This window comes from Xenopus laevis, chromosome 6L (assembly GCF_017654675.1).
Source record: "Xenopus laevis strain J_2021 chromosome 6L, Xenopus_laevis_v10.1, whole genome shotgun sequence".
Taxonomy (NCBI): Eukaryota; Metazoa; Chordata; class Amphibia; order Anura; family Pipidae; genus Xenopus; species Xenopus laevis.
This window is the reverse complement of record NC_054381.1, coordinates 161,892,344-161,963,270: the sequence shown is the minus strand read 5'-3', so window position 1 is coordinate 161,963,270 and position 70,927 is coordinate 161,892,344. Positions and strand designations below refer to the sequence as shown.

General features: G+C 41.7%; 2 protein-coding genes across 3 annotated transcripts; both read right to left on the bottom strand.

The window, feature by feature from the left end:
* Window positions 1-20,680: 20,680 nt before the first annotated feature.
* Window positions 20,681-41,110, bottom strand: gpaa1.L (glycosylphosphatidylinositol anchor attachment 1 L homeolog). 2 transcript variants are annotated; one of them, XM_018266353.2, is made up of 13 exons: window positions 40,961-41,110; window positions 38,412-38,534; window positions 38,022-38,201; window positions 37,238-37,349; window positions 34,869-35,016; window positions 34,652-34,753; window positions 32,091-32,287; window positions 31,810-32,006; window positions 30,599-30,752; window positions 24,115-24,186; window positions 23,765-23,961; window positions 22,814-22,984; window positions 20,681-21,446 (listed from the first exon to the last, which is right to left on the bottom strand). In XM_018266353.2, exons 2-13 carry the CDS (start codon window positions 38,483-38,485, stop codon window positions 21,203-21,205), a joined length of 1,848 nt encoding a protein of 615 aa, XP_018121842.1. In that variant the 5' UTR covers window positions 38,486-38,534; window positions 40,961-41,110; the 3' UTR covers window positions 20,681-21,202.
* A 4,598-nt stretch (window positions 41,111-45,708) lies between these two features.
* On the bottom strand, window positions 45,709-61,191 carry XB5774338.L (uncharacterized XB5774338 L homeolog). Its single transcript, NM_001085951.1, is given in 8 exon segments — window positions 45,709-46,028; window positions 49,137-49,410; window positions 51,520-51,662; window positions 53,172-53,445; window positions 57,159-57,313; window positions 59,032-59,308; window positions 59,913-59,986; window positions 61,071-61,191. Coding segments are annotated over 7 exon segments (1,341 nt in total). The 5' UTR covers window position 59,986; window positions 61,071-61,191; the 3' UTR covers window positions 45,709-45,883.
* Between the last annotated feature and the right edge of the window lie 9,736 nt (window positions 61,192-70,927).

Genomic DNA, 70,927 nt, shown 5'->3' with positions numbered 1-70,927 from the left:
CTGACATGGGGCTAGACATATTGTCAATTTCCCAGCTGCCCCCAGTCATGTGACTTGTGCTCTGATAAACTTCAATCACCCTTTACTGCTGTACTGCAAGTTGGACTGATATCACCCCCCCCCAGCAGCCAAACAACAGAACAATGGGAAGGTAACCAGATAACAGCTCCCTAACACAAGATAACAGCTGCCTGGTAGATCTAAGAACAACACTCAATAGTAAAATCCAGGTCCCACTGAGACACATTCAGTTACATTGAGAAGGAAAAAGAGCAGCCTGCCAGAAAGCATTTCTCTCCTAAAGTGCAGGCATAAGTCACATGACCAGGGGCAGCTGGGAAATTGACAAAATGTCTAGCCCCATGTCAGATTTCAAACTTGAATATAAAAAAATCTGTTTGCTCTTTTGAGAAATGGATTTCAGTGCAGAATTCTGCTGGAGCAGCACTATTAACTGATTCATTTTGAAAAAATTTTTTTTTCCCATGACAGTATCCCTTTAAACTGTTACAAAGGCAATTGCCCAATGACAAAAGCTATAAGAAAACTATATGAATGGTAGGGGATTAACTCTATAGGCATAGCATATCCTATAGGTCCCTGCATACAGTTAGGTCCATAAATCTTTGGACAGAGACAACTTTTTTCTAATTTTGGTTCTGTACATGACCACAATGAATTTTAAACTCAGATGCAGTTGAACTGCAGACTTTCAGCTTTAATTCAGTGGGTTGGACAAAAAGATTTGCATAAACATGTTATGAACTAAAGCCTTTTTTTTAACACAATCACTTCATTTCAGGGGCTCAAAAGTAATTGGACAAATTAAAAAACTAAAAAACAGGCAGGAGTGTTGGACTGATGGACATCAGCAGATTGTGGGTTTGCTCCTGTTTAATGCTCTGCCAGGTCTTTACTGCAGCCGCTTCTTTCACTTGCTGTTTGTTTGTGGCCTTTCTGTCCCACGTTTAGTCTTCAACAAGTGAAATGCAGCTCAATTGGCTTCACATCAGGTGAATATTCCACTTCTTTGCTTTAATAAACTCCTGGGCTGCTTTGGCTCTATGTTTTGGCTCATTATGAGACGCCTCCCAATCAATGTGAGTGCATTTAGCTGGATTTGAGCAGACAGTGTCTCTGAAGAGCTCACAATTCATTCTTGTGCTTCTGTGTCACATGATGGATAAACACTAGTGTCCCACTGGCAGCCATGCACCCCAAGCCATCACACTGCCCCCCAAATGTTTTATACACAACTGTGCTATGCTTTGGATCATCAGCTCTTCCCAAGCCTTCTCCAGACTTTTTTACTTGCCATCATTCTGCTAGAGCTTCATCTTGGTTTCATCTGTCCAAAGAACGTTTTTCCACAACTGTGCGGCTTTTTTTCCAATGTAGCCTTTGTATGGTTGATGCTTATGAGTGGCTTGTACCTTGCAGTGCCCCCTCTGTATTTACTTTCATACAGTCTTCTCTTTATGGTAGACTTGGATATGGAGACTCTACCTCCTGGAGACTGTTCTTCACTTGTTTGGCTCTTGTGAAGGGCTTTCTCTTCCCCATGGAAATGATTCTCAGATCATCCACCAATGTTGTCTTCCGTGTACCATGTACCAAACTGTAGATTTTTCTCAGATGGGTTTTTTCTGTTTTTGCAGCTTAAGGAGGACTTGTTTCACCTGCATGGAGAGCTCCTTTGTCCTCATGTTGTCTGTTCCACATACAATTAGGGGGGCACAGGGGGTACTCCTGTACTGGGCCTTAAGGGAGCCCAGCTGTGCTGCACTTTTTGAAATAATGAGCCCCCCTTGACAGAGCCAAAGCCGTGTCGCCTCTTCTGAAGTCTGGAATCAGTGAAAAGACCCGAAGTCACAAAAGGAGAAAAGTTGAAGTCCTAAAGCCACACGTTCAATTCTTGTGGTTTTTTTTATTTTTTTTAAACCCCTGTCCATCAATGTATTATTTTAATACTCTATAGGGTTCTGCCACCAAACTTTTCTAAAAAGTATTCTCTGGGGCCCCAATGTTTTTTTTTAAGTTGTAACTTATAGGGGGGCCCTGACCACCAATTTTTTTAAAAAAAAAACATTTATGGGGGGCCTTGGCGCCACAGTTTTTTTAACTTATAAGGGGGCCCTGACCATCAATAGCTTTTTATAACTTGTGTGTTTGTGGGGGGTTTTACTGTTTTTAGCGCTGATGTCTGTGTGGTCTTTTAACTGTGGTATGGAGTTTTTTTTTGTTTTGTTGGGGGGGCATATAATAAATTCTGCCTGTTCTGCAGTACATAATTACACATAGCAGTGAATTTACCCACAATTCTTTACAACATTTTTCTTCAAAGCCAAACTAATATGAAAAATTGGACGTGTGGGATGATTTGTTCTTGAAGATTGTGAATCAGAATGTGGAAAACTGTGGGAAATTCTTGTTTATTGTTGCCTTTCTACCCCTGCTGCTGCTGCTGGGAACATGAGGTTGGTGCTGCATGTTATGGAATTACATAGAAGATAAGGTTTAAAACAACTAACAGAACAATCCTGTCCCATGTGACCCCCTTTCAGGTCACTGATTGGCTACTGACTGGTATCAGGTCAGGGAGCCACAAAGCAGGGAGTTGGGATCTAAAACATTGAACTTCAGCCTTTATACATTATGTATTCGTCCAACTGTATGTAGTGAAATAAGTTTAATTTTGTAGACTCTATCCATTTACCCACTTTTATTTTTACATTGAACTGTTCCTTTAACTTCTTGGTGACCCAAAGGAAGGTTAAAATCCCCATCTCAAGCCTCTTTTGTCCCAAGATCAGACCAGTCCATGGATCAACTCTGTGTTAAGAATTCATTGTAATAACCCTGTATTTTATCCCTTACTAATAAACCAACCAATTTTTACAGCTGTCTAATGTATCTGCCGTCATTAATAAATCATGAGAGTTTATTGTATGGTCCCCCGTCTCTTCTCCAGTGTAACCAATCCCAACTTACCTTTCCTCATAACTGATCTCTCCCATTCTCTTTATCAGCTTAGTCGCTCTTCTCTGTACTTTCTCTATTTCATTACTGTCCCCTCTATATTTATATATAGTGATCATATCCCCCTTATATATTTATATAGTGATCATATCCCCCTTATATATTTATATATAGTGATCATATCCCCCTTATATATTTATATATAGTGATCATATCCCCCTTATATATTTATATATAGTGATCATATCCCCTTATATATTTATATATAGTGATCATATCCCCTTATATATTTATATATAGTGATCATATCCCCTTATATATTTATATATAGTGATCATATCCCCTTATATATTTATATATAGTGATCATATCCCCTTATATATTTATATATAGTGATCATATCCCCTTATATATTTATATATAGCGATCATATCCTCCTTATATATTTATATATAGCGATCATATCCCCTTATATATTTATATATAGTGATCATATCCCCTTATATATTTATATATAGTGATCATATCCCCCTTATATATTTATATATAGTGATCATATCCCCTTATGTATTGATATGTAGTGATCATATCCCCCTTATATATTTATATATAGTGATCATATCCCCTTATATATTTATATATAGTGATCATATCCCCTTATATATTTATATGTAGTGATCATATCCCCTTATATATTTATATGTAGTGATCATATCCCCTTATATATTTATATATAGTGATCATATCCCCTTATATATTTATATATAGTGATCATATCCCCTTATATATTTATATATAGTGGTCATATCCCCTTATATATTTATATATAGTGATCATATCCCCTATATATTTATATATAGTGATCATATCCCCTTATTTATTTATATATAGTGATCATATCCCCTTATATATTTATATGTAGTGATCATATCCCCTTATATATTTATATGTAGTGATCATATCCCCCTTATATATTTATATATAGTGATCATATCCCCTTATATATTTATATATAGTGATCATATCCCCTTATATATTTATATATAGTGATCATATCCCCTTATATATTTATATATAGTGATCATATCCCCTTATATATTTATATATAGTGATCATATCCCCTATATATTTATATATAGTGATCATATCCCTTATATATTTATATATAGTGATCATATCCCCCTTATATATTTATATATAGTGATCATATCCCCCTTATATATTTATATATAGTGATCATATCTCCCTTATATACTTATATATAGTGATCATATCCCCTTATATATTTATATATAGTGATCATATCCCCTTATATATTTATATATAGTGATCATATCCCCTATATATTTATATATAGTGATCATATCCCCTTATATATTTATATATAGTGATCATATCCCCCTTATATATTTATATATAGTGATCATATCCCCCTTATATATTTATATATAGTGATCATATCTCCCTTATATACTTATATATAGTGATCATATCCCCTTATATATTTATATATAGTGATCATATCTCCCTTATATATTTATATATAGTGATCATATCCCCTATATATTTATATATAGTGATCATATCCCCTTATATATTTATATATAGTGATCATATCCCCTTATATATTTATATATAGTGATCATATCCCCTTATATATTTATATATAGTGATCATATCCCCTTATATATTTATATATAGTGATCATATCCCCTTATATATTTATATATAGTGATCATATCCCCTTATATATTTATATATAGTGATCATATCCCCTTATATATTTATATATAGTGATCATATCCCCCTTATATATTTATATATAGTGATCATATCCCCCTTATATATTTATATATAGTGATCATATCTCCCTTATATACTTATATATAGTGATCATATCCCCTTATATATTATATATAGTGATCATATCCCCTTATATATTTATATATAGTGATCATATCCCCTTATATATTTATATATAGTGATCATATCCCCTTATATATTTATATATAGTGATCATATCCCCTTATATATTTATATATAGTGATCATATCTCCCTTATATATTTATATATAGTGATCATATCCCCTTATATATTTATATATAGTGATCATATCCCCTTATATATTTATATATAGTGATCATATCCCCTTATATATTTATATATAGTGATCATATCCCCTTATATATTTATATATAGTGATCATATCCCCTTATATATTTATATATAGTGATCATATCCCCCTTATATATTTATATATAGTGATCATATCCCCTTATATATTTATATATAGTGATCATATCCCCTTATATATTTATATATAGTGATCATATCCCCCTTATATATTTATATATAGTGATCATATCCCCCTTATATATTTATATATAGTGATCATATCCCCCTTATATATTTATATATAGTGATCATATCTCCCTTATATACTTATATATAGTGATCATATCCCCTTATATATTTATATATAGTGATCATATCCCCTTATATATTTATATATAGTGATCATATCCCCTTATATATTTATATATAGTGATCATATCCCCTTATATATTTATATATAGTGATCATATCTCCTTATATATTTATATATAGTGATCATATCCCCCTTATATATTTATATATAGTGATCATATCCCCCTTATATATTTATATATAGTGATCATATCCCCTTATATATTTATATATAGTGATCATATCCCCTTAACTGTCTCTTCTCCAGTGTAACCAATCACAACTTGTCTTTGCCCATAACTGATCCCTCCCATTCCCTTTATCAGCTCAGTCGCTCTTCTCTGGGTCATTACCAGTACTGTGTAAATGGGAAGAATGCCCCTGTTCTACTGTGAATTTATACCCATTTAATAAAGGGCAATATCCTTCTGACCCATTGTGCTGCTGGCTGTCATCACATGCTACAGATAATATGTTTACTCTGCTGTAACTATTTGTAGCAAATATTATTCTAACCTTTACTCTGCCTTAAAATTCCCGTAATGAACATTGTGAGTTCCCAAGTTCATAAATGGCAGCTACAATCACCTTGAATAGAGGCCAATATAAATAATACTCTGTGCCAATATGATTATTTGATTTCTAGGGAAGAAAAGATAAGAGAGGGGGGACATGTACCCCCCCCCCCCGCGCTGTTAATGATCACCCATGTACATCACAATGCTGACAGATCCTATTGGGTGTTGCTACAAGTCACATTCTAATGTGTGTGTATGGGGGAGGGGGGGGCACAAATCCATCAGCAGTTTGGAGGCCACATAGGAAGAAACAAGGATCCATTCCAATAGATGGATAATAAATCCACCAGCTCCATCGTTGATTTGTTGGGAGTTATACCAAAACGGAGTTCATGCAGATATGTGTCATTCCTAGGAAATTGTGTTAGGGCTGCCTTCCAAGTTTGGACTATCGTTTTTGTTAATGGCGAGAGTCTGTTTCTCCCTTTGGTTCCTCGATATAATCAGTTTTTTAGGGCTTCGTATGAGCCCGCTGTCTGTGCTTCAATGGTTGTAGCTGCATTTTGTGGCGATGGAGCTTCCCACCACCAGGCTGTCACTAGTTTAGTGGATAGATGATAGTAAAACATATTAGGAGATGCCAGGCCTCCCATATCTGAAGGGTGTTGGAGATTTGTAAGAGATGTCCGGGGTGGTGATGAAGCCCAGTACATGGTAGAAAGCAGAGAGTTTGCTAAAATACTTGCTGGGTATATGGATAGGTGCTTGGCGAAAGAGGTATTTAAACTTGGGTAATAGAATCATTTTAAGAAGTTTATCCTCCCCAGTAGTGTAAGTGGGAAGGAGCTCCAGGCTTTTGTTTATAGTAGTGAGAGTAGGTTCAATTCCAGAAATGTATTGATATCCCTGTGGATATAGACTCCCAGGTATTTAAATGTGGATTTCCACTGTAAAGGGGCCATATAGACCTGTGTGTCTAGGGTAAAGGTGTATTTATAGATAAACCTGAGTCATTGTCTGTTAATTATCTCTAGAGCTGAGTTCAGTGCTTCATATGGATTTTCCAAGAACAAAATAGTGTCATCCGCATACATTGCAACAGTTTCTATAACAGTTCCAAGTTGAAGCCCTTTAACCTCAGGCTTCAAGGGGTTTAAGGCTGCAAGGGGTTCCATAGCTAGTGCAAACAATTGAGGTGAGTGTGGGCACCCCTGCCTAGTTCCTCTGGTGAGTGAGAAGGTGATAGAGATGTTTTGATTTGTTCTGATACTAGCTATTGGGTTGTAATACAGTGCTGCGACCCATTTTCTGAAATTAGGCCCTATTCCCATAGTCTCCATTGTGGTCCAGAGATAGCTCCATTCAAAAGTCAGAGTCAAAAGCTTTCTAATTGTTTAACACTGCAGTAACTCGGGACCCTGAGTTGTCATGTTGGATAGACAAATTAATATATAATCTGCAATGTTTATATCCATAGTACGGCCTGGTATGAAGCCAGTTTCATCAGGGGAGACAGATTTTACTATAACTTGGTTTAACCTATGAGAGAGGACCTTTGCCAGTATTTTTGCATCTTTATTGATCAATGAGATCGGCCTGTATGAAGCGCAGTTTAATGGGTCTTTCCCAGGTTTAAGTAGAAGTGTTATAAGTGATTCACTCATGGACTTGGGGGCCCATTTACTAAGGGTCAAAGTGAATTTTCGAATTCAAAAACTTCAAAGTAATTTTTGGGTACTTTGACCATCAAATAATCCAAAATTCGATTCGAATTGAAAAAACTTCGACTTCGAAAATCAAAGTACTGTCTTTAAAAAACTTCGACTTCGCCACCTCCAACTTGGGCGAATTGCTGTTTAGCCTATGAGGGACCTCCTATAACCTCTCTAGAGTGTTTGGCTACGTTTTGAGTATTTTTTTGTAAAATCGTTCGTTCAATTGATTAAATCGTTCGAATCGAACAATTTAATCGATCAAACGATTTTTACTTCAATCGAAAACGCCTGCTTTTGATCGAAAAAATATCGAATTCAATAGTCGAATTTTGACGTTTTTAAACTTCGAAATTCAACCCTTAGTAAATGTGCCCCTTAGGTAGGGTATTACCTTCCAAAACATTATTGGAAATAGAGTTGAGTGTCATTACCAATTGCTTCTCATGTTTATAGTAGAAGTCTGTTGGGAGCCCATCCACCGCTGGGGTTTTACCTGAGGTCACTAATGGCTTCTTGCACCTCCGTTTCTGTAATGGGTCCATCTAGGGGGGCAATATCATTGTTTTCTAGTGTTGAGAGGGGGATAAGGCTAAGATAATTTGATATTTGTTCCTGGGAAAGGGTCACTCCAACGAGAGTAGTACCTATTTTTCAAGTTTAATTCCTCAATAGCTAAATAGTAAGTTATTGTACTGGTTTTATCTTTTGCAACACTTTTTACAAGTATTTATTAATGTCTATCTATTTTGATAACATTTTTTAACTATTATAATATTTTATGGTTACAGTGTGTATAATGTTTCAAATGTAATCGTTACCTAAAATACGATTTCTTTAGGTGGTCAAACACAGTTTGTTGGACTGGGGGATCAAGTTGCACCTTAATCAGCGATTAATGACTTTTTGGACCAACTGAACAGCATATGATGTCACAAAGGGAGGAGTAATAGTGTGGGTTTGGGCTTATAAGGTGTTTTTTTGGCATTTTACACTTGAAAAAGGATCCTTGCTGATCCGAAACATGTTGTGTTAAATAAAAAAAACAACTTTGCAGCAGAGTCTGCGTACCGTGTGCTCCATCCTACACCTCATTGTTTAAAGTCATTAAGGCACCACCTAGAAGATCTAGAGTGAGTATCATAACCTTAGCTACCATAAGATCATGGTCTGACCATGGACATACTTTAATAAAGAATGTGTATAGAAAACGGATCCGCACACACACTGGTTAATGCAGTCGGGGAGTATCCCCTTTTTATTTAGCCACCAAACGTTCCCACCCTTCATCAGGATACAATTCTTAGTGCAGTAACCCATTTAAATCCCACTTCCCACGCCTTCTTTTCCCATCATGCAACTCTCCACAGTATTTAACCCTTATGTGGAATACAAAAATACTTATTAATCCAATTTTTGAAAAAAACTGTTTCATAGTCTGTATAGTATTTAAAATTTCTGAAACCTCGTAGGACTGTCCTTGTTCTGGTTGGGAGTGTGTCAGCCCCGCGTCTTGTGAGGCCTGCAAAGATGGCGGAAGCATGCCTGGGCTCCTTTGCTGAAAAAACGTATGCGTGCTCAGCGCTGCCCCTCTTCTCTTGGTGGCTGCTGTGGCATAATAGTATCAGTCACCCAAAAGATAGATTAGACTCTGTGCCGGAACATTTTATTGCTTTGGTTGCTAAATTAAGCGTGCTGGGATACGGAGCTCGCATCAAGTGCGTCTTCTCCATGCGCCCCGTTTGGGTTGTTTTAAAGTATTCTGGCGTTGGATCATTGTCTCTCTAGTTTGTTGAGAGGGGTTGCGACAAAATGACCTTTCAGCCACTGTTAGTTGCTGTTCTAGATTTTCGATTTCTCTTTTTGTTGTTGTTGTGTTGAATTTTTTAATTTGTTGTATTTAAGTACCTCTTGCATAAGCCTTCATAGAACCCCACACAATTTGAGGAGAGGCAGACTCCGTATTAATATTTACTGTATAAAAGATTCTAATTCGCTTTCTACCATTCCTGTTATAGATTCTTGCTGCGTCCAGAATTTATTAAGTCTCCGTATTTTATTTATCGGGGAGGTGTTTGCCTCAATTAGGAGTAAAAGAGGGGCATGATCAGAGATAACTCCTGGCAGTATCTCTACTGAAACTGTTTGGGTTTTAATATCTATAGTACTCAGGTCAAGATCTATTTGAGACATAGGGGCACATTTACCTAGAGTCGAATATCGAGGGTTAATTAACCCTCGATATTCGACTGTCAAATTGAAATCCTTCGACTTCGAATATCGAAGGAGTTAGCGCAATTCATTCGATCGAACGAATAATATTTCAATCGAACGATTAAATCCTTCGATTCGAAGGATTATCCTTCGATCAGAAAAACTTTGTAAAGCCTATGGGGACCTTCCCCATAGACTAACATTGGCCTCGGTAGGTTTTAGGTGGCGAACTAGGGGGTCGAAGTTTTTTTTAAAGAGACAGTACTTCGACTATCGAATGGTCGAATATTCGAACGATTTTTAGATTCAAAGTCGAAGGTCGTAGTCGAAGGAGCCAATTCGATGGTCGAAGTAGCCAAAAAAAAACATTCACAATTCGAACTATTTTTCCTCTATTCCTTCACTCGAGCTTAGTGAATGGGCCCCAAACTGTGATGACATAACTATAAGTCGGCCATCAGCATCAGTTATCAGCTTGTTTAGTTTGAATGGACAATTTCTCATGACCAGAATAGAAACTCCTCTGGCATATGAGGAATGAGTATCCAGTGTTTTATCATAGTCACTAACTTACTGCCTTTTAAGTGTGTTTCTTGGAGCAATATCAGGTGTGGTTTAGTTCTCTGAATTGTCTTGAAGACCAGGCCTCTCTTTATTGGGTTACCAAGTCCTCTAACATTCCAGGAGAGGAGTTTAATCAAAGTCATTTTGCAGTCGGTGTAAATAGGTCAGGGTGCTGGGCCTTTGAGATTGAAGGTTTGAGCTATAGATAGTACTTCCATGGGAAAATCCCCATATAATTGGATCCTTGAGTAGGGAAATATGGGAGGGACGACAGCAATGTTGCTTAAAGATCTTAAAGATTTGTAACCTTTTTCCCACCCCACCTACCTGTTCCCAACTTGAGCAGGTTTTGTTTCCAAAAACTGATGTCATAACTGAATTGAACTGGGGGGAACCAAGGGCTTTAGGTGGACAGTTCCTGGGTTCTCAGGCTTCGAGAGAGTTGTGTTTACCCTTTGTCAAAGGCTACTGCTCAATAACATTGGGTTCCTCTGTATTTAGTTGGGGAAGGTGTTTAGCCGGGGTTGTAGGCTGTTTGAATGTCTCGTTTTCTACTCTGGTGTGGTGGCAGTGTAGGTGGCAGTCGAATGCAAAAATTAATTTTTACCTTGTTCCATATCTGGTGCCTTTGAGTCGCTTGTCTAATCATGGACGGCTCGGGCACCGTGGAGTAAGTGGTTGAGTAAAGTTGGTTTCTATCCAATAAATGGTGTCCTCAGGGGTGGAGAAGAAGTGAGTTTTATCATTTTTAACCACTCTCAGTCGCGCATGGAAAGTCATGGAGTAAGTTAGTTGTAGTTGTCTGAGTTTTGCTTTTGCAGAGTTGAATTTCTGTCTTGGGTTACATAATCCGGGTAAACTGATATATGTTGGTTTTCATAGTATATTCGGCCCACCTTTCGAGCTTCTCGGGGGGCTGCATCTCTATCTTTGTAATTTAGCAGCCTGACAATAAGTGGGCAGGCTGGGGCCCCAGGAGGAGGGGGTTTCCCAGGGATTCTATGTGCCCGGTCTACTACAAAACATGTTGAAAAGGAATTGTGTCAAATTATTTTAATAAAATTAGAAACCTGTCTCACATCTTTCCTAAGCAGAAGAACATCAGCCTCTTTCTTTCTCCTGACAACTTCCTTGACTACTTGCTGGTCAGACTGGTGGGAAAATGACCAGCAAGTGGCGCTGTTGTAACAAAATTCATTCATATTAACAGCACATGTATCCCTTAATATCTTGGAATCAAAACAAAATAAATGATGAATGTGAATTGCAAAAATTTGCTTATAATAACCCCCTCATCTATTTTTCATTCACTTATTTTATAGGTTTACTTATCCGATAAGGAAGGAGTTGCCACATGGAATCAAACCAAGGTACTTTAGCTGTCGTTTGGGTTTCTCTAGCTTCTTTAGGAGGGTTACTAGCTGAGCCTGCACTTTCAGCCTCACATAGATCATTAATGGCCGAGGTCACTTGCTTTCATTTGAAAAGAGAGGGGGTTATTTACTAAAACTCAGAATTTTCTCATAATTTGAATATAACAAACTCGACCAAACTCCCATCTACGATTTTACCTTATTTAACAATTTAACATGAAAAATTTGGGTCAAAAAATTTGAGTGCAATTTGAATCCTGTGACTTTTTTGCACGACAAACCAGAATTTATTGCGTGTGATGTCCGTAAAACTCAAGTAATTCTAGTTTTTGAGTGAAAACCATAGCAAACAGCCCTGATACTTTTGAGACCCATGAAGACATAAAACATGTTCCAAAGGCTAAAGGAACCATCTACCATTGACTTTTACATGAATTTGACAAAATTGAGATGAAGTATTTTCAGATTCTGCTTTTAGGCTTAATAAATCTTGAAAAAGTAAAGTTTTTTACCCCTCTAAATAATAAAAACTCGATCTGACAAACTCGGCCTTTAATTAATAACCCCCTAAGTATTCTGGGACACCAGGAGATCCAGGGTTATAAGGATTTGCCACAGGGAATCAAGCTAAGGTCCTCAAGCATGGGATCCATACACCACTAACCTATAGGCTTCCTCTAGACCAGTGATCTCCAACCAGTAGCTCGTGAGCAACATGTTACTCACCAACCCCAGGCTTGGAGGCAAGTTTTACCTGCATAAAAAATTAAGTATAGTGCCAAGTAGAGCCTCCTGTAGGCTGCCAGTCCACATAGGGGCTACCAATAGCCAATCGTAGCCCTTATTTGGCACCCAAGGGACTTTTTCATGCTTGTGTTGCTCCCCAACTCTTTTTACATTTGCATGTGGCTCACGGGTAGAAAAGGTTGGGGACCCCTGCTCTAGGCCATATATACAGTAGTTACTGTGCTGATGCCTTTGCTGGTCTTTAGCAACAAGGGTGCCAGCAAAATATCTTATGGAGATGGCATTTATTGAGGCCTCCAATTATAAGAACATTAATTAATCTGGAGATATCTATTAAAGGGTAGATATATCAATGGAAAGAGAAGAGTCAGTTGGTGTCCTAGAGGTGGCGATATAGTGATTCTATCTGTGCTCCTTAAGTTAGATGAATGCAATTTAGATCATGATGTCATAAGTATGATGTCATTATAAACTGTTTTGTGTTCATTTCAGGTCACCAAATGATTCGTTAAAATCGTATCATCCTCATTACAACTGTGATCATGTTGATGGTGGCCACGCTCCTTGTATTCATGGGTAAGGTTCCTGTTTGGTTTGTGCCTCATCAGTGAATCTCAGTATTTAACTACTACTATTATCAATTATTACCCACCTACCTGAATGAAGAGGAAATGGAACTCTTCACTTCCTCAACTATCAAGGAATGTAGGAAGATCTCATTATCAGTTGGGACAAATCAGCTGCAATGAAGGTGTGATGTCGAACTGACCCCTGAGGCGACATTGATTTCTGACAGTTGGCTGATATCCGGAATTCAAGCTCTAGTATATGGCAGTGTTTTTATAACAAAGCCAGTGGTTTCTTTTAATAACAACTTGATGCCACTCAATAAGTGCAATAGTAGGGTAACAAATAGTAATGAAGTCGATCTATTTCATGGGTATCTGGTACATCTCACTTCTAACAGTTACTATTGGCTTTGTCTGTTACAGGGGAGTTGTACAAGTAACGATCCAGGAGAAGGTGGTAAGACAAGGTCAACTCTTTCCTCTTGGCCTAGAAGACACGTGTTCCAAACCTGTTTGCCAAGATGCCCGGTCTGCTTGCCACTCAGGGTGTAGGAAAAGTCATACAACGAGCTGAAGAGCAGACTTGCTACAGATGTGGATACGGAGCTTATCCTGTGAGGTGGAACCCAGAGTAATGTGCTGGGATTCTGACAATACCCCAGAGGCAATTTTATGGGGGAGAAGCAGAAATGGACACTATAAGGGCAGCAGATTGGAGGAGGGGAGGGGTTTGCAACTCAGGGAGTGGGTGGGGCTACAATACATGATGGTAAAGTAACAAACAAGTACTATGTAATGTACGGATTGCAATGTTTCTTTTATGTATAAAGGAGAACTAAAGAAGAAGGCTAGAAAGTTGTACATGATGTTTTGTGCTTCTGTATCAGCCCAAAGCAACCACTGCCCTTTAACAGTAAAGATCTGTGTCTCCAAAGATGCCCCAGTAGCTCCCCATCTTCTTTTCTGCTGATTCACTGATTCACATGCTCTGTGCTGCTGTCACTTACTGAGCTTAGGGAGCCACTCACAATATACAGTACACATAGAATAGAAATGTCACAATATAAGGCTGATTAGTAATTAATACAGATAATTACTACATGGCAGCACAGAAACCAGTGCAATTAGCATCAGAATTGAATAATCAGCAAACCTGTAGCATCAGCTTATATTACAGCCAGGGAAGCTCATTTTCTGCTGGATAATTAGTGACGAGCCCTAAGCTTAGCTTCTCAACAGCCAATCAGAGCCCACTGAGCATGTGAGTGTCACAGACACTTTCCAAGATGGTGACCCCCTGTGACAAGTTTGAAGTCCTGGATCATTGCTGCTATTGACAAGCTCAAACTTTAGCCTCGTGCAATAAGTTCACTATATAAAATAGGACATTTTTAGCCTCATTCACCTTTAGGGTTTAGTTCTCCTTTAAGGCATTATTGTATAGGGAACAAATGCGGGTGGATCTGTAGTTTCTATATTTCAGTATTGTGGCTCCCAGTAGGAGGAGCTTTCATCCCAATTGTTTTTATGTCACCCAGATACTTAGTATAAGCCAACCCCCCTACATATTTATTAGTTGCAATGTCTTTGGGATAAACATTTGACCTTTCAATCAATACTTGCATCTTTTTTTTTTTGGGATGCACCAAATTCACTATTTTGGATTGGACTGAACCCCCGAATCTCTTGTGAATAATGAACTGAAATCTGTATATACAAATTAGGGGTGGGGATATGCAAATTAGGATGCAGATTCCGTTCGGCCGGGCAGAAGGATTCAGTCGAATCTGAACCAAATCCTGGATTCAGTGCATCTCTACTTTCTTTATACTGGAGTTTCTGCTTTATTAACCATTGTTCTGCCAAATAAACTATAAAGTTGCAAATAACTTAGTTCTCATTGTGTTTTTGTTACTCTCTGTGTATGAAGTCTGGATCCTGTGCTGCCAATGAGGATTGTATGGCTACCAAGCCCCTCACTATTCTCTCCCCCCAATCAAGCTGTGGGGCGAGTGTTTATTTGTACCCTGGGTACCCCTGGAACTACAGCAGGGTGACACCCCAATGTTTCTATATATCTGTAACCTTGTTATGAGCTAAGGGGGCCCAGTCTGAAGGTCAGTTAGGGGGAGATTTGGGGTGAGTGATTATTTGTACCCTGGGTACCCCTGGAACTATAGCAGGGTGACACCCCAATGTTTCTATATATCTGTAACCTTGTTATGAGCTAAGGGGGCCCAGTCTGAAGGTCAGTTAGGGGGAGATTTGGGGTGAGTGATTATTTGTACCCTGGGTACCCCTGGAACTATAGCAGGGTGACTGTTACCCCAATGTTTCTATATATCTGTAACCTTGTTATGAGCTAAGGGGGCCCAGTCTGAAGGTCAGTTAGGGGGAGATTTGGGGTGAGTGATTATTTGTGCCCTGGGTACCCCTGGAACTATAGCAGGGTGACACCCCAATGTTTCTATATATCTGTAACCTTGTTATGAGCTAAGGGGGTCCAGTCTGAAGGTCAGTTAGGGGGAGATTTGGGGCGAGTGCTTATTTGTACCCTGGGTACCCCTGGAACTATAGCAGGGTGACACCCCAATGTTTCTATATATCTGTAACCTTGTTATGAGCTAAGGGGGCCCAGTCTGAAGGTCAGTTAGGGGGAGATTTGGGGTGAGTGTTATTTGTACCCTGGGTACCCCTGGAACTATAGCAGGGTGACTGTTACCCCCAATGTTTCTATATATCTGTAACCTTGTTATGAGCTAAGGGGGCCCAGTCTGAAGGTCAGTTAGGGGGAGATTTGGGGCGAGTGTTTATTTGTACCCTGGGTACCCCTGGAACTACAGCAGGGTGACACCCCAATGTTTCTATATATGTGTAACCTTGTTATGAGCTAAGGGGGCCCAGTCTGAAGGTCAGTTAGGGGGAGATTTGGGGCGAGTGCTTATTTGTACCCTGGGTACCCCTGGAACTATAGCAGGGTGACTGTTACCCCAATGTTTCTATATATCTGTAACCTTGTTATGAGCTAAGGGGGCCCAGTCTGAAGGTCAGTTAGGGGGAGATTTGGGGCGAGTGCTTATTTGTACCCTGGGTACCCCTGGAACTATAGCAGGGTGACACCCAATGTTTCTATATATCTGTAACCTTGTTATGAGCTAAGGGGGTCCAGTCTGAAGGTCAGTTAGGGGGAGATTTGGGGCGAGTGCTTATTTGTACCCTGGGTACCCCTGGAACTATAGCAGGGTGACACCCCAATGTTTCTATATATCTGTAACCTTGTTATGAGCTAAGGGGGTCCAGTCTGAAGGTCAGTTAGGGGGAGATTTGGGGTGAGTGCTTATTTGTACCCTGGGTACCCCTGGAACTATAGCAGGGTGACACCCCAATGTTTCTATATATCTGTAACCTTGTTATGAGCTAAGGGGGCCCAGTCTGAAGGTCAGTTAGGGGGAGATTTGGGGTGAGTGCTTATTTGTACCCTGGGTACCCCTGGAACTATAGCAGGGTGACACCCCAATGTTTCTATATATCTGTAACCTTGTTATGAGCTAAGGGGGCCCAGTCTGAAGGTCAGTTAGGGGGAGATTTGGGGTGAGTGCTTATTTGTACCCTGGGTACCCCTGGAACTATAGCAGGGTGACACCCCAATGTTTCTATATATCTGTAACCTTGTTATGAGCTAAGGGGGTCCAGTCTGAAGGTCAGTTAGGGGGAGATTTGGGGCGAGTGCTTATTTGTACCCTGGGTACCCCTGGAACTATAGCAGGGTGTCACCCCAATGTTTCTATATATCTGTAACCTTGTTATGAGCTAAGGGGGCCCAGTCTGAAGGTCAGTTAGGGGGAGATTTGGGGTGAGTGATTATTTGTGCCCTGGGTACCCCTGGAACTATAGCAGGGTGACACCCCAATGTTTCTATATATCTGTAACCTTGTTATGAGCTAAGGGGGCCCAGTCTGAAGGTCAGTTAGGGGGAGATTTGGGGTGAGTGATTATTTGTACCCTGGGTACCCCTGGAACTATAGCAGGGTGACTTACCCCAATGTTTCTATATATCTGTAACCTTGTTATGAGCTAAGGGGGCCCAGTCTGAAGGTCAGTTAGGGGGAGATTTGGGGTGAGTGCTTATTTGTACCCTGGGTACCCCTGGAACTATAGCAGGGTGACACCCCAATGTTTCTATATATCTGTAACCTTGTTATGAGCTAAGGGGGTCCAGTCTGAAGGTCAGTTAGGGGGAGATTTGGGGCGAGTGCTTATTTGTACCCTGGGTACCCCTGGAACTATAGCAGGGTGTCACCCCAATGTTTCTATATATCTGTAACCTTGTTATGAGCTAAGGGGGCCCAGTCTGAAGGTCAGTTAGGGGGAGATTTGGGGTGAGTGATTATTTGTGCCCTGGGTACCCCTGGAACTATAGCAGGGTGACACCCCAATGTTTCTATATATCTGTAACCTTGTTATGAGCTAAGGGGGTCCCAGTCTGAAGGTCAGTTAGGGGGAGATTTGGGGCGAGTGCTTATTTGTACCCTGGGTACCCCTGGAACTATAGCAGGGTGACACCCCAATGTTTCTATATATCTGTAACCTTGTTATGAGCTAAGGGGGCCCAGTCTGAAGGTCAGTTAGGGGGAGATTTGGGGCGAGTGTTTATTTGTACCCTGGGTACCCCTGGAACTATAGCAGGGTGACTTACCCCAATGTTTCTATATATCTGTAACCTTGTTATGAGCTAAGGGGGCCCAGTCTGAAGGTCAGTTAGGGGGAGATTTGGGGCGAGTGCTTATTTGTACCCTGGGTACCCCTGGAACTATAGCAGGGTGACACCCCAATGTTTCTATATATCTGTAACCTTGTTATGAGCTAAGGGGGTCCAGTCTGAAGGTCAGTTAGGGGGAGATTTGGGGCGAGTGCTTATTTGTACCCTGGGTACCCCTGGAACTATAGCAGGGTGACACCCCAATGTTTCTATATATCTGTAACCTTGTTATGAGCTAAGGGGGTCCAGTCTGAAGGTCAGTTAGGGGGAGATTTGGGGTGAGTGCTTATTTGTACCCTGGGTACCCCTGGAACTATAGCAGGGTGACACCCCAATGTTTCTATATATCTGTAACCTTGTTATGAGCTAAGGGGCCCAGTCTGAAGGTCAGTTAGGGGGAGATTTGGGGTGAGTGCTTATTTGTACCCTGGGTACCCCTGGAACTATAGCAGGGTGACACCCCAATGTTTCTATATATCTGTAACCTTGTTATGAGCTAAGGGGGCCCAGTCTGAAGGTCAGTTAGGGGGAGATTTGGGGTGAGTGTTATTTGTACCCTGGGTACCCCTGGAACTATAGCAGGGTGACTACCCCCAATGTTTCTATATATCTGTAACCTTGTTATGAGCTAAGGGGGTCCAGTCTGAAGGTCAGTTAGGGGAGATTTGGGGTGAGTGCTTATTTGTACCCTGGGTACCCCTGGAACTATAGCAGGGTGACACCCCAATGTTTCTATATATCTGTAACCTTGTTATGAGCTAAGGGGGCCCAGTCTGAAGGTCAGTTAGGGGGAGATTTGGGGCGAGTGCTTATTTGTACCCTGGGTACCCCTGGAACTATAGCAGGGTGACACCCCAATGTTTCTATATATCTGTAACCTTGTTATGAGCTAAGGGGGCCCAGTCTGAAGGCCAGTTAGGGGGAGATTTGGGGCGAGTGCTTATTTGTACCCTGGGTACCCCTGGAACTATAGCAGGGTGACACCCCAATGTTTCTATATATCTGTAACCTTGTTATGAGCTAAGGGGGCCCAGTCTGAAGGTCAGTTAGGGGGAGATTTGGGGCGAGTGCTTATTTGTACCCTGGGTACCCCTGGAACTATAGCAGGGTGACACCCCAATGTTTCTATATATCTGTAACCTTGTTATGAGCTAAGGGGGTCCAGTCTGAAGGTCAGTTAGGGGGAGATTTGGGCGAGTGCTTATTTGTACCCTGGGTACCCCTGGAACTATAGCAGGGTGACACCCCAATGTTTCTATATATCTGTAACCTTGTTATGAGCTAAGGGGGCCCAGTCTGAAGGTCAGTTAGGGGGAGATTTGGGGCGAGTGTTTATTTGTACCCTGGGTACCCCTGGAACTATAGCAGGGTGACACCCCGATGTTTCTATATATCTGTAACCTTGTTATGAGCTAAGGGGCCCAGTCTGAAGGTCAGTTAGGGGAGATTTGGGGTGAGTGCTTATTTGTACCCTGGGTACCCCTGGAACTATAGCAGGGTGACACCCCAATGTTTCTATATATCTGTAACCTTGTTATGAGCTAAGGGGGCCCAGTCTGAAGGCCAGTTAGGGGGAGATTTGGGGCGAGTGCTTATTTGTACCCTGGAACTATAGCAGGGTGACACCCCAATGTTTCTATATATCTGTAACCTTGTTATGAGCTAAGGGACCCAGTCTGAAGGCCAGTTAGGGGAGATTTGGGGTGAGTGTTTATTTGTACCCTGGGTACCCCTGGAACTATAGCAGGGTGACTGTTACCCCAATGTTTCTATATATCTGTAACCTTGTTATGAGCTAAGGGGGCCCAGTATGAAGGCCAGTTAGGGGAGATTTGGGGTGAGTGCTTATTTGTACCCTGGGTACCCCTGGAACTATAGCAGGGTGACACCCCAATGTTTCTATATATCTGTAACCTTGTTATGAGCTAAGGGGACCCAGTCTGAAGGCCAGTTAGGGGGAGATTTGGGGTGAGTGTTTATTTGTACCCTGGGTACCCCTGGAACTATAGCAGGGTGACTGTTACCCCAATGTTTCTATATATCTGTAACCTTGTTATGAGCTAAGGGGGCCCAGTATGAAGGCCAGTTAGGGGGAGATTTGGGGTGAGTGCTTATTTGTACCCTGGGTACCCCTGGAACTATAGCAGGGTGACACCCCAATGTTTCTATATATCTGTAACCTTGTTATGAGCTAAGGGGGCCCAGTCTGAAGGTCAGTTAGGGGGAGATTTGGGGTGAGTGCTTATTTGTACCCTGGGTACCCCTGGAACTATAGCAGGGTGACACCCCAATGTTTCTATATATCTGTAACCTTGTTATGAGCTAAGGGGGCCCAGTCTGAAGGTCAGTTAGGGGGAGATTTGGGGTGAGTGTTTTTTGTACCCTGGGTACCCCTGGAACTATAGCAGGGTGACTGTTACCCCAATGTTTCTATATATCTTTAACCTTGTTATGAGCTAAGGGGGCCCAGTCTGAAGGTCAGTTAGGGGGAGATTTGGGGTGAGTGCTTATTTGTACCCTGGGTACCCCTGGAACTATAGCAGGGTGACACCCCAATGTTTCTATATATCTGTAACCTTGTTATGAGCTAAGGGGCCCAGTCTGAAGGTCAGTTAGGGGGAGATTTGGGGTGAGTGTTTATTTGTGCCCTGGGTACCCCTGGAACTATAGCAGGGTGAATGTTACCCCAATGTTTCTATATATCTGTAACCTTGTTATGGGCTATAAGCCAGTATCCCATTAAGGCCATTGTTTGCTAGAACAGAAATGAGTAAATACTTCCACTGGATTTTCTTTTATAGAATTGCCGAACACAGACATTTGCTCTTGACCCTCAGCATCAACCTGATGTTGAAAAGAAAGTTGACTGAGGGCCCCCCAGCATTCTGACTTTGCCTCAAACACAAATCAATAGAATAATTTTGTTTGTCCAAAAAAAAAAAAGGCAGTTTAATACACTTTCAGGTGAAGAATTCCTGGTGGAGAGTGAGGGTGAAATAGATTTTTGTCTGTAAACCAGAACCACAGCCGTGTGTATAAATAAATCTGTACAATCCAAACTATCATGCACTAATTCTGCACTCTCCTTGTTTACGGCTCAATACCCTCTTTCATTCCATACCCGTTTAACCATCGCTCTCCTGAAACAATGACACAGAGGTGGGTTCAAGCCTCGCAGCCAATGACAACTGTAGATGGACTTTGCTTCAGCCTCTGGTTCAGAGAGTCCAACTTGGCCATGGTCCATTTACTTTAGGCCAAGGAACGGAGGGATATTTTTTGCCATCAGATTGTCCCCTCCTATTTCCAGAAGACAACATTCCAGAGCTGCAGCCAACACGGGTAGACAAAGAACGCGATGAAGGGAAAGAGCAACGAGCCGTAAAGGTAATGGTCCAACATGCCCCCGGCAATGGCCTGAAGGAAGAGCTGCCAGCCCTCCAGCACACTTACTGGGTACTCGATCAGCTCCCGGTAGAGGAAGATGCTGCCAAGGAGAGTGGTGGCCGGTGTGATCAGGACAAGGAGAATCGCATATAGGGCTCTATGAAGAGAAGGAGGGTTAACTCCGCGCAGTTGCTGGGAGGATATAACTGAGACCTGTCTAATCTTAATGGAATTGTTCAATATAAAAATAAAAACTCAGTAAATAGATAGGCTGTGCAAAATAAAAAAAAAGTTTCTAATATAGTTAGTTAGAACTTGAAAAAATAAAGTGGCACACTGCTATTTATTGAATCATTTAAAAGTTTAGGTGCTGGAGTGCATAGAGTGCCTAACGCATTTCGGATCCTGGTCCTCGTTAATTCCTCCGGAGTACCTTGGGAGGGGAGTTCGGGTGAGTTTGTGCTCTGCTATTGTGAATAATATAATTAATTAGCCAATAATGTAATGTATAAAGGCTGGAGTGAGTGGATGTGTAACATAATAGCCAGAACACTACTTCCTGCTTTTTAGCTCTCTTGCTTTACACTGATTGGTTACTGGGCATTAACCAATCAGAGACTTTATATGTTTTTTGTATTAGAGTTTTTTCTAACACATTATTTAAAGGTGAACCAAGGGTTAATATGGTTGTTGTGGTGAACTACGGTTTAATGGTTTTATGGGGTGGGTTTTACCTGCATTATGGGTATTTATGTCCGATTTCTGTGTGAACCAGTGTGCTTTTGAGAAAGTGGCTGGATAGCCACGAAACGCGTTAAGCTATGGTTCCTCCACATGTGATGTTTTGTCTTTTTTAATGGAATAATAATGGAACAATAAAATATGGATTTTTAAAGCGACTTTCAAGTCTATTTATCTCCCTTCATGGTGCACCGTTTTCACTTATAAAAAGACTTGAGGGGGGTCACATGGGACATAACTGTTGCTTTTGAATCTGAGCTGAATGCTGAGGATCAATTACAAACTCACTGAACAGTTATGTCCCATGTGGCCCCCCTTATAGTCACTGACTAACTCAGAGTTAGAGAGCTGAAAAGCAGGAAGTAGTGTTCTGGCTATTATGTTACACATCCACTCACTCCAGCCTTTATACATTACATTTTTGGCTAATTAACTGTATTAGATATATTTTTTATTTTGCACAGACTATTTACCCAGTTTTTATTTTTACACTGAACTGTTCCTTTAATACAAGTTTCCACAAACACTGGATATTGAAATAATATTGTTTAGAATCAAATGATTTTACTCTATGGAAATCTAGTTACAGATGAAACTAGGGGTATTACAATCAGATACCGACAGTTTATCCCTGGTAGTTAAACATGGCAGCCAGTGTTATCACTCAGACTATCCAATACAGCAATTGGCTAAGAAGCTGTGATCTTAGTTATGACAAGACTGTGTGATTCCAATAGCTGCACCGTCACACACTAGATCTGTAAAGAGAGAATTTACACTCACCTTGGCCCAGTAGGTTGCACAATGGCCACCACAGGAACAATGGTGATCGCCAGCAGGAATCCCAGAGAGAAGTTAATGAGTGAGATGCAGCCCAAAAGAACAGCGAGGTACAGCAGTGAGATCAGTTTGAGAGTCATCCAGCCCTGCTCTGAACCAGCACCAGTCAGAACTCTGTAAAGGCAAAGAAAAATATGAAATGTCTCCTGCTTTGATTATAGCAGTAAGAGACACGTATCTGTCTGTCCAGGTCAGTACATCGGCAATACACCGGCAATACAAACTATAGGTTAGTAGCACTGATAATTGTGGGTGCTACACATGGAACCGTCAAGCTGGGACAGACAAGCGTCAGTCCCTGTCAGTATTATGGGGCAGTACCTGTGAGTATTGTGGGGCAGTACCTGTGAGTATTGTGGGTCAGTACCTGTGAGTATTGTGGGGCAGTACCTGTGAGTATTGTGGGTCAGTACCTGTGAGTATTGTGGGGCAGTACCTGTGAGTATTGTGGGGCAGTACCTGTGAGTATTGTGGGTCAGTACCTGTGAGTATTGTGGGTCAGTACCTGTGAGTATTGTGGGTCAGTACCTGTGAGTATTATGGGGCAGTACCTGTGAGTATTGTGGGTCAGTACCTGTGAGTATTGTGGGTCAGTACCTGTGAGTATTGTGGGTCAGTACCTGTGAGTATTATGGGGCAGTACCTGTGAGTATTGTGGGTCAGTACCTGTGAGTATTGTGGGGCAGTACCTGTGAGTATTGTGGGGCAGTACCTGTGAGTATTGTGGGGCAGTACCTGTGAGTATTGTGGTCAGTACCTGTGAGTATTGTGGATCAGTACCTGTGAGTATTGTGGATCAGTACCTGTGAGTATTGTGGGTCAGTACCTGTGAGTATTGTGGGGCAGTACCTGTGAGTATTGTGGTCAGTACCTGTGAGTATTGTGGGTCAGTACCTGTGAGTATTGTGGGGCAGTGCAAGTCCTGCCACATAGATGGCAATAGCCGTGAGAACAACAGCCTCAGATTCAGACACAGGGAAGTGGTCAGTGGCCATCTCCTGACTCATTACTGGGAGGTAATACAGACTCAGGCCTGTGGCATGGCAGATCACTATTGGGGTAGCGAGGGACAGGATCCCCGGCCTTGGATCCTACAAAGAGACAAAGAGAAAGACAACTTACATACAAGGCCACATGAGAATAGGTTCTGAGAGATGCACATAAATCTATAATGACTGTTTCCTATAACCCTTTAGCTATAAGCACAGAAATCCTTCTCTCACCCCTTACAGACCCAACGGTACCTGCTCTGTATCCATCACTCCATCCTCTGTCCTCCCATCTGAGTGTCTCAGCTTAATCCACAAGTCCAGCGAGTAATCGCACAGTTAAGGAGAAAGCAGGGAGTTGCAGGGGGAAAGGACTCAGAATATCATGATAAAAAAAAGGATTCAGGTTATGTGCTGAATATAACAAACAGCGCTGCGCAATATGTTGGTGCTGTATAAATACATGTTCATAATAATAATAATGTGGCTGGTGCAACCCTTATACTGTCAACCTGTAACACAGCTCCTCAGTGGGAACAACTACTGTAGCCAGATAACTATGATAGTTGCCACAAAAGGCTACAGGAATGAGTAGGAGTGGGTTGAAGTGATGATGTTTATTGCTGAACCTTAAAGGGGAGATATACTGTTAAAGGAATTGTTCAGTATAAAAATAAAAACTGGGTAAAAAAATATATCTAATATAGTTAGTTAGCCAAATATGTAATGTATAAAGGCTGGAGTGAGTGGATGTCCACTTCTACATGGAGTTCTCATATAAACATGAAGGATCCACTGGAGAGCTGAATGGTGAAATACGTTTTTTGGTTTATTTGAGATGCAAATTGCACCAGAGGAAGGACCCAGGTGGTCTGAAACACTTAGCGCTATGCATCGCAAATAGATGGATTTTTGTCTTACCTGTAAAATCCTTTTCTCTCTTCATCGAAAGGGGGACACAGGCACTGTAGGGTTAACTTCACCTTCCGGGAGGAAAGGACACTAAAAAGCAAGAACTTTGACAGCCCTCCCTGGGGCCAGCCCGCCTATCCCAGCAGGCCACACCCCCCCAGGAGGCTGTCACACCCCAGAACGTTGAAAGTGTAAAAGATAACTGAGGAATTAACTAGAACTGACCAAGGAAGAACCTTGGGCTAACTTGACGGATGTCCACACAACAAGGACAAAAAAGGAGCTAAACACACTAGGGCTTGGAAGCCCCACCAGGAGGTGATGCTGGATCTAGACAGGACTGTCTAAGGAACCTTCCGCGGCCAAGCTTGAAATCGTAAGGGATGGGCGTGCCTGTGTCCCCCTTTCGATGAAGAGAGAAAAGGATTTTACAGGTAAGACAAAAATCCATCTTACTCTCTCATCTCAGGGGGACACAGGCACTGTAGGGACGTTCAAGAGCAGTCCCCAGAAGGGTGGGTAGATCAAGCTGAAGATTGCACAGCAGCGTGCAGTACCTTCCTACCGAAAACAGCCTCAGAGGAGGAGGCAACATGAACCTGGTAGAAGCGGGTGAAGGTATGGATGGAAGACCATGTGGCAGCCTTGCAGATCTGCTCCACGGACGCCATGTTCCGCGCTGCCCAGGAAGCCGCCAGTGATCTGGTCGAGTGAGCCGTGACCCTCAGGGGGGAAGGTCTACCGGCGATCTGGTAGGTCCGGTGAATCGTGGATCGTATCCATCTGGCAAGGGTGGTCTTGGAAGCTTTCAGACCCTTCCGTGGACCAGTGGGAATGACGAGGAGAGCATCACACCTGCGAAAGGAGTCGGATCTGTGAACATAACATTTGAGAGCGCGGACCACATCCAGGGAATGCAGGGCCGTTTCCTTAGAACACTTAGGGTGTGGGCAGAAGGATGGCACCACGATGTCCTGGTTGAGGTGGAAGGCCGATACTACCTTAGGCAGGAAGGTGGGTATGGGCCGGAGCACAGCTTTGTCCTGGTGGAAAATTAAGAAAGGTGAACGGCAGGAAAGTGCTGCTAGCTCGGATACTCGTCTGGCAGACGTGATAGCGAGGAGGAACACGGTCTTCCAGGTAAGAAGTACATCCGAGGCCTGAGCGAGGGGCTCGAACGGAGCACCCTGCAGAGACGACAGGACCAGGTTGAGGTCCCAACCAGGTACAGGTGCCCGAATGGGAGGGGCGAGATGCGCGACTCCCTGCAGGAAGGTCCGAACAGGAGATTTCAGTGCAATGTTGAGCTGGAAAAGTACGGACAAGGCAGAGATCTGAGACTTGAGGGAGGCAAGGCGAAGGCCTTTGTCGAGGCCCTGCTGCAGAAATCCGAGTATACGGGCCGTGCTGTAGCGATGCGGGGGAAAAGAGTGAGCGGTACACCAAGTGATGTAAGTCCTCCATGTTCTGTAATAGATACGAGAGGAGGAAGGTTTTCTGGCAGCAATCATGGTCGCTATCACTCGGTCATCAAACCCCTGCCGTTTGAGGACTAAGGTCTCAAGAGCCAGGCCGTCAAATGGAACAGATGAATATTCGGGTGGAATACTGGACCCTGGCTTAGAAGATCCTGACGATTTGGAAGATGGATGGGCTCCGTCTCTGCGAGATTGACGAGATCTGCAAACCAGGCCCTTCTGGGCCAGTATGGAGCCACTAGCATGGTCCTGACCCCCTCTCGCTTGATCCTCTTCAGTATCCTGGGAAGGAGAGGTAGGGGGGGGAAGACGTAAACGAAGTGGAACGGCCATGGAGCCGTGAGCGCGTCTACTCCTATGGCCCTTGGATCCCGTGACCGAGACATGAAAAGCGGAGTCTTTGCATTGGTCCTGGAGGCCATCAAGTCGACCTCTGGCATGCCCCATTGGTCGGTCAGAAGTTCGAACACTTCTGGGTGCAGGGCCCATTCTCCTTGATCGAGAGTTTCCCTGCTGAGGAAGTCCGCCGTCCAATTTTCCACTCCCGGAATGTGGACTGCGGAAATGGCCGGTACGTACTTCTCCGCCCAGGAGAGAATGCGCGAGGCCTCCTGCATGGCTCCCCTGCTGCGAGTCCCTCCCTGATGGTTGATGTACGCCACCGCCGTGGCATTGTCCGTCTGAATCTTGATGGTCTTGCCCCTGAGGAAGTCTGTCCAGTGAAGGAGAGCCAGGCGAATGGCTCGGAGTTCGAGGACATTGATGGGAAGAGATGTCTCTGAGGGGAGCCATCTGCCCTGTGCTGTCTGGCCTTGACACACCGCACCCCAACCCCGGAGACTGGCATCCGTGGTGAGGATGGTCCAGTGAAGGATTGCAAATGGCTTGCCCTGGTTGAGATTGGCTGGTTGAAGCCACCACCTCAGGGAAGTCCTCGTCGGAGAGGGGAGGGTGATGGGAGAGTCCAGACACGTTACCTCTGGGTCCCAGTGCGTCAGGATGGCTCGCTGAAGGGGACGAGTGTGGAGCTGAGCAAAAGGGATGGTGTCTATCGCAGAGACCATCAACCCCAGTACCTGCATGCAAGATCTGAGAGGAGTGTATGGCGAGTCCGCTAGAGAGAGAATGCGGCTGCGTAGAGTTAGAGATTTGTCCGCTGGAAGAAAGGTGCGGCAGAGCTGGGTATCGAAGAGAGTCCCCAAGAATGTCATTCTCTGCGCGGGAACCAGGGACGACTTCTTGAAGTTGATGATCCATCCGTGATGTTGCAGAGTCTGGATCACGAGGGACAGATCGGACCGATTCCTCTGGACTGATGGAGCCTTGATGAGGAGATCGTCCAGGTAGGGGGTCACTGATACCCCCTGAGACCGAAGGAGGGCTAGAACTGGGGCCAGGATCTTGGTGAAGACCCGAGGAGCCGTGGCCAGGCCGAAGGGGAGAGCCACAAATTGGAAGTGCTTCCCCAGAGAGGCAAATCGCAGGTAGCGATGATGCGCCCGGAGAATAGGGATATGGAGGTAAGCGTCCTTGATGTCGACCGAGGAAAGAAACTCCCCTGGTTCCATTGCTGAAATGACGGAACGGATGGATTCCATCCGGAAAGAAAAACGTCTGAGGCAACGATTGAGTTTCTTGAGATCCAGGATGGGGCGTATCCCTCCGTCTTTCTTGGGGACGCAGAAGAGGATGGAATAGAATCCCTGCCGCTCCTCCTCCTTGGGTACCGGTACCACTACCCCTGCCTGTTGGAGGGCGGAAATGGCCCTGAAGAAGGCTGCTCTGCGTACGGGATTGGACGGTGGGGGAGAAGAGAGAAATCTCTCCGGAGGAGGGTGTCGAAACTCTATGGAATAGCCGTGGTGGAGCACTTCGTGGACCCAGGCATCTACGAAGGAGTGAGACCAGACCTGCCGAAAGGAGAGGAGACGCCCTCCCACCCTCTCGATTCGGGAGGTGGTCAAACCTTCAGGAAGAGGATGCTTTGTCGGCAGAAGGTTTCTGAGTTTGTCTGCCAGCGGACCAGGTAGGTCTCTTCCACTTTCCCCTAAAGGAAGGGGCGCTCCTTTCTGTGGTTGGAGTCTTATTTTGTTTGGAGCGAAAGGAGCGAAATCGAGAGAAACGGCGATTAGCTGACTGCTGCTTAGGCTTGTTCTGTGGAAGGAGGGTACTTTTGCCCCCTGTAGCCTGGCTGATAATTTTATCTAGCTCAGTGCCAAATAGAACCTTGCCTGCGAAGGGAATAGAAACAAGAGACTTCTTGGATGTCAAATCCGCCGACCAATGTTTGAGCCAGAGGAAACGTCTGGCCGCTATGGAAGTGGCGGAAGCCCTGGCAATCATCTTCGCCGAGTCCAAGGATGCCTGGCAGAGGAACTGGGAAGCCTCCTTGAGTTGTTCCGCCAGCTGTAAAATAGAGGCCTGGTCAGAACCATCTATAACAGCCTGACAGAGCTGATCGGCCCAAACCTCTGAAGCGCGACTGACCCAGGCGGTAGCGAAGGTCGGTCTGAGGGCTGCACCTGAGGCGAAAAAAATGGATTTGCAGAATCCCTCCAGCCTTTTGTCAATAGGATCCTTGAATCCAGCCGCATCGGGAACTGGAATGGTGGTGGACTTGGCTAGACGGGAGATAGGTGGATCGACTGTAGGAGAGAGGCACCAAAGATCAGTGTCGTCCTTGGGAAAAGGATAGAGAAGGGCGAAGCGACGGGAAAGATTGATTTTGCGTTCTGGAGAGGCCCACTCATCCTTGACTACAGAGAAAAGTTGGTCATGTGAAGGGAACAACTTAGCAGACTTTTTCTGTCTCTTAAAAAGATCCGTGGACGGATCGGCCGAGACAGGTGGAGACACGTTGAGAGTCTCAAGAACAGATTCGATCAAACTGTCTACGTCAGAGATAGCTGCGGGAACCTCTGGTTCACGATGGGAATCCTCGTCAGAATCCCTGTCTGAAATTTGGCCATCCTCTGCAAGTTCCGACTCCTCGTCGGAGTCCGGAAGTAAGGAGGTGTTAGAAGTCTTGCGTTTCCCAGCTACCCCTGAGGGAGGTTGGGAAGCAAGCTGGGCGAGGAACTTGTCTAAGGACTCAGGAAGCCGCGCAAGTCCCTGGAGGGAAGAAATGGAACTTGCTAAATTTCGTGCCCAGAGGGGTTCAGGTACTGAATCTGATGCACCCTGGCTGTCCGTAGAAGCAGGGGCATGGGAAGGTTGTGAGCATGCCATACAAGTAGGCTCAGGGTGACCCAGGGGAAGTCTGGCGCGACAACTGGCGCATGCCAGAAAGGACACCTTGGGGACGGAAGGAACCCTGGCAGATGACTGTGTAGAACGCAGCTTGGGACCTTCCCTGGTGGGGTCTGCCATAGCCCATATGAATAGTAATATATATAAATATATAATATATATATATATCAAAATAGCCCAAGGGTCAAGAAGAGAAAATATGTAACTTGATACAGGCCTGAGGAATGACAGCCGTCCCTGGAGATGAGCCTGTAACTTCTTGGACCCAACCTTGCACTGCAAGAGTGCGGACCTTGCCTATGGAAGAGGAAGCTAACCCGCCAGTTGCCTGTGTGGGAAAAGAGTAGTCCAGATGGAGCCTGCGACAGCGAGGTGATCCGGAGGGAGCGCCGCTGAAGACTGCGCCGTCAATAGGAAAGGCGCGAAGGAAAATGGGAGGTGCGCACGCATGCGCGGTGACGTCACCGGCGAACGGCGCGAAAATCCAAAATGGCGCCTGAGAAGGGAGAACCTGTCGCTCGTCCCCAAAAGGCATGGGAGAGCGGCAGGATGGCAGCGTGTGAGTGGAAACGTCCACTGCTGGGCTAGGGGTGCGGAAGTGCTGATGAATCCAGCCGCTGCCCCCCCCCAGCCAAGAGAACTGAGCCGTAGCTCCTGTCTCCAAGTGCCTAAGGGCGCAAGGAACAGAGCAGGAGCTCCTGTCCTATCAAAATTGCCCTGCATCAACCGGGACTGAACCGGAATTCCTGCCCGGGGAACCTGCGGAAAAAATACTAATTGAAGAAATAACTAAATAAATGATTAAATAATAAAATAATAAATAATAAATTCTCCCCTGAGGGGAGAGTGTCCTCCTCCCATGAGGACACTAAAAGAACTGGGGTGTGACAGCCTCCTGGGGGGGTGTGGCCTGCTGGGATAGGCGGGCTGGCCCCAGGGAGGGCTGTCAAAGTTCTTGCTTTTTAGTGTCCTTTCCTCCCGGAAGGTGAAGTTAACCCTACAGTGCCTGTGTCCCCCTGAGATGAGAGAGTAAAACGTATTTCAACATTCAACTGTTGTGCAGGGGATAATCCAGCCTCTGTGGTTTGGGGAAAGGATATCCTGAGGATCAGAATGAGGATGATGAAGCCGACGGCCGGCATGTAAATCCCAATAGAAACAAAGCGGGACAGGCAGGGCAGCAGGTAGAAGAAGTACGACTGGTGCAGGCGCTCGGAGAGGTTGTTCAGTTTCCGAAACATTCCTTCCAGGGTCCTATGAAAGAGAAAATAATGGTGTTTAGCAAGTTACACAGAGCAATGATAATTTTTATAATGTCGTTTTTATTTCTAAATGACACTGTTTACACTGCAAATAATTCACTGTACAATATAAAATGTCATTCCTGAACCAGCAAGTGTATTTAGTTGTAATATTGGTGTGTAGGTGCATCTCAGCTCATTTTGCCTGGTCATGTGATTTCAGAAAGAGCCAGCACTTTAGGATGGAACTGCTTTCTGGCAGGCTGTTGTTTCTCCTACTCAATGGAACTGAATGTGTCTCAGTGGGACCTGGATTTTACTATTGAGTGTTGTTCTTAGATCTACCAGACAGCTGTTATCTTGTGTTAGGGAGCTGCTATCTGGTTACCTTCCCATTGTTCTGTTGTTAGGCTGCTGGGGGAGGGGTGATATCACTCCAACTTGCAGTACAGCAGTAAAGAGTGACTAAAGTTTATCAGGGCACAAGTCACATGACTGGGGGCAGCTGGGAAACTGACAATATGTCTAGCCCCATGTCAGATTTCAAAATTAAATATAAAAAAATCAGTTTGCTCTTTTGAGAAATGGATTTCAGTGCAGAATTCTGCTGTTGCAGCACTACTAACGGATGTGTTTTGAAAAAAAACATTTTTTTCCATGACAGTATCCCTTTAACACAGAGATTCACATGTCAAGTGATCTCTTACCAATGCTCTCATCTCAGAACCCCAATAAGGATGGGTGTGGGATCCTCGGCTATCTTGTCTGCATGTTTATCATACACTTAGTTGGTGACAGACACAAACGCATTTCTTTGCTATTTGACCACTGCATCTAATACACTTACTGACCCAATTTACCTGCAGCGGGGTAGTTAAAATAATAAATAGTCCTCAAAGGTGCCCAGAGCAGGAAGTTTGCCATTACTAAGGACAATTTGCCAGAAACCCCTCCACAGGTTTTACACTTTATATATGTATATATGTCTGCATTGTTCTCAGTATCTCCTCATACTCAAAACAGGCAGTTTCACAACATCAAGGTGACAGTAGGAGAAGACGGATACTTACTTTCCCACTGTGCTCAGGTCATATTTGTACTGGCGGAAGCTGTTGATACCCCGCAGGGTGATGGCTTCAATGTGGTAGCGCAGGAAGAGTCCGTGGTCCCCTTGGGGCCTCCCAGAGCCCTGCTTCAGCACCATGATCAGCATTGTCTGGAGGCTGTGCAGGTACCCGGGGAAGGTGTCAAAGTCATTTCGCTGAAGCTGAATACAGAGAGACAGAGTCACTGAGGCTCAGACATGGAAATCAGAAGAGTAAACAAATGAAAGCCAATAACAGCCACAGACCTTGCCCTGAATGGTGCAGAGTAGAGCGTTCTTCTGGCAGAAGGCATAGAACAGGCTCACCAAGTCGAGGTTGGGCAATTGCCCGTTTAAACCTTCCACCACCAAATCAAAGCTGGTGACCACATCGCTGCTCATCTCCAGAGAAACGGCTGCCTGAATGGCTCCAGCTCGACCAATCATCACAGAGGACTTTATCTCTGAAAGAACATGTGTGTAAGGGAGATCAGCAAAGCACACGCATGTATTGATATACAATTATACTGATTCAACCGTTGGGTATTTCAGCCACTGACCAACCAACCAAACAAGCACTTTTGAAAGCTTTTTCTCGGAGAGTCATAAGCGAGTGTGGGAGCTGCTAAGCGAGTATTGCATGTGAATTAAGTGTTAGGCAGCGTTAAAAACCTTAAAGGAGAACTAAACCCCTTCTGCACTAAAATCCCTCCCCCTCCCCTGTATTTTCCCCCCTCCCCCTGGCCGACCTCCCCCCCCAGGCAAATGCCCCTAAGTTGCTACTTACCCCTCGGTGCAGGTCCTGTTCACAGACGACATCTTCTCCCATGCGGCCTTCTTCCTGGATTGCCCGGCGTTTGGTGGCGCATGCGCAGTAGGAGTATTTGCCGGTTCAGCTCTACTGCGCATGCGCCGAAAGTAACAACGTTTTCTGATTTCATTGTTCGGAAACTTTGTGACTTTCGGCTCATGAGCAGTAGAGCTGAACCGGCAAATGCTCCTACTGCGCATGCGCTGCCAAAACGCCGGGCAATCCAGGAAGAAGACCACACGGGAGAAGATGGCGTCTTTGAACTCCATGGACAGGACCTCTGCCGAGGGGTAAGTGGCAAGTAGCTCAGTCTGAGTCTGAGTCTGAGTTCCCAGGCTCACTTTATAGCTGCACTAATGGCTCAGCACAATCTAGTCAGTGGCTGACTCAGGATATGATTCATAAAGCTTTAATACAAATTAATGTAAACAAGGCTCCAGGGCCTGATGTCATACACCCCCGGGTTCTAAGAGAGCTTAGTTCAGTTTTAGACCAGCCCCTATTTCTGATTTTCTCACTTTCATCTGCTATGGTGCCTATGGATTGGAGAAAAGATGATGTTATTCCAATATTTAAAAAGGGATTCAGCCTGGCAATTATAGGCCAGTAAGTCTGACATCTGTGGTGGGCAAATTATTTGAAGGCTTGTTAAGGGATTACATTCAAAATTTGATTGCTTTTTATGATGAGGTAAGTAATATGCTGGACAGTGGGGGGGGCAGTAGATGTGATCTATTTGGATTTTGCCAAAGCATTTGATACTGTGCCCCACAAACGACTGCTTTCTAAACTAAGGTCTGTTGGCCTTAAAGAAGTCGTTTGCACATGGATAGGAAACTGGCTACAGGATCGGGTACAGAGAGTGGTTGTTAATGGGACATTCTCTACTTGGAGTAAGGTTCTTAGTGGGGTCCCTCAGGGCTCAGTATTGGGGCCACTTTTATTTAACTTGTTTATTAATGACTTAGGGGAGGGTGTTGTAAGTATTGTATCAGTGTTTGCAGATGACACAAAACTATCAGCCCAATTAATTCCATTTAGGATGTGGCACTTGCAACAGGATCTTGACTAACTGGCAATCTGGGCAGCTAAGTGGCAAATGAGATTCAATGTTGATAAATGTAAAGTCCTGCACCTGGGATGTAACAATATCCACTTATACCCTTAATGGGACTGCACTAGGCAAATCCATAATGGAGACAGAGCTTGGAGTCCTTGTAGATAATAAACTTGTCTGTAGCAGGTAATGCCAGTCAGCAGCATCAAGGGCAAATAAGGTCTTGACTTGTATTAAATGGGGCAGAGAGTCACGGGAGGAGGCAATGAGATTAGAGGAGGGAAAGGGGTGTTACAGGGAGAGCTGGGAAGTGAATCAGGGGTACAGGCTGATACATTAGATAGGTACAAGGAAGGGTCGGATGCTTTATTCACCAGTAGCTCCTCACAGCAGACAGGAGAGAGCCAATGAGATTCGAGGAAGGAAAGTGGTGTTACAGGGAGAGCTGGGAAGTGAATCAGTGGTACAGGCTGATACATTAGATAGGTACAAGGAAGGGTCGGATGCTTTATTCACTAGTAGCTCCTCCCAGGAGACAGGAGGGAGCCAATGAGATTAGAGGAGGGAAAGGGGTGTTACAGGGAGAGCTGGGAAGTGAATCAGGGGTACAGACTGATACATTAGATAGGTATAAGAAGGGGTTGGATGGTGTTTAGCAAGTGAGGGAATACAGGGATATGGGAGATAGCTCATAGTACAAGTTGATCCAGGGACTGGTCCCATTTTGGAGTCAGGAAGGAATTTTTCCCTCTCTGAGGCAAATTGGAGAGGTTTCAGATGGGGTTTTCTTTTCGCCTTCCTCTGGATCAACTGGCAGATTGATTAATCCGCTGAACCTGCACAGTTCAGCGGATTAACTCTAGTAATAAATCTCTTACAGCTCTGTAGACTCCACAGTCTCGTTTAACTAATCTGATATCCAATGGAGCCTGTAATGCCAGGGAGCAGGGAAGCACATACCTGTCACATTCACATCATGGTAACCTTCCAGCCAGGCCTCCATCCCGATCAGATCGTGTTCATTCACCAGGAAGATGAGATCCTTAGCCCAGTAGATCTGCCCTTTGAGCACAGAATCAGAAATGAATGTCTATCTCTACAAGAGGTGAGTATGCAAGAAGCAATATGGACTAAGGAAGGGTCAGTACCATAGATCTGTTCGTATTGGATCTCTCACCTCTGAAGTACGAGGCCAGTGCCAGCAGAAGGCCAACAGCCTGGTTATTGTTCTGTCCTTCGCTGCAAGGAACACTCAGAACCAAAGACTCTGTACTTGCAGCACGCGGAGCTCTCAATATTCCATATACGTTAGTGCCTTTCACCATCTGTAGGGGAAGAAGTGCAACAAGAAAGAATGATGGGTAAAGTAACACAATGATTACGTTTTTTAATTGATGTGTAAGGATTATGGGTGGGGTTTATGGGTATAAAGGTGATTGTGCACTTGATTCTGTATCTTGATGTACCCCATCTCAGCAAAACGTTGATACTGTTGGTGATATAATAAAACTCGTAATCGCCCCAAATACAGAAAATAGTGTGTGCGGATCCGTAAAAATGTTGCTGTTACTAAGGGTCCTAGCCAGGTCAACGGAGGGCCAGAACCACCAGTGCAGTACAGGTGAATTACAGGAGTGCAGTTAGTTCATTACAGTAAAGCTGGCCATAGACGCAAAGATCCGATCGTACAAATCAAGGATTCGTACGATTTTCGGACCGTGTGTGGAGAGTCCTGACATTTTTCGTCCGGCAGAAATCGGTTGCTTGGTCGATGGGACAGGTTAAAAGATTTCTTTCGGTTGCCGATCATACGATTTTCAGTGGGAGACTGTCACCAGTTTTGTCGGACATAACTATCATACGATTACTGTCAGGGGCAGAATATCAGCTGATCTGTTCTTTTACTACTTTATTTCATCTGAATGGTTAGTGGCAGGTCCAAGCTCTGACCTTCCCCTATAGAACTGTGACACCACCATACTGTAAGGGATTCATCTAGGGATGCACCGAATCCACTTTTTTGGATTAAGCCGAACCCCCGAATCCTTTGTGAAAGATTTGGCCGAATACAAAACCCTAATTTGCATATGCAGATAAAGGGTGGGAAGGGGAAAACATTTTTTACTTCCTTGTTTTGTGACAAAAAGTCACACAATTTCCCTCCCGCTCCTAATTTGCATATGCAAATTAGGATTTCCGATTTGGTTCGGGCGGGCAGAAGGATTCGGCCGAATCCTGGCCAAATCCCGAACCGAATCCTGGATTCGGTGCATCCCTAGATTCATCTGTGTGTCCATTTCATTAAGAAAGTGGCAGATAGGTAAGTGTCTGATAGCTGTGTGGCAGTTGGTGTGTACTGGTGAAAGGAATAGACTCATGCACACTGCTCAGTGCTGCCAGGGTTCAACACTACTACGCAATATAAAGTAAGCGCTATATCAATTGCATCCCAATTCTGCATCAGACATATAGTGGCCAAATGACTACTAAGCAAGGCATCTAAGCAAGCTTTAGCACCACCCCCATGAGGTGGCATGGAATTGTTGATCTTAAAGGGGAACTGTGGCAAAAATTTAAATGTAATATAAACTTCCTCATACTGAAAAAAGAAACTTTCTATATATAAGCAATTAAATATTCTGCACTGTTTCTGAAATACTCAGACTGACAGTTAGATCCAATATATCTTATAGGGGGGCTCCTTTCCTAGCATGAATTAGAGGTCACTCAAATAACTGATTCCAGTAAAAACAAAATGTAACAAAATAACTGCCTTTTGCACAAATCCTGCATGTAGTGAGACATGATGTCTGGTGAGTTTAATAGAGTGAGCTCTAATACATCTTCTAGGCAAAAGGAGCCCCCCTATAAGATATATTGGATCTGTCAGTGAATATCTGACACCCAACTGCTGCATGAAGAGAGAATGAAGAGAAACAGATGCTGAGAGAGGAATAGTGAAGATAAACTTGATTATTTCAGAAACGGTGCAGAATTTCTAATTGATTATATTTAGAAAACTTCGTAAAGGAGAAGGAAAGCTCCAAGACAGTTTATTGCCAATAGATTAGCCACAATAGTGCAAGCTAGATTGCTATATTTATTCTGCAGAATGCTTTACCATACCTGAGTAAACAGCTCTACACACTGCCTCTGTTTGTTTAGGATAGAAGCTGATATATAAGCTTGGTGTGACATCACTTCCTGCATCTCTCCCTGCTCACTTACAGCTCTGAGCTCAGATTACAGTAGGGATGGGAGGAGGGAGAGGAGCAAACTGAGCATGCTCAAGCCCTGCCCCGGGAAGTCTGATACAGAAGCCCATGAGTACACGATAAAAGGAAAGAAATGCTGTATTTCTTGGACAGAGGACTCAGAGCAGGATTACTTTACTGGTGTATTTATATAGACCTTTCTGATAAAGCTTACTTAATTTTAGCCTTTCCTTCTCCTTTAATTCATCGTGCTAAAGCTTATATTACATTTTAATTTTCGCAACAGTTCCTCTTTAACAAACACGCAGATCACAGATCACCGCTTACGTACAAATCGTTCCGTGGTCTCATCAGGAAAGGGCAGAGTTCGGACAAAGCTCTGAGAATAGACTTCCAAGCCCAGTCCACTCATGGTCCTCTCCAGCCAGGCCACTGGGGACCCCCTGCAGGGACAAAAAGCCAAACATTGTTATTATTAGGTTATTATCATGTGACACCAGCTATGAGGATGCGGTTTTATACACCAACCACTTCTAAAACTGCATACTAGTTATACCATCACGGTCTGTAAAATAAAATGTTTTACATGGGATTAAAGAGGTGGTTCACCTTTTCAGTTAATTTTTAGTAAGCAACTTTTCAATTGGTCTTCATTATTTATTTTTTTGTTATAGTTTTTGAATTATTTGCTTTCTTCTTCTTCTGACTCTTTCCAGCTTTCAAATGGGGGTCACTGACCCTATCTAAAATAAACAAATGCTCTGTAAGGCTACAAATGTATTGTTATTGCTACTTTTTATTGCTCATCGTTCTATTCAGTTCTCTCCTATTCATATTCCAGTCTCTTATTCAAATCAATGTATGGTTGCTAGGGGAATTTGGATTCTAGCAACCTGATGCTGCTAAATAAAAAGATAAATAACCCAAAAACCACAAATAAGGAAAAATGACAACCAATTGCAAATTGTCTCAGAATATCCCTCTCTACGTCATACTAACAGTTATTTTAAAGGTGTACAACCCCTTTAAGGTCCAGCCCAGATTAAGGAACCATGTCTGCTATTTAGGACAAGTCCCCAGATTATTGTCTGAATTACAGCATGGACATCACTCACCCTGCTGACTTTTTGTGCGCTGCAAATTCCCGGGCGTAGGAGACGGCTCTCTCCCCAGACACAAACTGCTCCTCTACCATAGTAGATCCCATGGAATTCTCTGAGATATAGGAGCGCAGGGTGAAAGGGTGGAATGCCAGGCCCAGGAACCAAACCACACCAACCAGGTAACTGAAAATACTGCAGGAGACAAAGGAAAGATAAATACGTTATTGGAATTTGCACTGTAGAACAGACTGACCAATTGCTGCACAGCTTTGTGTCTTTCCATCACACAATACAAATACACAATAAGGTGGTTTTTGCTCTATTTAATCAGGGGCCAAAGCAAAGATGGTAAATGTAAAATAATACATCAGAGTAGTTTTAGTTCTTTAGCTTCTTACTCACCACAGTGGGGTGTTCAGTTGGGTGATGATTCGGGACAAGGCCTGGCGGCGATTTGGATCAGAGAGGAGCCCCATGATTTACTGTTCTCCAAACTACCTCGATTTATTGCTCCCCCGCTCCCTCCTGCTGAGGGTGAAAGAGACACAGTATTACTGTATATGGGTCTATATGTGAGTGCATTACTGTATAAACGTCTATATGCGAGTGCATTACTGTATATACGTCTATATGTCAGTGTATTAGTGTATATACGTCTATGTGTCTATATGTCAGTGTATTAGTGTATATACGTCTATATGTCAGTGTATTACTGTATATAGGTCTATATGTCAGTGTATTACTGTATATACGTCTATATGTCAGTGTATTAGTGTATATACGTCTATATGTCAGTGTATTAGTGTATATACGTCTATATGTCTATATGTCAGTGTATTAGTGTATATACGTCTATATGTCAGTGTATTACTGTATATACGTCTATATGTCTATATGTCAGTGTATTAGTGTATATACGTCTATATGTCAGTGTATTACTGTATATACGTCTATATGTCAGTGTATTAGTGTATATACGTCTATATGTCAGTGTATTAGTGTATATAGGTCTATATGTCAGTGTATTAGTGTATATACGTCTATATGTCAGTGTATTAGTGTATATACGTCTATATGTCAGTGCATTACTGTATATAGGTCTATATGCGAGTGCATTACTGTATATACGTCTATATGTCAGTGTATTAGTGTATATACGTCTATATGTCAGTGTATTAGTGTATATAGGTCTATATGTCAGTGTATTACTGTATATACGTCTATAAATCAGTGTATTAGTGTGTATAGGTCTATATGTCAGTGTATTACTGTATATACGTCTATAAATCAGTGTATTAGTGTATATAGGTCTATATGTCAGTGTATTACTGTATATACGTCAGTGTATTACAGTATATACGTCTATATGTCAGTGTATTACAGTATATACGTCTATATGTCAGTGTATTACTGTATATAAGTCTATATGTCAGTGTATTACAGTATATACGTCTATATGTCAGTGTATTAGTGTATATACTTCTATATGTCAGTGTATTACAGTATATACGTCTATATGTCAGTGTATTAGTGTATATAGGTCTATATGTCAGTGTATTACTGTATATACGTCTATAAATCAGTGTATTAGTGTATATAGGTCTATATGTCAGTGTATTACTGTATATACGTCAGTGTATTACTGTATATACGTCTATATGTCAGTGTATTACAGTATATACGTCTATATGTCAGTGTATTACAGTATATACGTCTATATGTCAGTGTATTACAGTATATACGTCTATATGTCAGTGTATTACAGTATATACGTCTATATGTCAGTGTATTAGTGTATATACGTCTATATGTCAGTGTATTACAGTATATACGTCTATATGTCAGTGTATTACAGTATATACGTCTATATGTCAGTGTATTACAGTATATACGTCTATATGTCAGTGTATTACAGTATATACGTCTATATGTCAGTGTATTAGTGTATATACTTCTATATGTCAGTGTATTACAGTATATACGTCTATATGTCAGTGTATTAGTGTATATAGGTCTATATGTCAGTGTATTACTGTATATACGTCTATAAATCAGTGTATTAGTGTATATAGGTCTATATGTCAGTGTATTACTGTATATACGTCATTGTATTACTGTATATACGTCTATATGTCAGTGTATTACAGTATATACGTCTATATGTCAGTGTATTACAGTATATACGTCTATATGTCAGTGTATTACAGTATATACGTCTATATGTCAGTGTATTACAGTATATACGTCTATATGTCAGTGTATTAGTGTATATACGTCTATATGTCAGTGTATTACAGTATATACGTCTATATGTCAGTGTATTACAGTATATACGTCTATATGTCAGTGTATTACAGTATATACGTCTATATGTCAGTGTATTACAGTATATACGTCTATATGTCAGTGTATTACAGTATATACGTCTATATGTCAGTGTATTAGTGTATATACGTCTATATGTCAGTGTATTACAGTATATACGTCTATATGTCAGTGTATTACAGTATATACGTCTATATGTCAGTGTATTACAGTATATACGTCTATATGTCAGTGTATTACAGTATATACGTCTATATGTCAGTGTATTACAGTATATAGGTCTATATGTCAGTGTATTAGTGTATATACGTGTGTATGTCAGTGTATAGATGGATATATCTATATATTATACATATTTACACATTTCCATGCTTTACATTAGTAATAAATGATAATAAAACAATAATATTCCCCAGTCAGTGTAAATAAAGGAGGAGGGAGTCACAGTGAGAGATGAATCATTAAAGGCACAAGGAGCCCATTTCTCCTCTCCCCCATGTACATTATTAACTGTTGCAACACCAGGAGGAAATGGGGGACCCCCACAATGAACTCCCCTAGTTCTGCCCGAGGAGGGATAAAAAAAACAGCTTCTTCCCCATTCCCTCAGCAGACGCTACACCCACCTCTGAACAACCTGTCCGTCCACTTCCTGTCACCGCATTAGCACCGCCCGCCGCCCTGTGACATCACTGCACCACGTGATCCTCAGACTGGATACTGGGAGGACGGGGGATGCGTTCCAGGAAGAAGCGCGTGCGTTCCGGAAGTGAAGGGACTGGACTGAAAGCGCTGAGATTTTACAGTAAATCGAGGGCGGGACCGGGTAACCGTGTGACTTCAACACTCATTTACGTTAATGACTCGGTGTTTGTGTGGAAATGTAGTGGGAGTTGTGTTGTCACGAGCAGTAACGTCTCTGCTTCTGCCCCAGAAGTTTTCACCTCACGAATTTATCTGTTCAGGATTTGAGGGGCAAAAATTTATTTTTTTCGAGGGAAAAAAAAAACATTTTTCGAGGTTTTTTATGTTTTGATGTCGCAAAAAAGCTCAAATCTGAAAATCTTGTATAAGTCGATGGGGAGGCTCCATCTCAAACTCCTCCCCCTTGGGTTTAGCCCAAAAATCACTCCCACCTTTTTGGTCTTTTGGGTAAAAAATTGAACCCAGAAAAATTGCCCAATTTGGGGTTTTGCTTGGTTTTTTTTGACTGATCCAATTATATTGAGTAAATTTATTAACAAATAAGACAAAATCAGCCGGAGGAGTTTGGTCAAGTTTTATTGGGACAATGAGATCATTTCGCAATTTAGTAAATAACCCCCTTCGGCTTCAAGTTCCTGTCGTTCCCAAAGAAAAGGATTCTCTTGAATTTGACAAAAATCTGTTTGGATGTGTAGGAACCTTCATACCTCCCAACTGTCCCGTTTTTAGAGGGACAGTCCCTCGTTTGTCCTGGAAAGTCCAGTTTTTCTCTGCACTGAACAGCCAGAAAAAGAAACAAAGTTTCTAACTTCATTGGCTTTTGGCAGAGAGCCCAGAACAGCTGCAGATAAGATACTTTTGTAACAATTTTGAGATAAGCAAATAAGTAATTGTAACAATTTAGATAAGGAGGTCCCTTGGGAGAAGTCACAGCTTAAAGGACAATTCACCTTCATTAGTAAAACTGTAATAACTGAAAAAAAACAGAAATGTGTTCAAACTTTTATAATCTGCCTAAATCTTGTAAAACGAACATGGTAATTAGGGGGTGTGGCCGCAAAACAGGCGTGGTCCAAAAAATGTCGCCACCCTACGTGCGCGGCAACTTTTTTTAGGGATGCACCGAATCCACTTTTTTGGATTCGGCCGAACCCCCGAATCCTTCGCGAAAGATTCAGCCAAATGCCGAACCGAATCCGAACCCTAATTTGCATATGCAAATTAGAGGTTGGAAGGGGAAAGCATTTTTTACTTCCTTGTTTTATGACAAAAAGTCACACGATTTCCCTCCCCGCCCCTAATTTGCATATGCAAATTATGATTCGGTTCGGCATCCCTAACTTTTTTGTCTTTCTTTTTTCCCCCAAAATATTGGGAGGTGTGTCATTGCCTTAGTGTCCCCCTGTACCTCCCACTGTGCCTACCCCCCACTGTTTTATGGTCTGGCCACACAGGCAAATTCGGGGAGATTAGTCGCCAGGCGACAAATCTCTTCTTTGCGTCGACTAATCTTTCTGATCTGCCTTCCGCCAGCTAAAATGTAATTCGCCTGGGGTCAGGTACACTGAGAGCTTCGTTTTCTGATGTCGCCCACAATTGTCTCACAGTGAAACTTCGTGCGACTTCGGAAAACTAAGTGCTCAGTGTGCCTGCCCCCAGATGATTTACATTTTAGCTGGCGGAAGGCAGATCAAGGAGATTAGTCGCCGCGAAGATGAGGAGATTTGTCGCCTAGCAACTAATCTCCCTGAATCTGTCCGTGTGGCCAGACCCTTAGGGTCAGGTTTTATGTGTTATTACAAGTTGTTAATGAAGATGAATTGTCCTTTACGCTGTGAATCTCAGTTTCCCCAAGATCATATCGTAGTTGATCAGCCACTCAAGGAACAATCTTCCAAACAGACATATAGAAGAAATTGTACTTTATTGATTACTCACTGCAGAACTGTACGTGTTTTATATCTGTACAGACACGGGGAGGCACCATTATCAAAGGTCGAATTTTATATATAACTCGAATAAATTAGAAAATACGCGAAATTCTATTGGTGGGTATTTGATAAAAAAATTGAATATCTTAAACTCCCCCTAACTGACCTTCAGACTGGGCCCCCTTAGCTCATAACAAGGTTACAGATATATAGAAACATTGGGGTGTCACCCTGCTATAGTTTCAGGGGTACCCAGGGCACAAATAATCACTCACCCCAAATCTCCCCCTAACTGACCTTCAGATAGGACTCCATTCTATGGTCGGGTTCTGTAGAACATACATGTGTAGTGGAAGAGCAGCTATGTATGATATCAGCAGTGAGGACTGTGTAATGTATGACGGGTACAGGTGAGGCAATAACATGTTACATGGATGTCGCATTAGGAAATAAATCAGCCCATTATGTCAGTGTATAGTGATAGTGATAGTGATAGTGGTTTTATAGTTGTATTTGAATGTCACTAATTGAGAAATCTAGATGTGGGTGTAATATACACACAAAATAGGAACAAAGGACCACTCACTTCAAGGCTTCTGCAAAAACTCCAAGTTTTTTCCTCTTATTTATGGTGAGATCTCAGCAAACGTTTTGGGGACAAGCCCCTTCATCACGTGCTACTTACACGTGTGTACAGGGAAACAATTAAAGGGAAGGTCAACAAATAACTCCACCCCCTGTGATTGGGTGATGACATCATAACAATGATACGCAAGGATCTGTGCAAACCAAGGGGACGGCCGATAGTCTCCAGTATGAATTCTGTATTACAGGTACGGGACCTGTTATCCAGAATGCTCGGGACTGGGGGCTTTCCGGATAATGCATCTTTCTGTAATTTGGATCTTCATACCTTAAGTCTACTAGAAAATCATATAAACATGAAATAAACCCAACAGGCTGGTTTTGCCTCCAATAAGGATGAATTATATCTTAGTTGGGATCAAATACAAGCAACTGTTTTATTATTACACAGAAAAGGGTAATTTTTAAAAATTTCGATTATTCGGATAAAATGGAGTCTATGGGAGACGGCCTTTCTATAATTCGGAGCATTCTGGATTATGGGTTCCCAGATAACAGATCTTTCTGTAATTTGGATCTTCATGCCTTAAGTCTACTAGAAAATCGTATAAACATGAAATAAACCCAATAGGCTGGTTTTGCTTCAATAATAATTAATTATATCTTAGTTGGGATCAAGTACATGGGACTGATTTAATTATTACAGAGAAAATGGTAATTTTTGAAGTCTATGGGAGACGGCCTTTCCATAATTCGTTGCATTCTGGATTATGGGTTTCCGGATAACGGATCCCATACCTGTACAACCATTAAGTTAAGCATTCATTTGGATAAACACTTGCAACCTTTGGTACAAGAGATAAAATCTTGTCTGAAAGATACAACCGATTCCTTGAAGAAGATCTCGGCCATCTCTGTACACACTTTGTAAGTAGCACGTGATGAAGGGGCCTGTCCCCGAAACGTTTGTCGAGATCTCACCATAAATGAAAGGAAAAAAACTTGGAGTTTTTGCAGAAGCCTTGAAGTGAGTGGTCCTTTGTTCCTATTTTTGTGTGTATATTACAGAAGCAGGGCTAACATTGAGCACCTCTCGTGGGTGTAATATATCAGTGTGCAGATCATTTATGCTTTGCACTCAGCATTTCCATTTTCGATAAACATAATTTCGTTACTTGGGCCTAAGAGAAAGCAGGAAAGCTGTAAATCATGATTTTTATGATGTCGTTTTTATTTCTAAATGACACTGTTTACACTGCAAATAATTCACTGTACAATATAAAATGTCATTCCTGAAGCAGCAAGTGTATTTAGTTGTAATATTGGTGTGTAGGTGCATCTCAGCTCATTTTGCCTGGTCATGTGATTTCAGAAAGAGCCAGCATTTTAGGATGGAACTGCTTTCTGGCAGGCTGTTGTTTCTCCTACTCAATGTAACAATGTGTCTCAGTGGGACCTGGATTTTACTATTGAGTGCTGTTCTTAGATCTAATAGGCAGCTGGTAGATCCGGTTTCAGTGCAGAATTCTGCTGGAGCAGCACTATCAACTGATGTGTTTTGAAAAACATGACAGTATCCCTTTAAGCAGCTCATACACCTAGGGGCCCATTTACTTAACTCGAGTGAAGAAATAGAAGAATCGAATTTCGAATGGTCAAAAATGGCTGCTTCGACCATCGAATGGGCTACTTCAACTACGACTTCGACTTCAAATCGCACGATTCAAACTAAAAATCGTTCGACTATTCGACCATTCGATAGTCAAAGTACTGTCTCTTTAAAAAATACTTCAACCCCCTACTTCGCCACCTAAAACCTACCGAGGCCAATGTTAACCTATCTTCCCCATAGGCTTCCTAACAATTTTCTGATCGAAGGAAAATCCTTCGTTCGATTAGAAGGATTTAATCATTCGATTTTTCCTTCGATCATAGGAATTGCGGTAAATGGATATTCGAAGGATTTATATTCGGCAGTCGAATATTGAGGGTTAATTAACCCTCGATATTTGACTCTACGTAAATCTGCCCCCTAAAGATCTGCTTGACAGAGTTGAGCTGAACTAATCGTTTAGGATATAGCGCCTCTTCCATTCTCTATTTCAGACTGCAGAACTGCTTTATTATCACAAACGAGGAACGGAGGAAAGAAGTTCATTACATATCAGTTTATTCTGATTATAAGAGGAAAAACACACACAAAATACTGCACCAAAACTTACACCTGTGTCCTGCCTCTACCAAAGAGACGTACAGTATATTCTTTATTTTAAAATCTTTTATAGGGCACTGACTAAATGTAACTTGTCGTTTCCAACTTCATCGTGTTCAGTTTTCCAACCCAATAACCTCCACTTCACAGATATGGAGATATTCTACTCTCCCGGGAATCACCACACTCACGTACCGACCCACCATCCAGTTACAGGGCAGAGTGATGGGGTTTTTTGAGACGTCAGTGATGGTGCCGCATCTGTTGGGAAAAAAATGTCAGATTATTTCATGTTGGCAGAAATCGGGTATTTTTTATGTTTTTAACCATGAACACAAAAACTCACTCAAAGTCTAAGAGGCAGATTTAAGGTCAAGTTGTTTTTTTCATGAAAAATTTGAGTTTTCAGGCTATTTTTTGTTTAGTCAAAATTGATGTTGGAGGTTCAAAAAAACCATCCAATCCAAAAATACACCATCTAAACCCTGTCGAGGTCATGTAGAAGTCAATAGCAGAGGTTCTTGAACCATTTGAAGATGTAAATAGCCTTCACGATGTCCAAGTTTTTTTTCAGAGGGTTTTGCTCGAAAACTCAATCAATTTGAGCCATCCAAGTTTTTTTCCACCGAAAACTCTTATCAATTCGAGTATTTGGGTTTTTACCCTGAAAAGTCCTCTCCATAGACTTTCATGTTAATTATCTATACCCTGCAGTAAGGTGATTGATGCTATAAAGACTGGTATTCTCCCGACCTGCTGGTATTCTGACCTATTCTGACTATTAACATAAAGGTCTAAGGAGAGGCATTTTGGTTGGGCACCAAAACACTCAAATTCTTCCCACAGTGTTAGAAGTCAGAAAGTGTTTTCAATAAACACAAAGTTGCAATAAATTCGTGCATCAATTCAAATCGTATGATTGATGCTTTAAAAAGTCGACTTTAAAGAATTGTTACCGCAAAAACTTGTAGTTATCGGATTATAAGACTAAAACTAGCACAAATCACCATGTCAAGAAACATCTTCAGGTACATCTGCCATTGACTTCTACATGACCTCAAAATGGTTTGAGATGGATTTTCAGATTCAGATGTTTAGCAGCTTTGAAGTATGATAAAAATCTCTAAAAATTCAAGTTTTTCTTTCCCTCTACAAATTAGAGTTTTCCCCTTTAAAAACGCAACCTGAAAAATTTGAGGTTTAATGAGGCTTGATATATTCAGAAATTCACAATAAGGGGCAGATTTATCAAGGGTCGAAGTGAATTTGAGGGAATTTTCAAAGTAAAAAAATTCTAAATTCAAAGTAATTTTTTGGATACTTTGACCATCAAACAGGATACTACGACTTCGATTCAAAGTAAAATAGTTCGAATATTCGGCCATTCGATAATCGAAGTCCTGCCTCTTTAAAAAAACTTCGACTTCAATACTTGGCCAAATGAAACCTGCCGATGTGCTAAGTGCCTTCTACAGCATTTTTCTACGTTTTTTGAAGTCGAAGTAAAATCGTACGATAAAATCGGTCGAAGGATTTAATCGTTCAATCAAACTGTCCCTAAGTGTCATATTTATCAAGGGTCGAATTTAGAATTTGAAAAACTTCGAAATTCGAATTAAAAAAGACCAACCGAAATGAAGTCGAAGTTTTTTTTTGGCTGAATAGGTCCGCTTTCGATCGAATAGGTCCAATTTCAAATCGTATGAATCGAAGTAATATCGCATTCGATAGATTTTTGGATAATGTAAAAACAGGTATTTTTGTGGAAAATCATCGTACATGGAAAAACAGGAACACACTATATAGCGTCACTAAGGGGCAAATATATTCAAATGTGAGTTTAGAGCTTAATAACTAAAAACTCACCCACGTTCTAATTTTCACCCATTGATAAATACAATTTTAAAAATCCCATAGGAATGAATAGAACTTAGGTGAGTTTTTATTTATTAAGCTCTAAACTCACATTTTGATAAATTTACCCGTAAAATGAAACCTTTGGAATTTAAAAAAACAAAAATTTTATTTCATTTGCCTCTTTGTATAGTTTTGGATGTTTTAATTTGGAATTGGATAACGGGTCAATGGCATTTTCATTTTCTACAATCGGTTTTATCGTTACACTGAACTGTTCCTTTAACAAGACTTTACGTTATTTTTTCTAGTTCAATTCATGTGATTGTGTGTGTACTGTGGTGCTAAAGTAATGTAAATTGTGATTTACAGTTTTATATTTAGTTTGGTAGTCCCATATAAAGTTCTGAAAAAAAGTCCTAAAAAATAACAAATATATAAGGGAAGCTGGTGCCATTGGCCCAGTTTAATTTTTACACTAATGGACAGATTTATCAAAGGTCGAATTTCGAATTTATGGGAATATTTTTTACTCTAATAAATTCGAATATACTCACAACTCGGATGGGAGCTTATTTAAGAAAAAATTCGATTTTTTTATCGAATAGTCCTGACCCAAAAATCTTAATTGAATTCAGTTTTCCCTATCAAAAAAACTCGAACTGAGGAAGGCAATTAACACATTCAAATGGTTCAATGGACCTCTGCCATGGAGTTTTAAATGAACTTGGCAGGTTTAAGGTGGCAAATATTCGAATTAGAACTGTTTTCATGGTCGAGATGTGATAAATCTCACATTTGCATTTGGGGTATTAAAATTAGAATGTTTATATTTTTACACCAAAAACAATTCAAAAATTCTAATTCGAATGTACTGTTAATGAATCTGCCCCTAAATAGTTCCTTTAAAAAAGTTTTATTTTTTTGCACAGAATTCATGGCCCATCGTTACTCCAGAAATTGGTAAACATTTTCTCCTCAATTTGTTCCAATGACTACACTGGCCTACGTCAGCTCTTTGGTGGGAAATTCTGGTGTCATTTTTGGAATTTATCTTGAATAATATCAACCTTGAGCACTTCAGATTCCATGATAGAATTGGTCTGGCGTGAGTCTTCCGTCTATTTTTTTTGGTGCCACCCAATATGGGGGAGTCCACCATTTTGGAATCTCTGCCCTACACAAGTTTTTAGGACTTTTTATCTGCTCCTTTTCTTTACCTTTATAATTGCAGGTGCTCCTCAAGCTTCAGCTAAACTGCTCCCATTTCCACTGCACTGACCCCTTCTAAATTGTGTCATAATATTAAATATATGGCGCCTCCATGATTATTTGAATTACTATGTTTATTGTGATTTGAGTATTAATGACATTGGTTCATTATTTTTACTGATGATGCTTTGCATCTTGTGGATGTTATGTTTGAGTGTATTCATGAAACAGACGCCAAGGTTGACTTGAGCAGTAGAAGTCCCTTGGATAAAGACAAAGATAAAGGAGGTGTTTGAGACTTACACGGGGTTGTTATTATCTGCTGAATTTCCAACACGGATCTCGGCTCCTTTCAGGCGCTCGCTGCAGCAGTCTCCTCTGTTCACTATGACAACTGACTGAACCTTGTACATCTTCTTCAGGTCCAACTTCCACCAAGCAGGATTGTCACCACCAGTGTGGGAACATGAGCCCAACATCACATTTGTCGCCTTATTGCCATCAATAGCGGCAGCGGCGTTGTACTCAGGTCTGTAAAGTGAGCTCTGTGTGGCCTCTCCCAGTCTCGCAACATTAGCTGCCAACAAAAGACCATGATAGATTTCAACATTTTCCTTATAAAATACAATGAAGATAATCATTATACCCAAATACAATAGGAATTAAGACACAGCACAACTTGAGGGATCAGCAACACACCACAGACAGGAAAATGACAAAGGTTCAAGTAACGTTTGAAAAGATGATTATAAATGTTAACTCGGATGAGCCACATATAACAGTATTAAAGGGATCCTGTCATCGGAAAACATGTTTTTTTCAAAACACATCAGTTAATAGTGCTACTCCAGCAGAATTCTGCACTGAAATCCATTTCTCAAAAAAGCAAACAGATTTTTTTATATTCAATTTTGAAATCAAGGGCTAGACATATTGTCAATTTCCCAGCTGCCCCTGGTCATGTGACTTGTGCCTGCACTTTAGGAGAGAAATGCTTTCTGGCAGGCTGCTGTTTTTCCTTCTCAATGTAACTTAATGTGTCTCAGTGGGACATGGGTTTTTACTATTGAGTGTTGTTCTTAGATCTACCAGGCAGCTGTTATCTTGTGTTAGGGAGCTGCTATCTGGTTACCTTCCCATTGTTCTTTTGTTTGGCTGCTGGGGGGGGGGGGGGAAGGGAGGGGGTGATATCACTCCAACTTGCAGTACAGCAGTAAAGAGTGATTGAAGTTTATCAGAGCACAAGTCACATGACTTTGGGCAGCTGGGAAATTGACAAAATGTCTAGCCCCATGTCAGATTTCAAAATTGAATATAAAAAAATCTGTTTGCTCTTTTGAGAAATGGATTTCAGTGCAAAATTCTGCTGGAGCAGCACTATTAACCGATTCATTTGGAAAAAAAATTTTTTTCCCATGACAGTATCCCTTTAAGAATGATAAAACAGGAATTATAAAAAGCGATGTCAGTTTTACCGAGTGTGTGAGAAGCATAGGGGCAGATTCATTATAGGTCGGTATTTAAAACCAGGTGCTAGTGAGTCCTGTGCATAAAGGAAAACTATACCGTCAGAACTAAAGATTCTGCCATATACATCGCACTAATTATTGCTCTTCATTTCTTTTCCCTGTTCTCTGGCTCCATGCCCGTGAAATAATAATATAAACCTCTTAATAGAACAGATAGCAACGTCATGTAGATGTTCCTCAGGGGCTGCAAAACTTTCTGCTTTTTACCCTTGAGCTCAGCCAAGGAATTTGTCACTAATTTTGCCTCCACAGTTTCATAATTGCTATCTTGTTTCCAAAAGATCAAGCCTTTTCTGCAACATTTTTTGTTTTTATGATAGTTCTCCTTTAAAGGGCATGTAAAGGCAAAACAATAAAATCTAATTTTTACTTTCTTTAATGAAAAAGAAACCTATCTCCAATATACTTTAATTAAAAAATGTGTACTGTTTTTATAAGAAAACTGACTGTATGCAGTGAGATTCTCCCTTCATTTACTGCTGTGAATCAGAATTGTCAGACGGCCCCTAACTGCTCTGCAGGGAAACAATCATACTTATGTACAGCAGGGGGAGCCCCCACCTTACTTCCCAGCCATGCAGAACTCAAGCAGCTTTGTTTGTTTCCCTGTAGAGCAGTCGGCTACTGTGTAGAGATTTGTATTGGATTTTATTTTTGCCTTTACATCACCTTTACTGTTTCCAACTCCAGCTGCAGGGACAAAGATTATGGAGCCAGATTTAAACAGATAAACTAGGATTCTATTTGGAGGATTATTTTGCTGCAGCCACTGGTTCTGCAAAGTTTGTATTAAACAATAGAAAAACTATAAAATCCACATTAGATTTCAACACAGGAGTCAGTGCAGTCTGTATATTCTGATTATTAATCAGTCTTGTTGTTTCGGCTTCTGGCAGATATTATTTGACTTGTGCTGTTTTGATCATTTATGACGATCCCTAAGCAGCCCAGATTACACTGAGCATGTGCACAGTCTTGGTCTTGCAAAGATGTATAACAAAGGCTTGTGGTGCAGCAAGTTCATGTTTATGTTTAGTATAAAAAATAAAGCATTTCTAGCTTTATTCTATTTTACACTTTACTTCACCTTTAAGCGACCCATTGTAGAAAAGCTCTTAGATGGCAATGGCGATAACCCGGCTCCCAGCAGCCCTTACCTGGAACTTCTTGCCCATAAACCTCCACTTCACAGAGCTGGAGATTTTCTGTTCTTCCGGGTATAACCACACTCACGTACCGACCCACCATCTTGTTACAAGACAGGGTGATGGTGCTTTGAGCATTGATTATGGCGCCGCATCTGAAAGAAAGGACAATAACAGAATGCTGAAATGGAGGCAAAACAAGGGGCGGAAGAACAGGGAAAGAGTTTAAAGAAACCTATATTATTATTTCCAGTAGGGATGCACCAAATCTAGGATTTGGTTTCGGGATTCGGCCTTTTTCAGCAGGATTTGGATTCAGCCGAGTTCCTGCTGAACTGAATCTGAATCCAAAAATCGAATTCAGTTCGAGATTCGGCTGAATCACAAAGGATTCGGAATTTGGCAAAAAAAGTCCTAAAATACTGAATAAGGTGCATCGATAATTTCTAGCCATTACCATTTAGGCTGGTTTAACCCATGTTTATATCTGAATGCTCATCACAGTCGGCTGCCTAGTCCCCAGGCTCAGTACTAAGGAGATACAATGCTTGATACAGTGTGTTATGATTCTATTGCTGATCATTCTGCATTGTGGTGCATTTACACACCAGGAAGAGTTGGCTCCTGTACAGGAGAACTAAACCCCCCACTGTGATAAGTCCCCACCGGCCCCTCTCCCTGCCTCCCCCCTGCTAAGTGTTACCCCTGAATTGTGTCCCCTGTTGAAATACTGACTGCAAATGCAGATTGACTGCAGCAGAGCTCACGGGTGGAATCTTCCTGCACTTCGGTAATCTTCATGTCTTCTTCCCGCGCTTCGGCAATTTCCGTCACTTCCGGCGCATGCGCAGTTGTAGCGAACCATTAAAAAAATGCTCCAACTGCGCATGCGCCTATACGCTGCTCACTTTACGAGGATTACCAAAGCAGTGAAGATGGCGCCCATGTTCTCTGCTGCGCTCACTCTGCATTTGCGGTCAGTATTTCAAGAGGGGACACAATTTAAGGGTAACACTTAGCAGGGGGAGGCAGGGAGGGGGGCCAGCGGGGACTTATCACAGTGGGGGGTTTAGTTCTCCTTTAAAGACAAGAATGAAAGGAACAGGGCTGATCCTATCAAATGTGGGGCCCAATTGGGACCATGTTGGCGGGGCCCCTAGACAAAGTGTTGCTGGTTACTGACACACCAAGTATTTAGGAAAATAAGGGCATTCAGGCACATAATAGAAAGGAAAGGGGCAGACAAGGTAAGAGATTGAGAGGGATAAAATAGGGGCACACAGTGTAAGAGAGAGAGGGAGGAAATATGAGAGTGGACTGGGCCAATTAGTTTGGGGCACGCTGGGCCAATTCAGCTTGGGAGCAGGCTTGGTTGGATTGGGGGCAGGCAGGGCCTATCAAGGTTGGAGGAAAGCTGGGCCTATGAGAGTTGGGGGCAGGCTAGACCTATGGAGTTGGGGGATAGGCTGGCTTATCAGAGTTGGGGGTGGGCTGGACCTATGGATTTGGGGATGGGCTGGATTCTCAAAGTTGGGGGCAGGCCAGGCAGCATCATGTGCTGAGGGAAATATTATCTGTGCTGCCCTGTGGTGCGGGGCCCAATTGGTCCAATAGGCCTAAGGCCGGCCCTGGAAAGGAAGATAATGGGGGTCTTTGAGACTCACACTGGGTTGTTATTATCTGCTGAGTTTCCAATAAGAACCTGAGCCCCTCTCAGTCGATCGCCACAGCAGTCTCCTCTGTTCACTATCACCACTTTGTCCACATTGTAAGTCTTCTTTAGGTCCAGCCGCCACCAAGCAGGATTGTCACCACCAGTGAGGGAACATGAGCCCAACATCATATTTGCATTCCTATTGCCATCAATGGCGGCAGCGGCGTGGTACTCAGGTCTGTAAATTGAGCTCTGTGTGGCTTCTCCCAGTCTCGCCAAATTAACTGCCAACAAAAGATCATTATAGATTTCAACATGAAATAAAACGAAGACATTAATTATAGACAAATACAATATGAATTTAGGTACAACTTCAGGAATCATCAACAAAACCTAATTCCATATAAAAACATCAGAGACACGACATAAATAAATTATGGCAAGGGTTCAATCAAATTTTCCAAAAGTGAATATCAATGTTAACATGCATGAGCCACATATACACCATTAGGCACCTGATATCCCAGAATAACATACCTGTCTCATGTCATTACTGAATCACAAGCCAGAAACTGCAGCTCATTTCAACTACTTCCTGGTCTAGCATAAAGCTCCACCCCCAAGCATCATGCTTGATCAGGAAGTAGCTGAAATAAGCTGCAGTTTCCAGCTTGTGATTTAGAAACCACACAAGACTGAGTGCAAGGGGGTTGGTATTTTATTTGGGAGCTGTTTAGAGTCTTTTTAGGGATTTTAAAGTAAAAAGGCTTACAGATGCTTTAAGCATCATTTTTAAATACCAGGTACCAGTGAGTCCTAGGCTTAAATGATAACTATACCTTCAGAATGGATACTTAACCAACAGTATTTTATATTAATGACCTGTTAAAGGTCTTACATCAGCCCCTCTGGCATTTTTCACAACCCAAAGATTGCCAGTCAGGTCTATATAGAGAGTACGGTTAGGGGGTTATTTATAAAAATACTTTTTTCTGATGTATTAAATAAGATAAAAAAAACTCTGACCAAACTAGAATCCATGATTTGCCCTTATTTATAAAAAAAAAACCTTGAAAGAATGAATCGTGAAAAAACACGTCTTTTTGGGATTGTCACACAAAAAAATCTGAAAACCGCTGAATTTTTTTTGCGGAAAAACCAGTGTCAAACTTCCAAAACTCGGAATATTTTGTGAGGGTTAGAAGATCTTCAAATGGTTAAGGGGACATCTGCCATTGACTTTTACATGAATTTGACAGGTGTTAGATGGACTATTTTTGGATTCAGACTTGGAAGAGATTCGGGGCACAATAATCGCGAAAATTCATGTCTTTTTTGGGTTTTTTGTGTCAAAACCGACGCCACGAAAAATTGTGCCTTAATAAATAACCCCCATAGTGTCTTGTATAACATGGTCCATCTATGAGCTTCCCTCTTGCCTATGACAACTTTTTATGGGGTATCACTTCATTGAGGCCTTGACATTGTACAGCCCTAGATGAGGGCCACAAACTGTATCTGCTAATGGAACCAGTGGCAGTGCTCAAAATGATGATTAAAAGGATGGAAAAGGCTGTAGGAATATTTAAACTACCGTATATACTCGAGTATAAGCCGCCACGAGTATAAGCTGAGGTACCTAATTTTACCTCCAAAAACTGGGAAAGCTTATTGACTTGAGTATAAGCTGAGGGTGAGAAATGCAGCAGCTTCTGGTAAGTTTCAATCAAAAAATTGAGGGTTTCTGCTCCCATTGGAGGTGCCGGCGTCTCGTTTTTGGATGCCGGCGACCATTCTTGGACACTGGCGAATATTCTTGGAGACTATTCTTGGACGCCGGCGACTATTCTTGGACGCCGGCGACTATTCTTAGGCACCGGTGACTATTCTTAGGCGCCGGCAACTATTCTTAGATGCCGGCGACCTTTTTTGCGCTTGACCCGAGTATAAGCCGAGGTAGCGTTTTTCAGCATATTTTGGGGGCTGAAAAACTCGGCTTTTACTCGAGGATATACAGTATACAAAGTGGGTAGTGAGTTAATTGTAAAACAACATCTGAAAAGCAAAACTGAATATGACATTGAAATTGATGTCAAAAATAAAACAAATGTCAAATAATTTATTTAAATGTACAGTATAATACACAGAGCATGACCCATAGGGGTTATTTATCATAGTCGGAATTTATCTCAATATTTACTGGTACAAACTTCGATCAAATCGACTTGTTTTTTTTACGCTTATTTGTTTTTAAATCTTCCTGAAAATCTGCTTTACGGGAAAAATCTGTTTTTCATGATTTTTCATCTGATCTTCATGGTTTTTTTACCTGAAAACTCAGATTTTTGCCCGACAACTCTGAAAACTTTGAGGTATTGCACGAAACCCTGTGCACATCAAAAAAACATTGGGACTTCTCCCATTGACTTATTTGCAACCTCGACAGGTCTGAGATGCGGATTTTCTGATTCAGATTTTTACATCCTCAGGGTTTAATAAATTCCAAAAAATCCGTGATTTTTTAAAAGTCCGATTTTATTAAAAAAAAAATCGAATTTTTCGTGATTTTTGCATTCGGAGTTTAGTAAATAACCCCCAAAATGTCAGAGAGGTAACATGTTCAATGGAAACGACAAGATGGCTGAAGTTTTATATGTTTACACCACTGAAGAGCCAGTTAATTAAGGTTTCCTTTTAACAAACCCAATACGGTGTAGGTGACTCTTTCACAAGACTACGTTCATAAGAGGCTAGGTCATTTGAAGGACCTCCAGGACCTCACAGCATTTACTATAGGGAGCTAAAGATGGCCAGCTCTGTGGTTTTTGGGCCACTATACTTAATCTTCTGTGATTGTGTGTTGACAATTACCACTAAACTGGTGTAAAGTTGACCATGCATTGAAAGATCCACTTGTTTGGCAAGGTCACCAAACAAACATATCTTTCTCCAATATGCCCACCTTGATCCCAATGAGGGTATACTGGCCATCATGATGAGGACTGCATGAATAAGCCAATGTGGCCCTCACCCCAACAGTATTTCTGCCTGATCAGTGTCTGGCTGACTTTTGGTCACATTTTGCTCATGTAGGCCAGTCGGATTGGCACATATAAAGGGCAGATAAGCTGCTGACTCGGACTGAAGGGTCAAATAGGCCATTTTTACATTGTTGGGTTTGTTATCTTTCGAGTCAAAGCACTTATGAGGGGACAAAAGTCTTAACAAACATGTTGGGACAGTAGACAAAGTAAGGGATACATTATTCATACAAGAACAAGAGCCCCATCCTTTCTACTTCATATAACTTTATACAATGTCTTTAACATGAGGACAGTGAAGTGTTTGCTATTTGTATGGATATGTCGGTGTATGTATATATATATAATGTTTATTTCTAGTGTGAGTTAATGTAAATGACCTATTCTTGAATAACAGGCATAGTCGCCCGATGTGTCATATCACTTAAAGGAGCTGTGTAAATGAACAAATATTAAGAGTGGGGCGGATGATATGATGCGCAGGTGTTTTCTTGTCTACTGTGCATTTTTTGTCTTGCAAAACTGACCATGTTACAAATTTTTGGCACCATTTAGGAGAAATGGCAGAAATTCGCTGGGAAACCATACACGGCTCCTCACTACTTGAGACACTATTGTAGCGGACTATATTCTCAGGAACAGTTGTGTTGCACGTCATACATTATTAAGTCCAAAGCACCACATGTAAATGAACCCCTTGCATCATGAGAAACTGATCGCACCAAGTGTGCTGGAACATTAGTAGGTGGGCCTTCTACTTGCTTCATGTCTCCCCCAACAAGAGTGAAATAGCAGCACCATCTCAGTCTTATTTACAGAGAACGGGTTTTAACAAATGAATAAAATTCTGCACAGATAATTTTGACACCTAAACCTTGCTCTATCTGCACTTCTACTGTTTAGACCTTTAGATGGCACCATCCATAACACAGCACCTGGCTCCCAGCAGACCTTACCTTCAGCAGGTTTAACTTCTTCCCCGTAGACCTCCACTTCACAGATATTGAGCTCTTCTGCCCGCCCGGGAATAACCACACTCACATACTGACCCTCCATCCCGTTACAGCACATAGTGATGATAAGATTTGTGATGTCGGTGATCATACTGCACCTGAAGGAAACAAACGGGGAAAGAATGAACCCACAATCAGACTAATAATAATAATGAATGTTTCAACTGATGGAAGAGAAATGGATGATGCTAATGACTGATATGTGAGGCATATAATCCTTATAAATGTGTCAAGTCAAATGGTTGGTTACTGAAGGCATCTGATTATGTCTCGTTGGCTCATTACTGTGCAATATCATGAGAGTGGAGCCCTGGATAGAAGGTATATAGTTACATCTTTAAATGATAAGGTACAGGAACCCGTGGAATTAAAAGAGGGACACGATACAGTATGAAACCCACCTTAACTGGACGTCAACATCATCAGAGACATTGTTGAATTGCCATTGGCCTTACATGTTTAATGCAGAGACAAGTAAATGTTCTTTAAGAAGAAAATATTTGGATGAATAGACTAATGTTGAAGTTTCACAAGAAACATTTAGATGGCCACCAATATCAAGATATGACATCATTTAATTAAGCCATCTCTGCCATATTATTGTAAAAACATCAAAGAAAGGTATGATAAAGGTGGAGATATCGACTCAATGGCACTGATGTACAATACAAAGGAAACTATATCAAACTGGTCCCTGATTGGACTGATGTAGGAGGGGCCTTACAGTAGTAACACAGTACATTGGCAGATGAAGTTTTCAAACCAGCCTGGCCAACATATATCCATGGTGCATAGATAACTGGCCGGGATCATCTGGCCAACATACACATCCTGAAAATCATAGGACATTTTCATTGATATGATTTTATTGGTATTTTTACAGCCTCTGCGTGTATAGCAAGCCATGTGATCATGGAAAACACACCTAGAGGCAGATTTTACAGGGGTCCAATTTCCAGTTCATAGAAGCTTTTGAACTCGAAATTCGACCAATCGAAATTTATAAAAAAAATCTGAATTTTTCAGAATCAGGTGAATACTATGGACCCAAAAACTCAAATCGAGCTCGCTTCGAGTTTTTCAAACTCAAGTTGAGTTTTTTCTGCGCAAAAAACTCGAATGCCAGGATGGTAGCACACAACTCCAAATTGATCCCAGGACGTCTAAAGGCTAAAACAGCAATTCGGCAGGTTTTAGGTGGTGAATAAATTTTAAAAATCGATTTTGAATTTTTTAAAAAAACTCAAATCGAATTTTAACAATTCGAATTTGGCCATAAGAAAACGTAAAAATTTGAAGTTGAAATGGGAATTTTCACTTCACTTGATAAATCTGCCCCTTAACGTCTAATGTTCTGGTCTACTGTAGAACACACCAAGGGGCATGTTTATCAAGGGTCGAATTTAGAGTTTATGGGAGTTGATAAAAACTCCCATAAACTTGAAAATTAATTTTTAATTTAAATTCAAGTGAATAGGATTGACTTGCAAACTTGATTCAAGTTTTTTCACCAAAAAAAATGTTTTTTCAGAAGTCCACCAGTCCACCAAATTGATTGTTGGTCCCCCATAGGCTAAAACACCAATTTGGCAGGTTTTAGAAGGCGAATAGTAGGATTTGAATTCTTAAAGGGACTCTAATCGAATTTGGAATATTCCCTAGTCCAATTACACTAAAATAAACTCAAAATACTAATTTAAAAATTCTAATTTTCAATTCGACCCTTGATAAATGTGCCACCAAGTATTAATCATTTTATAACAAAACCAAAGAAGCAGAAAGAGAGGGATAAATAAGGTAGGCCTTTGGGACTTACATTGGGTTGTCATTATTTGGGGAATTGCCGATACGAATCTGAGCTTTTAACAGGCGCTCCCTGCAGCAGTCTCCTCTATTCACAATGACCACAGTGTTAACCTTGTAGACCTTCTTCAGGTCCACCTGCCACCAGGCGGGATTGTCCTTAGCAGTGCTGGAGCATGGACCTGTGATGAGATTGGTTGCTCTACTGCCATCATTAGCTGCTTGAGCAATGTACCGAGGTGCATACGTGGAGCTTTGCTTGGCTTCTCCCGACCTTGCCACATTGATCGCTAAAAAATAAAATGATAAAAACCTTGTCTCTCTAAACAACGCTACAGACATGCACAGGTATGGGATCTCTTATCTGGAATGCTTGGGGTCTGGTGTTTTCTGGGGGGTTTCCATATCTGGATTACCATACCTTTAGTCTCTTATAAATATATTAAATAAACAGGATTGTTTTGTGCAGCTTAGTTTCCATCATGTACATGGTACTTTCTTACTACTGAAAAGAAAAATTTGAATTATTTGTTAAAATTGGACTCCATAGGAGAATGACCTTTCTGTATTTCTGAGCTTTCTGGATATTAGGCTTCTGGATAAGACATCCCATACCTGTACTTTCCTATTCAGTCTGATGCTGCACTGGCCCTGCTGAAGATGATGGAGCTAATTCATATCAATATATACGATAGGATCTGGGCACATAGGTTTCCAGTTGCTAAATCACTTTATTTCAGGAAGAAGAGGTGTTGGGGTCTAATTGTGTCTCCTCCTTGTGCCCTGGTGATGGACAGATCTATAGATCATTTGCTTTTGCTCAGCAGTGACTTCAGCATAGAGATATGTCAGTCAACATCAGAGATAAATGTGAAATTAAGAGGATTCTCCTACCTCCTGGTGGGGGGCTGCAGGAATGAACCCGTCCAATGGAGATACCAACCAGCAGGACCACAATGTACTTCATCCTAATGAAGAAGAGACAACACAATAGCACAGACTGCAGATAAAATCATTAAGTGTGGAACGATTGGTGCATCAGATTTACTAACCGGAGAAAAGTCGCCAGCGTCCACTTCGAACCCAGCGCAACACTTTGCTAGGCGAAAATTTGTTCAGACAACACTAATTCACTAAAATACAGAGTTACGTCCCGGGTGTTGAATGCTGCTGACTTTACGCTAGCGTTACTTTCGTAATGTGAGCTTTTGAAAGCGAAGATACGCTAGGGTCTAGATCTTGCGCTCAGGTTAATTTGCATATGGCGGAAAATGTAAAGTTGTATAGATTTCTTTATGTTATATGTTGCAGCAAATACATTACACAAGTCCAGGGAACTTTAATAAAGACAATTGAGTTATATTGCCCTACACATGAGCCCACTGTAAAGTTAATGTTTTATATGTTAGAAAATGTTGGGAGAAAACCGGTTAGAAAAAAAAATGTTAAGGGCTTTTGCAGCCAATCACTCTGAAGAAAGGAAAAATCGCCAAAGTTTTTTGAACTTTGATGCATTTTCCAGTCACAGAATATGATGCAAGTGACAGAAGATTAAGGAATATCTATTGCGCCTCGTCTGGTCTGAGTGCTAAAGGCAAGTCTGGCGACAGAGGTAACGTTCAGTAAAATCCGAATTTTAGTGAATTTGCGGAGTAACGTCCATTCGACGGAGTGAACTGTCGTCTGGTGATAAAGTGCGAATGAGCGCTAGCGTCTGTCTCTTTCGCTAGCGAATTGGTGCCCGTGCGAATTGTCACTAGCGTTAACCACTTGTCTAAAGCTAATCCCTTGTCCTCTCACCCACCTCTTGGTCCCGTTTCTATTCTCCCAATCAGTGTGGCCTCACTCTCCCTTATCTCATAGACTTGCTCAGTATCATCAATGTTCTGGTTTCTATATCCAAATTCTCACATCACTCAGTGAATAATACTATGAGCGTTACAAAGGCAAGTATACAACTCAACATACATTACATTGAAGTAAATAGTTGAATGTACCAATTCCTATAGAGGTGCACAGAATACAAAGGTAAGTGAATCTGATTTTATTTACCTGTCAGTGAGTCTTGTTAGAGTCAGGCTTCTTCTTCTTCTTCCCCTTCAGTGTCCACCTTCCTTCTGATCTGGATCCTCCTTATATACCAGTCCTGGTCCTGTATATGGAGATCCTCCTTATATACCAGTCCTGGTCCTGTATATGGGGATCCTCCTTATATACCAGTCCTGGTCCTGTATATGGGGATCCTCCTTATATACCAGTCCTGGTCCTGTATATGGGGATCCTCCTTATATACCAGTCCTGGTCCTGTATATGGGGATCCTCCTTATATACCAGTCCTGGTCCTGTATATGGGAGTTGCCCAGTGGTTAATCCAGGTGAGAGTTTCTACTGGAATGATCAGAATTTTAATGCCAGGACTGGCAACGATCTTTACTTTAATATTTCCCCCAGGGCATCGTAGCTTGGGGTTCCAGGGAAAGTGGAAACCTGTTGCTCAACATTCTCAAGTACAACATAGATACCCCTATACATAGACTGGTGGGACTGGTTTGGTTTGTGTGTCTATTACCAAAGGCGCCGGAGCCAACAGGGCCATTTTATAAGCTGCTGGCATTTTATTTTTTTGTCTAGACTGCTTAGCTGCCGTTATATTATAAAAAAATCGTGTCAAAATGAGGGTATACCTCCCCACTGTGCCGTTTTCTGCAGGACAGTCTCGATTTTGACAGCTCAGCCCGCCGTCCCGACTTTCTCTTTGATCTCCTGCGCTGACACCAAAAAAAGTTTCTGAAACTTAATTAAAATAACAGAACACCCAACAGCTGCACTTGGATACTTTTGTAACAACTTAAGATAAGCAAAGATACAGTTGTAACAAATAAGATAAGCAGGTCTCTTGGGAGAACTGAGATTAGCATTTTAAGGAACAATTCCCTTTCATTAGCGAACCTGTTATAACACATGAAACATTGCACTAAAACTCCCAGAAATCAGTTCAAACTTTCATAACCTGCCAAATGTTGTAAAGTGGACATGGAAATTAGGGGGTGTGGCCGTAAAATGGGTGTGGCCAAGAATTATTGCACAACTTTTTGTCCCTCTTTCCATTTTTCAAATGTTGGGAGGTATCTGAGGGGTATGAGCATCGTTACTCTGTGACACCCTACTAGGAGTTCTGGGGTATTTATTTCTGAAATAGTCTCATGCCTCATAGTTGAATATATATTCCCTCTAGATGAATAGAAATAACCCCCCACTCGTTTTTTACATGAGCTCAATCAGTTGGGTTATGTAGAAATTGTACATAAACGTTATCTGACCTGCCAGAAAAAACATATGTGTTTATTTTCTACAGATACACCTCCATGATGTCTCTGTACTGGTGGGATCAGTTCCTCACCCCCCCATTAGGCTCAGTCTCCCTCACCTTGTTCCACTGGGAAGGGCTGGATTGTGGGAGTGGAAGTCTGGATTCCATAGTGGATGGGCAGATGGACTTGCAAAATCCTTCATTTCACAATGGAACAAGGTGAGGGAGGGGTTACATTACACTGTGAGCCTAATGGGGCAGTAAACTGGTCCCTACAAGCACATACAGAATATAGTGGTTTCCTTTCAGTCTGTGGAATCAGGAGGTAAAATCACATTTATATTTACTTATGGCACTTCAGGCAATGTTTAATACTACTAATACATAGACCTCTACTAATACATACCCCCTACTAATACATACCCCCTACCAATACATACCCATAATAATACATAACCCCCTACTAATACATACCCCTACTAATACATACCCCCTACTAATACATACCCCTAATAATACATACCCCATCTAATATATACCCATAATAATACATACCCCTACTAATACATACCCCCTACTAATACATACCCCTACTAATACATACCCCTACTAATACATACCCCCTACTAATACATACCCCTAATAATACATACCCCATCTAATATATACCCATAATAATACATACCCCTACTAATACATACCCCCCTACTAATACATACCCCCTACTAATACATACCCCTACTAATACATACCCCTAATAATACATACCCCATCTAATATATACCCATAATAATACATACCCCTACTAATACATACCCCCCTACTAATACATACCCCTACTAATACATACCCCTACTAATACATAACCCTACTAAATGAACTCATGTCAAAAAGGAGGGGGGGATATTTTGCCTTTAAACCAGTTTAAAGCAGGTAAAGGAACACCACAGAACTTCCAGCTAAGGGGCCAAATTGACAAAATGGGTAAAATGATTCTGCTGTAAAAGTGGTGTCAATGAGATGCTGTTTATCAGGATATTCTATTCTTCTTACTGTTCAACGCCATCCATTACTATTAGTGAAATCACCTGTAGGAAAGTCATTACAAAGACAAAAATGCTGAATGTGAAATTTACAACATTATTTTACCCCACCTCAAAGTGGGGGGGAGGGGGGATGTATTAATGGGGACCTGTCTGTCAGGAGCGCTTGTTGGCGCTCTCGTCTCCGGTGGCATCCTATCCAAGATGGCGGCACCCATGCTCACAAGGCCGACATGATGAAGTCACGCGCCCAGCGCAAAATTCAAAATATAAGTAGGCCGGTGCGATGCCCGATTGTAGGATTTGTTTGGAACATTCCTGGGTGTTTGTTAATTCCTATTTTACTGATTCTTGGATTCCTGACCCTGCCTGAACCTCGACTTTGCTACTTTCTGCCTGCCTTTTGGACTCTTTGCCTGGACTTTGTTTATGTTTTTTGCCTGATCCTATTTGTACCGCAAACTTGGACTTGAACCACTTAAGCTTTCTCCTTGGTCCTGACTATTCCCACTGGGAGTCAATAGGCCCCCTGACACTGTCACCCAGACATAAACATCTGTATAATAAAAGTTCTTTTCAAATTAAACATGAAATCCAAATTCTTTTTTTATTTAAGCATTCATAGCTGCTGTAAACGCATTTAATAATCTCAGCTGTCAATCAAATACTGCCTGCCCCTCCTCTATGCCCGTGGCATAGAGGCGGGGCAAACAATTACTTTCACTTTCCATTCAGCACTTCCTACATGTCACTTCTCTCCCCACATTCCCCTGTTCTCTTCCCCATTTAATCATGGAGCCAGGTAGGGTTGCCACCTTTTTAAAAATGTTTTACCGGCTGCTGGGGGGCGGGGACACAAAGGGGTGGGCCGTGACGTCAAAAGGGGCGGTCGTGACGTCAAAAGGGGCGGGAACACGCCACGGACGCTAGAAGAAGTAAAAGAAAAGGTAAGTTCCAGGGGATTGGGGGCAGGCCGAGGGCTCCTTTTAATCGTATTACAAATTTACCGGCAGCTACATTGCCGGTAAATTTGTAATACCGGCCCCGGCCTTGGCAGGTATTTTACCGGCTAGGCCAGTAAAATACCGGCCGGGTGGCAACCCTAGAGCCAGGACATGGGGATGGACATCAGGTCCCCCATTCTGGTGCACAAACAAGATTCTGAGATGATACAAGACTTGTCTTAACTAACAGTGTCCACAGAATGGCTCCTGCCTGCTTGTTATAATTATGAATTCCCAGACTGAAGGAAACAAGATTCAAATAATTTATATTGTGTAATTAAAATTAATTTTGCTTGAGAATGTGATAAAATAGGATTTGGAATCATTTCTTCAGGTGACGGGTCCCCTTTAAGGAGAGTTGGGCTGAGTAACAGGTGTTGAGAATACTGTTGTTATTGAAATCATTTCTTTACTTTAGGGCAATATTGGATTGTTCTTGTCTGTTAAAATCACCAACTTGAGATTCTACCTGACAGACTATTTAGAGACAAAACCAGTAAATGCACATTCACTATCTGACTTTCCCTGGAAGGCACATATTTAGGTTCCTTGAAAGGAATCTTGTTCGTCCAGTTCTCATTTAGGGCTCTTACACACGGCCGTTCCGACCTGCGCTCCCCTGCGTTCCGTTTTTTGGCGTTCAGCCGCAGGGGAGCGCAGGAATAGACGCAAGTCATTATTTGAAATGGGGCTGTACTGACTCAGGCGCGTGTAGGCGCCGAACGCAGGAAAAATGCAGCATGTTGCGTCTGAACCTGCGTTCGGCGCCTACACGCGCCTGAGTGAGTACAGCCCCATTTCAAATAATGACTTGCGTCTATTCCTGCGCTCCCCTGCGGCTGAACGCCAAAAAACGGAACGCAGGGGAGCGCAGGTCGGAACGGCCGTGTGTAAGAGCCCATAGAGATGAAATCAGCTGATTTGTGTAGGGAGGTTACAGCTGGTCATTTCATACAAATATAAATGGCTGAGGGGGTTATTTACTAAACTCAAATTGCTCTGGTCTGGCTTTTTGGGGCAGAAATGCAAAATTGTTGTGGAAAAAGAAAAACTCATATTTTTTGAGATGTATTATGCCCCGATGCTGCAAAAAGCCCAAATCTGATAATGCGGCATCTCAGACATGCGGTCGTGTATAAGTCAATGGGAGAGGTCCTTGTGGTCTGCCCTGGGTTTAGCCTGATAATGATATCAATTCAGGGGTTTTGGGCAAAAACCATGAAAAATCGAGTGATTCAGGAAAAAAGTCAGGTATTCAGGTTTTTGCTTGATTTTATCTGTTTTTTCCCCCGATCTGATTAATTTGAGGGGTTTTTTTTTATTAATAAATAAGGTCAAATCAGGCATCGGAGTTTGGTCATGTTTTTTTTTATACATTAATGACATACTTTCAGATTTTAGTAAATAACCCTCTAAATGTTTGGACCCTATCAGAAGGCTGAAATTACAAACTGCAGAGCTGTTGAAAAAAAAGCTCAACTCAAATAACTCAAAAACCTCAAATACTAAAAAATTAAAGCCATCTGTTAATTTAAAGGTGAACAACCCCTTTAATGAAGTTGTGCTCCAAGGTTGTGTAACTGGGCACTTGTTATTCTCCTTCTCTCAACTGCTCATTTGACATTGAATTAGGGATGCACCAAATCCAGGATTTGGTTTGGGATTTGGCCAGAATTTGGCTTTTTTTCTGCAGGATTCGGATACGGACGAATTCTTCTGCCCGGCAGAACCGAATCCTAATTTGCATATGCAAATTAGGTGCAGGATGGAAGTTGCGTGAGTTTTAGTCACAAAACAAGGAAGTAGAAATGTTTCCCCTTCCCAACCTTAATTTGCATATGCAAATTGGGATTCAGGTTCAGGGTTCGGCCAAATCATTCGCAAAGGATTCGGGGGTTTGCCCAAATCCAAAATAGTGGATTTGGTGCATCCCTACTTTGAATACTATCTGTATGCTGATGTACACATGTATTTATCAACCCATTCATTAACAGCTGAAACTGACACTCAGATCTCCAACTGCCTCCCAGCAATCTCCAACTGGATGAACCAACACCACCTCAACCTGAACCAACAATGTCCTGATCATCTTCCCACCTAAACCTGCTCCTCCTCCCCTGTATTACAATCAATATTAATGTGATTGTCTGGGGGTAATGATTCCTCTCTCTCATTCTCTGACCATAATAACATCACTTATTGCAAATCACTTAGGGTCGAATTTCATATTTGAAAAACGTCGAAAATTTGAAAAGACCAACCGAAATGAAGTCTAAGTTTTTTTTTGGGTCGAATAGGTCCGTTTCCAATCGAATAGGTCGGCCGAATTTGAATCGTACAAATCGAATTAATAGCGCGTTGGTTTTCCACCAATTGACTCCAAATAGGTTCTAGGAGGTCCCGCTTAGGCTAAAACAGCAATACAGCAGGTTTTAGATGACCAATTTTCAATTATTTTTAAAATTTTTTTCAAATTCGAATGGAATTTGGACTAAACCCTAGTCGAGGTACATAAAAATTAACTCGAAATTCTAATTTTTTTCATTCGAAAATTCACCTCGACCCTTGATAAATCTGCCCCTTAGTGGCACAAAGTGATTTATTGGCTCATAGTGGCACAAAGACAACATTTCGGCCACTCGGGACCCTTTATCAAGTGGGATTAGCTCTGCCCAAGTGCTGGTTATAAAGTGTTCCCATAAACCCAAAATGTCCTATGATGGGCAAATGTATAGAGAATTAAGGAGTTTGTTAAATTGCAACTTTTTTTGATCTGGTCCCTAGTCTACATTGTCCCCCCAAGCCCCATTTTGGGTTTACAGATTACTGGTGGGGATACGAGCGAGATCCTCACTCTGGGAAAGCCCTTTTTATTTGTTCAGGACCAGAGAGGAACAGACAGTTGGTAAGTTATGAGTCCTGACCAGGGTTTATGTATTTTAATCATTTGGTTAATTATAAGACCAGCAATACAAATACTTTCCTTCCCATATATTAGAGTCTTGAGTAATCGAATCTTATCTCGCTGTCCGTCTATTGATCAAAGTAGCTTTTACTGTTCTCCCTTTTCAGCGCTACATGATTTTTTACACCTGTGAATCTTTTAGATTTTTGTGCCTATGAATTGAATTTTTGTTTAAAGTAATGGACTAACATTTACATTTTACTCTGACGTTGAACTGCACTTCCTGTGGGCTTTAACTTATTGGTATATGATTGATTGTATTGTTTGGATATCTTGCTATAGTCGAATAAATCTGATAAATTCATTTTCTGATAAATTCATAAAGTCTGATAAATCAATTTTTAATAAATTCTGATTATGTAATTAATTCTTATTAAGAGCGCTGACCTTTACCTCTACCAATTTGTAGTTTATTTATTTTTCTCTGGTTCCCCATTTGAGGTCTCTAGCAGGTCAGTAAGTAGAAATGAGTATATAACTAGTGCAAATTAGTGTTGTTTTGGTTATTTCTCTAAACCAATGAATGTGCAACAAAACACTTATACTAATTCAGGTCTTGGTCACTAAAAAAAGTGGGGCTAAGAAACACAAGTACATTTGTTCCTCCAGTCACTGATATTACGGGGCAAATTCACTAAGCGCCGAAGCGCCTAACGCTAGCGTTAATTCGCTAGCGTTCGGCATTTTCGTTACTTCGCAAATTCACTAACGAACGCTGGCGTAACTTCGCTAGCGTTACTTAGCACCCTTACGCCTGGCGAATTTTCGCAACGGACGTAACTACGCAGATTCACTAACGCACGCAGTGTACTGAACGCTACCTTTTACGCTAGACTTCCTTCGCCACCTCAGACCAGGCGAAGCGCAATAGAGTAGATAGGGATTGCTTCAAAAAAAGTTCACATTTTTTCTAAGTCCCAAAAAACGCTGGCGTTTTTTCTATATTATGGGTGATAGGCTGAAAAAGATTGAAAATTTTTTGGGGCTCCCCTCCTTCCCCCCTACATTTCCTAACTCATGGCAACTTACCTATACAGGGGGCACATGTGTAGGGCAAAATAAACATTTTATTTGATGTTTTAAAGGTTTCCCAGGCATTTTTAGTGATTCTACGTATTCCTCCATTGAAATTTGAATTTGGCGCTGTATGCAAATTAACCACCAACTTCGCAACCTTACGCTACCCCTGAGCGCAACTTCGGATTATGTGCGAACTTGCGGAGCGCTGGCGAAACTACGAATCTAAGTGAATTTGCCACTACAGGTGAAGCACAATTATTAAAGTAGATGCACACGGGAAGATTAGTCGCCCACGATTTTTAAAAGCAAGCGACAAATTGATTGTTTTGTTTTCTCATTGAGAACAATGTAAACCACCAGCTACTTCACAAACTATGTGAAATCGCCTGTTGTCCCAAAATGTCAACCTTTTTTTGAGTGATTTATTAGAAATAGCAGGCCCATTCAGAAGTATTGAAATCTACATGAATAAAACACACAGGGAGATTCAATTTTACTATGACGTAATCTGTAGGCCATTTCCAGTAGACACAAGGAGATATCGCAATGTCAATAGTGAAAATGCGTTTCCGGTACATAAGGGAGGTAGAACATCATTTCTGTATGTTGCATTATGGGATGTAAATCGCTCAGAAGCAAAAATCACCCATAATCTTCGCTTGTCGACTTATCACCGAAACTTGCTTTTAAAATTCATAGGCGACTAATATTCCGTGTGCCACTACCCCTAAAATAGTGAACAATGATGTCACATTGCTAAACTCAAACTTAGACCCCTAATGGGGTGTAAGCCCAACGTAACTTGATTGTCCCTGGAGGATCTGGTCTCTAACCATAACATTATTATCAGACCTGCTGGGGGAGCAATGGTCATACTAGTAGGGATTACTACAGGAATGAAATATTAACCCAACTATCAGTTGTTAATGTGTGTAAAAATTGACGCTAACTCGCTCCTATCCATTCAACAATGTATAATGAATAAGGTTCTTACAGCTTTTCATACAGGGATTATAGTTGGACGCCTGTATTACAGATAAAACCTGTTTTTTACACTCTACCCAACATTCATAAAGACCTACATAAACCTCCAGGTCGACCAGTTGTAGCTGATTAAGTCCTAAGCCTCCTGGCTATGTCTGTAGATAAAAAGTTACAAGCGCTGGTCCAATCTACAAAATCGTATGTAACAGATATCACACATCTGCTTCATTTTTCTCAAAAACTTGACTTTACCTGAACTTGAAATCTTTCTTGTAAGCCTAGATGCCACCACTAGTTTGTAGACATCTATCATTCATGAAAGTGGTTAAAGGGCCATTAGATACTTTCTGGATCTCCCAGATCACTTAGAGCCACAAAAGACATTCTTACTTGATTTACTTGAAATTCTATTACACCAGAATTATTTTCTATTTGGTGATACATGTTCCATACAAGAGAGAGGTCCATCAATGGGCAGTAATGTGGCACCGACATTTGCTATCTGAGAGGTGCCCAAAAGGTTGATCATGATCTACCAGTAGACCTTTAGTTGGTGATCAGTAAATATCAAGACGCTGTCAACAATATATAATAGTTAGGTAATATTTTTCATGGAACCGAATGCTAACAGTGATATTATGGATGTAGATCATATTGGGACAACATCACTTAAAGAAGACCCCACATTACTAAAGTATGGGCACTCCTATGCACACAATGAAAACATCAACAATGCTGTAAAGAATATCTCTTACCTGGGTGGTCCAGTGGCCTTCCCTGGTGGTCTAGTGGATAGCGGGGACGCACGCTGCAGCTTTGACATGGACGCCCGCCCCATGCGTCCTATCTCCTTGAGTGCCAGTTACCTCATGGCGCGTACAGGTGCGCTTCCGGGTTTATGTGCCGGTGTGATGACGTCACGCATAATGGCGCAAAATTCAAAAAGTATTTAAAGGGGTTTTTGTAATTTAAACATTGCCTGGTGTTAGGTTCTATTAGTAAGTTCCTGGGTGTGTTTTCTACATGAATCTTTTCTTGTTCTTCTGTGTATTGACCCTTGCTTTGACTGATATCTCCAATCCTGATCCTAGCCTGCCTGTGGCTACTCTGACCTCTCCAATCCGAACTTTGCCTGTCCACTGACCATTCTTTATTCTCCTATCCTGATTCTGGCCTGTCTGACTATTCTAACTGCTTGTGCTGCCCGGCCTGCCTGTTCTTGGTGGTTCTTCCTTCCAGTATCCTGGTGAGACGATCCTGCCCCTTTGCTCGTCCAGAACCGTTAACTTTGCTCCTCTCTCAAATAAGAACTGGCGGCATCCAATTAGCCGAGGGCTCCTCCCGAGATGAAAGGCGCTGGTTATAGGCATTCCAGAGGATATACTTCCAAAAGATCTTATTTCCAAATAATTAGGAATTGAGAAAGCCAGCCAGAAAAGTCCAGTTGATTTGACTTAGTTCTACAGATATGCCAAGATCTGGATGAATGAGAAATCTTCACAAAATCTCAGTTTACACGAGTAAAAAGAATAATTAGTGACCCAAGGACTATAACACTGACATCAATAAAACAGTAGACAGAT

Coding starts and splice junctions, on each gene's coding strand:
- gpaa1.L (XM_018266353.2), bottom strand. CDS start 38,485: ATGGGGCTCCTCTCTGATCCAAATCGCCGCCAGGCCTTGTCCCGAATC. Junction 37,350..38,021: donor GCGCACAAAAAGTCAGCAGG/GTGAGTGATGTC, acceptor TTGTCCCTGCAG/GGGGTCCCCAGTGGCCTGGC. Junction 22,985..23,764: donor CTGCCCCACAATACTCACAG/GTACTGACCCAC, acceptor TTGCCTTTACAG/AGTTCTGACTGGTGCTGGTT.